Below are 72,089 nucleotides of genomic sequence, written 5' to 3' on the forward strand. Positions count from 1 at the left end.
ATACCATAATAGAAATACAATATATCAGACATTTTCACTTAGAACTGATTAAAGAGAAAACAATAGAAAAGACATTTCAAGTGCCCGAATCCTTCCCTGCAACATTTTTTAGAGGCAGTTTGCCCATCAGCCTCCTCCAATATAAGTTTACTCTTCTGTTAGTGGACACATACATCAGAACATTATTTTAAATGCAGAACATGAACAAAAGTCATTGCATGTAAACAATAGTGTAAAGTTGTTGAATGTCCTTTCACAGAATTGAGGGAACATTCTTACAAAAACACAATACATTTAATCCAACTTAAGTAGTGATCTCGGAAATGAAATTGTATTCTTACCTGATGAAACAGCAACTGCTGTCTCCTTTCATTCTCAAAGGTAATGCCATCTAAGGTAAGTATCTGATTAGACATGATGTTTCTAAGATTTTTATGTCAGCAGGTCTTCAAGAGATTTTTTCACCTGTGTCATCTTACTTCATAGATGAATAGAGCTGGGTATCATCTGCATAACAATAAAAATGTGTGCACTCTTTTCTAATAATATTAACTTAATAAAGTTTAGGAAAGCATAATAATGTGTGCATGATGTGAAAAATTATTGAATCATGGCACAGACCTGGAGGAAATCCATGAAAAACTTTTGTGTCTGAGAAAGACTCCTCATTATCATGCTAAAACTGGAATCTATCAGATAGGTATGATTCAAATCACAGCAGCAGAGTGCCTTTAATACTTACATTGTGTTCTAATTTCTGGAGTAAAATATTGTGGTCAGTGTTATGGACTGCTGCACAAAAGTCTAGCAGGACAAGCATAAAGATGAGTCCACAGTCAGAGCACATAAGAAGATCATTCATAATTTGCTGTTTCTGTATTGTGATGAATTCTGAATCCTGACTTAAACTTTTCAAATAAATCCTGATGATTAGTTTTCTGTTTTACTGCTACTCTTTCAAGATTTTCTTCTTCTTCTTCTTCTTCTTCTTCTTCTTCTTCTTCTTCTTCTTCTTCTTCTTCTTCTTCTTTTTTTTACATAAAAGGAAGGTTGGAGATTGGCCTGTAATTAGATAAGACAGTTGAATCAAGTAAGAGCTTTTTAAGTAATGGTTTAGTTACCACCACTTTAAAAGCCTGTGGTATCTACTCTTTTAATACAGACAGATTATTCCCATTTAGAATTTAAACATTATTAATCATCAATTTATTTGAGCAGTCTTGTAGGAATGGAGTCTAAATGGCATAATCATGGTTTCGAGGTAGACATGATTGAAATTAACTCAGAATGATTAATACGAGAGAAATAGTCTAAACTTCAGAAGTCATTAAAGAAAACATGAAACACTACAACTATAAAAGCTAATTAATTCACACCAGGGAGCCCTGCTGTCAAAAAACGGACATAGATTTAACACTGTCTGTGAAGCTCAAGTTAAGAGATAAGTGTTAAAAGTTTTTAGAACATATTTAGTGCCATCTTGTGTCAGTGTAGAACATTACATCACTGTGTTGGTCGGTTGCTGGTTATAGACTTACATTAGTTTATGTTAGCTAACTCATAATATAACAAATAACTATTAAATAGAAAAGGAGACTAAAACTAAAAATCTGTTTTTGTTCTTCATATTTGGATGAACACTCATTCAAGAAATTCATGAAATCCTTGCAAGTTAAAGTTAAAGACATACGTGACCTGGAACTTTGACTCTTTGTCAGCGTGACTACAGTGGTCAAGATAAACCTGTTGTTGTTTCTGTTTTCTATGACCAGTGTTTAATAGTGCTAGCTTTTAGGAAGGCATTTTTTAAATTCTTTTTTTAGACTAAAAAGGTATTTTCTCCCTTTTGGACACTGGGACCTTCACACATGTTACTACGATTTGATAATAACTGTGACTTAAACAGATACCTGGAAACTCTCAGCAATTAGTAATTTGTTCCTACATGACCTTAAAAAACTGAAATGCAAAAATCAGAAGCAGACTTGATTATGAGGCAAAGCCATGTTGAATATCAGTTTGAAGTGGAAAATGTCCTGTGATGTGATTTTATTTCATTTAATTATTTATTGTGTTTCTAAACCCCAATCATCCGTACTAACCACTTTTCTGTGCAGACAATGGGACTCATTGTGATGTCTTATTTTGCAGTAAGCTTTATTTTTTCCCATGTCATAATTACTACATCCACTAGAGTGCAGTGGTACACTGTTGTTAGACCCTCATTTCTGCTTCCTCCAGTAAATGATCCAGTCATGTTTTAATGGGAGAAAGGTCCCTGGCATGATGCAGTTTTCATGGTTGGATTGTGTTTGCCTCTGGATTCATAATTTTTGTCACTGTGATGTTTTGAGGTATGAAATTACTTTATTTACTGTAGTTCATCATTTGTTTTCATAAGAGAAAACACTCAGTGGGATTTCTTGAATAAAGACAAAGCTGTAGCATCAATAACAAGGGCAGATAAAATACTGAGACACAAAGACTTCAGGATAAAGGGAAGTGGTTTGGGTAATATTGGGGGTACATTCCCTCACAGCGTCTGCAAATTGGCGCTTTAAGAATCCATCCTACAATCCAATTTAATATATACATGTATACATTGTACTGGTGGATTATTAGCTCATGTAGGATGTTTGGTTTAAATTCATCATTGGTATGTAAGGAAACAGGGAAGGGTTCAGGTAAGCACCTGGGGGAGGGTGTTTGGTGGGGGTGTCAGACATGGAGACACTGTCAGGCATTCTGCTGGGCATGGTGCCCTGCTTCCTTGCTGCTGGGCTCCTTGCCACTTAGACTGGCAGCAGCATGTTGTTCATTAGCAACAGCTTCAAAGATTAGGGCTGGCTGCCACAGGGTCTTCAGCCAATTGGGGCAACACACTGCCAGATCATTTCAGATGTAGCCAATAGTAAGGCTTAATTTGTTTTGGGTCATCCCTCCCAAATGTGAATTCCTCCAAACCCACAAGGTACACAAATGCACATGGAAACACACTCTAAGCTTTCACTTAAAGACAGAGTTCACAGATTTACACTGACTCTGTGTATGTCTGGAAAGAGGAAGAGTTATAAAAACATTCTTTGTGGTTGGAAATGAATGCACCTCTTCAAAACACCACTGCCTTCCCACTGCATCTGTCAGCATCTTTAAATTATGATCAGCACAGGTTTTCACATAGAGGCTGCACCCACATTGCTGCTACTACACATGGAGCTTTGTCTCACTCTTGTGGAAAATCCAAGTAATACAACATGATAGTGCACAACACAATTTTCCAAAGATAAACAGTTTTATATTAGTATGTGTCATTACTTGTATTCTGTAAGGCAAGTTAGCATTTTTCTTAATTCAAGAAGAACTGAAGAAAATTAGTTATTTGTTTTCTTTATTGATTTTTAATGCATTTCTCACTTGTCTTACATACATGTCGCATCTAGCACAAAACTAAAACACAAATGCCAAAAATTGTAAAGCATAAACAATGTCATCAATAACAATGGAAAAACAAAGCATTACATGTTCAAACTAGTCAGGACAGGTGCTGTTCAAACCCCCAGAACTTAGACATTTCAGTCATAATACATGAACCGTCCTGTGAACATCATGGTTTAGTCTGAAAGAAAAAATGAGAGAGAAAATGTAATCCTTCAGTGACAACTTTGTATTGTTTTCTCTTGAAATAAAAAGTGTATTAAAGTGTAATAGAAACAACAACATTTTATTATTATTATAATATACATTTATATATTTGTCATATTTGAAAGTTCAACTAAGCACCCAATGGAATGTCATAATACAGACTTAGAAGCTGAGAAAGAAAGTAACTGGACTCCTTTAGGTTTTGTGAAGATGTTTCACCTCTCCTTCAAATGACTTCTTGAGTTCTTAAACTAGATGGTGGGGAGTTCCAGGTCCTTAAACACTAGTGAGTGTTGTCTCTTAAGGGGGTCATTGACCGATATTAGCCATGTGCCTCATCATTTGATCCAATGAATGAAAAAAGTAATTATCACCATAGCTTTTTGATAAACCACTGTGAGACCTCACCCAGTCATATGACCTTTTGAGGTCACCTGAGGGAAGATGTGAGTGGGGGTTTAGGCACTTGGTGTGATCCCAACACTGCCAAGAGTGATCTTTATCCTTTAGGTGTTGATTTAAAGCTAACTCTTGCAATGCTGGTAAAGGACAACCTGTGCCAAGGTTTAAATACCGGGGACTCTCCATCGTTTGGTTTTAGAACTGAAAAACGTCTTGGATGACAGGCGAAACCTCTTCATATAACTTAAAAAAAGTCAAGTTGCTTTCTTTCCAATCTCCTTAGACTATCATGACATGGATGACTGAAAGCCTACATAGACTGGAATGTCAGATTAGAATGGTGTGTCACAATATAAATCATCACAGCATCATACTGTAATGACAGTGCATGTACATATTTTTATGCTCCCTGTCTCCCTTGTACAGATAATAATAACAATAATTATAATAATCTTCATGGTTCAAATGAGAAGCTAGATGTGAATCTTACTTTTAAACAATCAAATGACAAGTGCTTACCTTAAATAATGTAACTATGATACCATATATGGTGGCGATGATGAAAAAACCAGTGAGGGTGAAAGCCACATTCCAGCTTTCCTCAGCTGTGTCTTCATTCACATCAGCATGCACAATGTTGTCAAATAAATTACAATATTTCATCGTATCTGTGAATAATGTATACATTTGGTTATTTATCACTTACTTGACATTATTATACTAACAAAGAAGCTGAAAAGAGATTGGAAAAATAATGGACTTTACATGTCCTTCACATTACTTAATAGGACCTTATATGTGCAAGAAAAAAAATCAATCAGTGAATGATGCAGTACCTGGTTTCGATATATTCCGGGACAGGGTGGTGTTGGCATGGATCACCCGGCAGGTGAAGACCACCCCAGGTAAGAATATTTCTTGGGACAGGTAAAGGTGGCTCTTGACACTGAACTTTCCATCTGGGCCTCTGTGGGGCTCACTAGTGTTGTAGTTCAGCGGTTCTGTGCCTCCATTTTGAAACCAAGTGATGTTAATGGATACAGGGCTGAAGCCAAAGACCAGGCACACAAGTTCATTAGAGCCCTGAAACAAGTAGACTGATGGCTGGCTGTAGATCACTGAGGCTGGAAAGATATCCACAACATTTTTAGCAATCAGTCAATCAATTTTAATCAGTCTGTTAAAATGATTATAATGGAAATAATAGGTAAATATTAAATGCTAAATGGCAGCTCACCAAACACATCAGTTATATTGTCTTTAACAGGCGCTTTAGATGACTCCTGTTTGACAACACAAGAATACGTAGACCTTGTGGCTTCAGTTTTGGATATGTTTAGTCTGCTGCTCATAGAGTAAGAGCTGCTCCCTGAGTATTTCCATGGAGGACTGTTTACGTAATGTGAGGATGCGAGAGTCCGGCCATCTTCTTCCCAGTGCACTATGATGTTAGCAGGGAAATATTCAGACACTAGGCAAACAAGCGTTAGGATGTCAGACTTAGAAAGTTCAGAGGCAGTTGGTTGTATTATCTTCACTGTTGGCTCAAGGAAGTCTTGAAAAACACAAAAGGAAGAGAACCATAAAAATACAGTCACAACCAGAGGAACATGAAGTTTAGAAAGATTTGTTACATTTCTAATATTACCTCTGCTTTTGCTTATATGGTCTTCATTCCCATGATTGGAACATGGATGTTTTCCTTCACAAGAAATGTTTGTATGTGCATCCCAATCCACTGCTAACACTTTAAGGAAGCTCTGTCGAGTCTCTGTTCCATTGTTATGACTCACTGAGAGATTAGTTAGGACACCATAACTCTCGGGAATTTTGCTGCCACCTACTCTCCAGGTGATGGAGAAATCACTAAGATTAGGGCCGACCAGAAGACAGGTAATAGTCACATGTTCTTTGCTCTCAGTCAGCTGTGGCAGTGGTCCCTGGACATAAACCCCAACTAGCTGTGATGATGATGGAGTTTCTATAAAAAATAAAATTAATTTTAAAAAATGAATACATAAATAAATAAAAATAATATGCAACAACCATGGAGCAGTTATAAAATGTCTCATATCCAAATTTCTAATTTAAAAATAGTTTTATTGTATTCTTAATGATTATCACAATAAGAGAATTTTCACTGTACCTGAACAGAGACTGATTGTTTTTGTGATACTTGTGTTCAGAGACCTGTCAGACACTTCACAGGTGAAATTATTCCCTTTTTTCCACTCAGATTGATCAATTACAAGTTGACTCGTTACTCTAACACGTCCATCTACACTCATGCTGATATTAGTGGAAGTTGGAGACCTTTCCTGAGACTCAGACAACCATTTAATGTGAGGGTTGAAGCTCCATCCAGAGCATGAAAGAGTCTGTGATTCTGAACCTTTACTGGGAACCAGAAGAAGCTCCATGGATGGGTCCACTAAAGGGGGATAAATCAATGCATCTATTAGTCTATTTAATAGAAACCATGTAACTATAAAACAACAAAGATAAATCAGCTTCTACAAAGGGAAAAAAAGGGAAATCTCCTCACCAAAAATATTGCTGATGGAGTTTGAGTGAAAGGTTTTAGAAGAGCCTTGAATCACTTTGCAGGTAAAGGTTTGGTCTTTCATCCAGTACTTCTGAGGGACAATGAATTGACTACTGATTGAAAGTTTGGCTACTGAGCCTTCAGCAAAATTATAATGTTTTTTTTCAAGAATTTCACCACGATTGACTTCTAAGGCGATGAAGAGGTTACATGAGGACAGTTGTTTGATGTCACACTCGAACACTGCACTGTCTCTCTTCGGCAGATCTGTGAGAGATCGCCTGATCTCCACCAAAGGAGTATTAACTGGACAACCTGGATGATCATGCAAAAACATTATTTTAATTGCTCTTTGGTCATAACATGTCTGATTTTCCTATTGTTGTATCATCTTACCTGCAATATTTATGGTCTTCTCAGCAGATGTGAAGCACTTATGCTCTGCTTTGCATGTTACATTCTTCATGTTCTCCCATTGAGTCGAGGAAACTGAAAGATTGCTGATTATATGAGTTGCGTTTTTCTCTCGGGTCGCTGTTTTAGTCACGGCTTTGCCATCAATCAGCCAGGTGATCATGGCATCAAAATAAGTGTGGACCAAACACGTTGCTTGCATGTCAGTATTTGAGGTAATTACAGTCTTGAAGCTGGGAATCTCCACTTGAATGAAGGGAGAGGAGCTTGGAAGAGCTGTTAATAGGAAAGTAAAAAAAACCAAACAAACATTAGAGTCTGACGTTGTTACAATAAAGGTGAATTTCTGTGGATTATAAGAAAAATTGCTTATTAATATGGCAAGCTAATGAAACAAACTTTTAACTAAAGACTGATCTTAATTAGTTTCACATATTAAGAATTTGCGCATGATAAATGTGTTATTTGAGTCAGTAACTCTACATACTTACTGTGACAAATGTTTATTGTTCTGCTATATTGATCACCATTGGGCTTAGTCTTGCAGGTAAAATTTGAGCCTTCTGCCCACGATGTCATATTTGGCCTAAACTCACTGCTCAGGCTGAAGGTTTTCTGTTCTCCCCCTGCACTTTGTAGCTTCCTTGTGCTTGTGTTATCGCTTTGATCCAGTTTTTCATCCAGGAACCACTCCAAAGTCAGTTTGTCTAGAAAGGAGCCACTCAATGTGCAGATGAGCCTTACTGTTGAGATTCCAACTTCCCCATCCCAGACTGAGTACAAGGTGATTTTTGCTGAGACAATCCGAGGCACTGAGAAACAGCAAATATTAGTTTGACTTTACATGCATAATTATAAATTCTATGTGTTAACGCAGTAAGAAAAAAAGTTAATGTCATCTCAGTTATACATACCTTCAGATTTTGGTAAATGAGGAACTGTTTCAGTTTTAAGTGTAGTGTGTTTGTCTTTAGGCTAGATGGCAGAGTTATAATTTGACATTGTTTGGTGTTACTGTGTCAGGTGAAGATAGGGCAGGAAGTCTGTTGCACAGTTGTTATGCATGATAGGGCAGAGTGGTCAGGGCAAGCAGCAAGCGGAAGCATTGAGTAACACCCAGGTCTCAAAAAAGTACCAAAATACAGAAGTGAGAGAATGCAAAGAGCAACGGAGCATCACAAACAGCAGGTGTGAGGTGTGGTTATGCCAGTAAGAGAAACAATTTGCACATTTACATTTCTCATGTCAGTTTGCATGTGCACCACATGTATTTTATTTCACATCTCATGACTTTGCCAAAGGTTTTAGTTCTCAAATCCTCTAATAATAGAGTAAAACGCAACCGACTGTAAAATCTACCACTTTGCATATTTGGTATAGCATGGGCTGCTGATTCCAGATGCTGTGGATGTGATGAACAGAACTGTATATTAGAGTTTAAAAAAGGACAAAATATTAAATACATATAAATAATCTTTAAAATGCATTAAACTTTTACAGATCAACCTTCAAATAATGTAAACAATTTCAAAATAAAGCAAGAGAAAGACAAAATTTAATCTTAATTAAAACATTTATTTTTAAAGACAGATAAAGCTTTTGCAGTTTAAAAAAGGCAGTTGTGATTACTTACATGATAGTATGAGATTATATGAAAAAAAATGTTTGAGAAATATTTTTTTCACCACACTCAAAGGTCCTTTCACAGTCCATTTGTTTTATTTGACCTGTTAAAAGAATAAAAAAATAGTGAACTTGGAGCAAAAGGATTTATTTCATACTGCTCACCACTACTTCATTATAAATAGTGTTTATGCATGAAGTTACATTGCTACACATATATCAAAAAATGTATCAATACACAGGAAACTTATAATGCTGTGCGTTTATTTTGTAGTTGGTTAAATATAGTTGCTGAATAAACTTAGAAGGAACACTACTTTAATATCAGCTGAAAATCACTTAGGAGGTCAAACTAACAGTTGACAAAGCTGCTTATAAGAGATTGTTACACAGTATTAAGACAATTTCTAAATTAATTTACTTTCAATAATACACATTCAATTGATTAAGGCATTCAGAAACTTGCCATCTGGATATAAAGCACTGGGATATACATGCTACACTGGGATATAAAGAAAAATGAATTCAAATAGTAACATTAATTATCTTTTAACTTACACATATAAATTGGTTTAAATCAGCAATATGAGCATATTTTATATGTTTTGCCATTGGCATAGATTATTCCACACAATATCACACAATTTAATGAGTTTGATAATCACTTTTGTCACCATATCTTAAATATTGTAATCAACCACACATGCCACACTGATTTTGAAAGAGCTTCATTTTGATCTGACACGATTTTGTATTTATGGTCTTCCAATATGCAGTGTAATAGAAATTACACTTGCTGCTTCTGACTTAAAACCCTTGTCTTTGTCCATAGAGCTAGATCTTTGAGTAGGGCGATATCAGTATGATATCAGTTGGCCCTTGAACATTCAACTATTAAATTATGTTTTTATACAATTTCAGCACTCTAAGTGAATTTTAGCTGATATATATTGTTTATATGATATTAGCAATAACTGTATAAAGATAATTAAATTCACAACAACAGCTGAATTGTGAAGTAGGTAATCCCTCACTGGGATAACGTGAACCTTTTTCTTCCTTTTTTAATTGTATTAACTAAATATTACATTGGTTTATTAAACTGACATAATCCTAAATGCTTCTAATGTGCATAGATACAATTTTTTCTGTAATCTGCATTTTTTTAGTTGTTTTTACAATAATTGAGTTATTCTGACTCATGGTTAAAATGCAGAATGCTAAATGAGTTTTAGTTTTTTTCTGTCATGGCTACGTGCTTGATGAATGTAATCTGTCATATTGCTCAATGCTGAGTTAAATCTGCAGACAATGCCAGCACATTAATTTCTGATTACCTTGATAACAGTTGTTCCAAAGATTAACAGCAGAGTGATGAGGAAGAGAAGGATGAAGACGATGGCTACGCTTGCTATGTTATCGTCTCCAGATAGCCCAGGGTGATGAAACTCCAGATAGTCACCGATGAGAAGATCTAGATGAACAAACGTTATTGTGTCAAATAACTGGACATTTCACAACCCACTTTGAAACACACATTGTACGATGGGAACTTATAGATTTTATTTATTTCTGTTGTGGGTTAAATACATATGTTTTGACTCTATATGCTATAGCAGATTCATAGTCAGTCAACTCAGCTGGAAGTTATAATGACAGAAAAGAAAAAAATAAGCTGACAGATGTCGAGTGAGTGTCCCATGAAGATGAATAGAATTTCATGCCCTTTCAGACCTACAATCCTGACTTCTGACTTGCTTTAGAAAGACTCCAGTATTGTTTATTTGCCTGGGAGATTTAAAGGGTTGTATTGAGCAGTCATCTGTTTTTAAGGGGTGCAAGACTCAGTAGATGACACACAGGCACACAAAGACAAGTCACAGAAGCAGTGTTACTGAACTATCTGCATATTAAATAAACATAGACTGTTCCCTAAATACCTCATTTAGTACTGTTGTATTATTCTAGTAGAAATTAGATATTACATTTTTTTTATATTATTATTTTGTATTATTTTATAATTATTGTGTAAATAACCCAAACATGCTACTGTCTACATTAGGATAGCACTGTGACTGTACAATAAACATAAAGCTCAAAATATGATTTAAATGAAGACATGAACTGCATACAATAAACATCAACAGAGTTGCAAACTGTTTTTTTTTTTTTTTATTTTGAATCTGCATTGAAACACACAAACACAATGTCATATCACAAGCAACAGACATTAAACAACAAACAGCAGAAGACAGAGACATGAGAAACATCTACTGGGCCGAGCACTTTGAGTCTTGGTTGATGTTCATGTTGAGGTCAATGCGGTTTTTGTCAAATGTTCTGTACCCAATGGACCTGACAATAGCTCTAGTTGTGTTAACCACAGATTCGTGGTACACTACACAGCTATAGACAGCATTGTTTTTCCACTCGTGAAGGCTGACAAACAACTGGCCATACGCAGAATAGAATCCATTGTTTTCAATGGGTTCTGTGGTATTAAAAGCATAACTACTTGAGTCTGCTTCCTCGTCATCCACAAGCCAAGACACAAAAACTTCCTTAGGGAAGAAGTCTTTCACAAAGCAAGTCAGGGTCACCTCTGCTTTGTTAGTTTGTTCTAAAGGAGGGAGCATAAACACTGACGGACGCTGAGGGTTTCCTCCTGTAAGCATGAAACAACATGAGACTTTGTGCCACACATACATTAACCAAAATAATACAGGAAATCAAATACACACACACACACACACACACACACACACACACACACACATAGACACACACATACAGACTGAGAAGCAACAGTTATGATGTCTTTGATATCAAGATGTCAATAAGGACTAAACACAGTTTCAGAGTATTCTTCTTACCGAATTCCCTTTCATAAGGTTCCCTTGAAGGTATGAGTAAATCTGGGTGGTGAACAACACAATCGCGCTTTACCCCCCTGGTCCATTCGTCATAGGTGATGTCAAGTTCAGACAAGTATGTCTCCCCATTTTCTTTAATCATTGGTTTACTTGTTATCTCCACTTCATCCTCATTCTCCCACATTATTAGAGGTGGATCTTTTTGTACTGTGACTCGACATGTTAGAGTTCCTTTTTTATGGAGAAGCATGTCCTCAGTTGCGGGGCCAGTGATTTCTACTTTCACATTAGATGTAACACAATCAGGACCTGAGTAATGAAGCAAAAAACAGTTAGTGAGCAAAATTATTACAAAACCACATTTAAAAATATAAATGTATATTTTTTTTAAAAGAAAACAAATCTGTTACTCACATGATGGTTTTACTTTGTAAGCCACAGTTTTATTCAAAGATCCATCTTCTCCTCCAGTAAACCGACATGTAAATGTAGTCTTATCATTCAGGTCACTGGAATTTACTGTGAGAAAACTTGTTGCATAGTACAGTGTTTTTCCAGCCGCATTTTTTGAGTCAGAAACTGTTTCGGTCAGATCTATTTTGCTGGTGATATCTGCTCCGTTTTTCAGCCATTTTATGCCATGTTTCTTTGGTGCAAACTCTTTGGCAAAGCAGGAGGCAGTATAGGTATCATCCTCATCAGAAGAGGAGGAAAACACTTTAAGAGTTGGATTCTGCTTAAACACCGCTGAAAAACAAAGATATACACAAATATGTGTATGCAGAAGCAGGGAATAATATATATATATACGTATTTATATATATGCAGAAGCTGAGATAAATAATTTGCTACACTGTTCATACTATATTGTTTTTCTATATAAACAAGTTCCTTATGCTCACTTTTTTTTTAGCACTTTCACTTTGCACAGTGTCCAAAAGAAAACTGGATTTGTGTAGTCACCAATAACTGAACTGCAGAGCTTCACTGCTCACTTCTGCATATACATTGACTGGCAAGCAAACACAGATTTAATATTAATGTTAATTATGTTAATTATCAATGCACAGTGAAAGTGGAGGGAGACAGGCAGAGATCAGAAAGGATGAGGATTATTTAGACAGATGGAAAGAAGCACAACATGCTGCAATACTGTTTTTCAGACGGGCGCAGAGCACATAAGTATATGAGTGAAGAATTAAAAAAAGACAATGTACCAAAACTTAATACTGCTTGGATATATTCTTTTTCTCATTCCACCTTACAATGTGTGTGTGTGTGTGTGTGTGTGTGTCTGTGTGTGTGTGTGTGTGTGTGTGTGTGTCTGTGTGTGTGTGTGTGTGTGTGTGTGCGTGTTTCCACAAAGTCCATTAAGAAATTATGAATTTTGAAATATTTCACGTTATTTAATGAGGTGAAATATTTGCTTCTATGTTGATTATGATTTTTTTTAAAAACGAATAACTTCGTGTTTTTGTTGTAAGTTGTGTGTTCAGATTAATTGTAAACATAAGCAGCTTGGGGCACATTTACGATAAAGTCAGCCTCTACTATATTTCTTCAGTAAACAAAAACTGGAGATTAACTCGATAACTGACTCTTATCCTTATTAGAAGTAACAATCACTAGATGTGGCCCAATAATAGTTTATAAGAAATATTGCCTCAGAAAAAGTGCACTGAAGTTTACTGTAGCAATGTATTATGTATGTGATGTATCAAGAGTTCAAATAACCTAAGAAAAGGAAATTAAATGACTTAACAAAAATCTTACAGACTATAACAATATCAGCCTGTGCATTTATGTGCAAATTCATTCAAATTGTTTAGTTTTGTATATGTTCACAGAGCTTTCATGTAAACTTGTTATAAGTCAAATAGAATAAGATAAACTTATTAAATGTGAATTAGCATAAGGCTTACGTGGTTGTCCGATAGGAGTCTGTGCAATTCCAGCAGCATGATTCACAACACATTGGAAATTCTGTTGTGTATCCCAGTCCTGTTTCCTCACTTGGATTTGACTGACTCCAGTATAAACATCGCCTTTCTGTACTGCAGGGTACTGGATGAAGTCTGTCAAGGCAGTGCTGCCTTTGTTCCACGAGAAAGTCACTGCAGGAGGGTTAAAACCGGTGGCAAGGCAGCCAAGAGTGATCATATCTCCGCTCTCAGTGCCACATGGTACCAGAGGAAACACAGTGGGTGCAGTTGAAGTGGCTAAGAAAGGGGAGACAACAGTAATTAAGATACCAGAATAGAAATACAATAATATACCACACGTTTTCACTTAGAATTGTTTAAAGAAAAAACGAGATGATTGTGATGTATAATAAAGTCCATTGTGAAAGACCTTACATTTTAAATGTTTAGCATTTCAAATGCCCCGAATCCTATTTTGTTAAATACTCTCCATTAGTGTTATATAACAATATTATATATTAATAAGTGTCACTTCTTTAGTAGTCTACACCACACCTTTTTGTAAATTATTTTAAATGCATAATATGGACAAAAATCAATCACAAGAAAACAGAAATAAAATAAAAGAATAACATAAAGTCGGTAAACTTCCTTTCACAGTGCTGATGGCAAATTATTTTAAGAACACATTAAATTTGATTCCACTTTAGCATTGATGTATGAGATGAAATGGTTTACTTACCTGATGAAACAGTGACTGTTGTCCCCTTTCCCCAATAGTCAAAAGCACCGTAGCACAGTACTGAATATACTTAGTTCTTAGTATAAAAAGGCTAAACTATTAATGATACACAAAAGGTCTACTTCAACAGTCATTAAGAAGAAGATTATAAAATCCTATCAAATCACCCAAAATATGCTATCTGTTAAAGCCAATTTTGACAATATCACATTTTTTTTAGCAAATGTATATGAACACAATTCACTGAGAAAATATTACGTTAAATTATAACTTGTATCCAATGGAGACATATCTTAACTGATGATGCTGTAACTGGAGAGCCATTTTCTAAGTCTAAAAACCATTTGATATACTTAATAGATAGTTTTCATACTTCACACAAAACATTTGATACTCTTACTTAAGGATTTTTATTAATCAAAATTGGTCTGAAATTCTTTTTTTTTACATATTCTGTAACAAACTACAAATTTTTTTTGATGTAAGTACTTATTTTATCAAATTTATCATTATAGTTGTAAACAAATGAAAATGAATACATTGTATTGTAACGGGGGATCAGGAATTTCTCTCTTTAGCAAGAAATATAACAATTCGTACCTGATGTGACGGTGACTGTCGTGCCTTTTCCCCAGTAGTCAAAAGCGTAGTCACAGTTTAACAACTTACTGACAACTGCCTACAAAAACCTCACACTCCATCTTATAACAATCTACAATCTGATATATTTTCCTTATAGTTAATATAAAGAGATTCAAAAGACTGTACAAAACCTGATTTTCACCACCATTTAAACCAAGTCTGTAAACTATAAGACATTTATCTCTCAGTCTACAAATGACGGTATTGAATTTTCTCACAACCACAACATTTCTTTAAAAAAAATCAAAATTTAAATGAAAGTCTTAAAATTAAAGTGAAAGAATTAGATCACCTTACCTGATGTTACTGTAACCATTGTACCTTTCCCCCAGTAGTCAAAAGCCCAGTTATCACAGTTAACAGAGTCTTTTTACACCTCTTACAAAAACTAACTTCTGTGATATGGCATTACTTGGTGACATAATTTAACTTTGGAAATAATTTGAATCACTCTCAACTAAATAACTGCTTATATAATTATTTTCTAATCAAATTAAAGAGAAAGAAATACAAGGTTCTTTCTTTTTGTGCCAATTCTTTTTCAGATTTTATATAATTAAGCAGGAAAAACAAGTTAGTTATAAGAATAATGTTAAAATTCATACCTGAACCGACAGTGACCATTGTGCCTTTTCCCCAGTAGTCAAAAGAATGGCCACAATCTAAATAATTATTTACCACTCAATACAAAAACCTGTTCACATTTTTCTGCGTTTTTCCATATTATTTTACGATAACCAAAAAATCTGGAATACTCTCATTTTTTGCAAATTGAGATTCTGAATTCTTAAAAATAATACCATCAAAGATTAAACTGAGAGTACAAATTATAGGCTTGTAATACTATAGAAATTAGTTTGAAAAACATTTTTTCTTTGAAAGAACAACAACACAGTCTTTAAATTTAAATCTTAACATTATGAGAAAGAAATGAATCATTTTACCTGATGTAACCGTGACCATTGTGCCTTTCCCCCAGTAGTCAAAAGCGTGGTCACAGTGTAAAATTTCATCATATCCGACATACAAAAACAACCACCTCCAAGTTCTAAATATGCCAAATTAACAGTGAAAGTTTTGTATTTTTAGTATTAAAATTAAGTCAGAAAGCTCATCTTACCTGTTGTGACAGTGACCATTGTGCCTTTTCCCCAGTAGTCAAAAGCATTGTCACAGTATAAGACATTAACACATTGAACATACAAAAACAAGCACCTTAAAGACTCTCATGGTCCCACTAATGTCGAAAAACCAACCAAACAAAAAACCCAAAAATGCCTCTAAAAGAACCACATTTATAATATGAAGACAAAAACCTTTTTTACCTGTTGTGACAGTGACTGTGGTTCCTTTTCCCCAGTAATCAAAAGCAGCGTTCACAGTGTAATAACTCAACATATCCAACATACAAAAACATGTGCCTTTAAAACCCTAAATACAACGATTTAAAAAGTGTTATTAAATTTTTCATAGAACGGAAAAAATACGTATATTTTTTACCTGTTGTGACAGTCACAGTTGTTCCTTTTCCCCAGTAGTCAAAGTAGTAATCACAGTGACAGATTTCAATTGCACTTTAGTGCAAAAAATATTTTGCCAGCTACTTGTGTCATTTCAAAGGTGATTACACTAAACCGAGAAACTATTACCTATCATTTACACAGATATTACACTATAACATTAGATGCAAAATATAACCAAGATTTTATTTAATACTCTAAATAATCAGCTAAATATAGGATTTCACTAACTCAAAATACATGACATGATCACTTACCAGAAGTTACTGTGACTTGTGTTCCTTTCCCCCAGTAGTCAAAGTAGCCATAGCTGTCACAGTGATCTGTTAGAGTCTGTTTCCAATACAAATACTTATTTAATTTAAACCAAAGGAATCAGGTTTCACAGACAAAACAATTCCCAGTGTACTCTTTATTAGCAGTTTCCGTTGAGACATCCATTTCCTGTGGTCTGGGTTATATAAAATTAGGTATCCTGCCAACAGTTTGTAAACACTTCCTCTTTATCAGACCCTTTGGCAGCTCCTGCTTTTACAGCAACCAACCAGCACAAAGTCAGAAGGAGTTAATGTTACTGATAGAGCTTTGTTGGCCTAAAGGCCTTGTATATATGTTAATACTGAACAGTCAGTGCTTGTTTTTGGTTCAACTCAAACATGATTGATGTAGGTAAACATTCTCCGCTGCAATAGTGAAGAAATTTGAATAACAGAATTTAGCTTTCAATGTTGAGTTAGGTGATTGTTTTTTTTAGTTACTGTTTCATAGCAGAAATGGCAAATAAGTTTGCCTCAAGGTGTCATCAAAATAAAGAACTATGTGTCTTGAAGAAGTTCGAAGAAACTTGTGGACACCCTGGACAGGTGTTGATGAGATGTCCATGTTGCCCACAGTAAAACCACTCACTCCTTTCCTCTGAAGTCAGCTCGGTCCTGCTGATCTGCATCGGCTACAACTCCAGTTTGCTCTCATCACTTCCTGTTTCCTCTTTTGCCCCCCTGAAGTTTCGCACCTGAAGTGGAGTGAGAGTTTAGTTTTAGCTGACAAGAGAGTCAAGTAAGTGTTTAACAGCCAAGTCTTTCTTCATATAAATAACTGAACTGTTAAAAAAAACCTTGATGCTACACCATTGGTCCCCAGCCAGTCTCCTTCACTAGGATCCAAAAATCCAAAAATCAACTGAATAGTCAGCCAAACTCCACACCCCTGTTACACATTAAACATATTTTGAGCTGCTGTGTCTCAATTGGACTCTTTGACAAAAACACAAACTAGTAAACAAACTCTGCATCATTTCCATTTATCACAGCTTGTCCCTATTTTAAGACCCTGCCCCGAGGAAGTTTAACTATGTAAGTAACCTTGACATGATCTGAAAAATATGTATGCAGAGTAGTTTGACATTGAGTTAAAAATAATCATGGACATACCATGAAAAGCTTCACGACAAGGATGTGTTCTTTCATGGAGATTGGGTTGAGTTTTGATTGTGGATCAAGAGTCGAAGTTACTGTGGAATGGGCTTTGGTTTTTAAGCATATAACTTTAATCTTAACTTCTGACATCAAGAGCTGGACACAGGGAGAAAGTGTTACAAGTTTTATCAACAGCAAATACTTAAGAGAATGGAGGCTTAGAGCGACAGGTGGTTCGCAGGCTGGTCTGGCATAGAAAAACACAGAGAGTTTACACATGTGAATCCACAGACAAGGTGAGCTGGGTTGCGTAAGAGAAATGTCCAGAGACCGAGAACTGTCTGCACGGAGGGAAACCGAACATGCAATTTGTAGGAGACCATGAAAGGTGTTCCTGCAGACAGCGGGCAGCATGTGGTTTGGAGATGACTGCATGTCCTAAGAAACATAACATGATAATTTTTTCATGTGGTTGGTTAGGGGCTGCAACACAAAAATTAACCACAGCAATAAAGAAACACATTTTTGTCCTACTGTAAAAAAGAAATGGAAAAATGCTACTGATGTCAACTCTGCACAGCAACACACCTGTGGGCACAAGGGAGGACAAGAAAGTTCAGGGAATATTGGATTTTTTTTTACACTGTTAGCTGCAGTTTGGGGATAAGTTTCTTTGGACCCAAATAGAATGTTCACTTTTGACTGGGAACACAAAAGTTGTAACTTTATCTGACAGTATTTATGAGAGTTCAGAAAAAGAAGAATGACTTTCAAACCCTTGCTTAAATATCACTCTCTATCACCGGGTGTCTCAAGACAAACACAGTGAGTGTTTTCACATTATGCAGTAGTGTAAATCATCTAATATGCTGTGTCTTTTGATATATATGCATATGTATTCATTGAACAAAAACATTCTGAGTAGTCATGAATTATCAATGAATGAGTGACTGGTTAGTACAAAATCACTATAAGATAAGATAAGATAAGATAACCTTTATTAGTCCCACACGTGGGAAATTTGTTTTGTCACAGCAGGAAGTGGACAGTGCAAAAGTTATATAGCAAAAATTAGAATATAACTAGAAAAAGTTGCATTTCCTGCAGCGTATTTGAAAGACTACACTGAAGAGTGTCATGAAAGCAGATTACATGCAAGCAGGGAAGATGTGCAGCATCTGTCCCATGTAGTACTTGAACCTTTGCCACGAGATCTCACAGCAGCTGCGCATCCCACTGCGCCAAACCAGTTCCAGTACCGAACAGAGATATGATGAGAGGAAAAAAAATGCGCACTGTGCAGAAGAAGCTAACTTGTACTGAAAAGAGGTGAATCAGCAGACTTTCTGCTGAAAAGAGGAAAATAAGCTGAAGTTTGTGCTAAAAACAGCTTAAGAAGCTGGAATTTGTGCTGAAAAGTAGTGAAAAACTGAAAGTTTTGCTAAAAAGAGGTGAAAAAGCTGAAATTTGTGTGGAAAAGAGTTTAAACAGTTGAAGTGTTAACTGAAGAAAATGTTGCCATAAGTGGGATTCGAACCCAGGCCTCCTGGTCTGAGAACGGATGCTCATCTCACTGAGCTAAAACATGGCTCAGTCCAGCAAGCAAAACTGGTGATCACACTGATAATGTGGTCCCTGTCAGCAAAATGGACCAAAAAATGGGATAAAAAGTTGAATATCTCAAAAAGTATAAAAGTTATCATCATCAAAAGATATAGCAGATATAGCAGAAATAGCAGAACAGTTTAAAGTTTGAACTGTGAAAATCGACTGAAAAATGAGGGAGTAGTTAAGCGGCAAAGAAACGGAGCAACTAGAATAATAAAGGATAAAGAATAAAGGGAAACAGGATCTCAATAGTGTGAATGCCTGTGAAGAATTCACACAATAAGAATAAATACAGTACACAACTGTACAGAATAGAATAAAATAAAATACTATATACAGTAGAATAAAATATAATAAAATATACAATAGGAGAAAAATAGAATACAAATTCTATATACAACTGAGTAAAAATACAACTTTGTCAGAAAAGAATATTGCACTTAGTCTTATTGCACATGTGTGGGTTTTTGTGCGTTTGATCAGTTGAAGTTTTTGTTGTAGAGTCTGACAGCAGTGGGGAGGAAAGACCTGCAAAATCTCTCCGTCCCACACCGTCGGTGCCGCAGCCTGCCACTGAAGGAGCTGCTCAGTGCTGTCACAGTCTCCTGCATGGGGTGGGAGATGTTGTCCAAAAGGGATGAAAGCTTAGCCGCCATTCTCCTGTCACTCACCACCTCCACTGGGTCCGGAGGGCATCCTAGAACAGAGCTGGCCCTTCGGATCAGCCTGTTCAGTCTCTTCCTGTCCCCAGCAGAGATGTTGCCACCCCAGCAGACCACACCATAAAAGATGGCTGAGGCCACCACAGAGTCATAGAAGGTCTTCAGGAGTGGGCCCTCCACTCCAAAAGACCCTAGTCTCTGCAGCAGGTACAGCCTGCTCTGACCTTTCCGGTAGAGGGCGTCTGAATTATGAGTTCAGTCCAGTTTGTTGTTCAGATGAACACTAAGGTACCTGTAGCTGTCCACAGCCTCAATGTCCATACCTTGGATGTTCAGTGGTTGCAGTGGAGGATGCTTGTGCCAGCGGAAGTCTACCACCAGCTCCTTGGTTTTACTGGTGTTAATCTGGAGGTAGTTCAGCTGGCACCAGTCCACAAAGTTTTGTGTCAGTTCTCTGTACTCCTTGTCGTCCCCATCAGTGATGAAGCCAACTATTGCAGAGTCATCAGAGAACTTCTGCAGGAAGCACTGGGTGGAGTTGTGGGAGAAGTCTGCAGTGTAGATAGTGAAGAGGAACGGAGCCAGAACCGTTCCCTGTGGGGCCCCAGTACTGCAGACGACCCTGTCCGACACACAGCCCTGAGTCCTCACATACTGTGGTCGATGGTCGATACTATGGCGATGAAAGTGGTAATAGACTGACTCACTAGTAAGTAAGTAAGTTTATTTATATAATAGCTTCAAGATAAAATCACATCCAGTGATTTTATCTTGAAGCTATTATATAAATAGCAACAAATACGAAACAGAAAATAAGACAAAAAAAAAACCCCAACAACAAAATGAATATGAAACTAATGCAAGCTTAAAGAAATTAGCTTTCAGCTTTTCAGAGGGCACAATTCCAAAGCACTTTTTCTATGAAGTAGTGCTTTCAATCCCCCAATCACACACACACATTCATAACCCAGTGGAGCAGCCAGGGATTCAACCACCGACCTTCAGTTCAGTAGATCCCCTGCTGTACCTCCTGAGCTACAGTCACCCTATGTTTTGCAAAACTTTGGAGGATCCAGTAGGGAGCCTAACAGCATTGTGTACTAGTGACTAGCTAGTTTTCAGTTGGCCAAACACAAAACTATACTGCAGATTAACTGGTGCTTCTAATACACTTAGTTAGTTAGTGCACTTCAGTACACTTTAGTTTAAGTGAAAAAAAAAATTTCAATTACCGCAATGATTTTTTTTTTCTTAAATAACATGCCTGAGACTTAGTATCTGATTACATGCCTCATAGTCAGCTATACTCTTATTGGTACTCATACTCTTTTTGAATTGGTATTAATTATAATTTTTCTTTACTCAGGCATTATTCAGTTCAGATGTGCTATTCTGTAAGGAAATGCCATAACTGAAATATTTATTTTGAGGCTGAAAACATACAAACACTGTCTCTCTCCTGCTTTGTCCAATATATTAACAAGAACTATCAGTGCTGAGCTTTTTGCTGTCAGTCCAAAGTTTCAGTTTGTTAACTGCATGTGGAAACACCTGTTGTGGTGAAGACTGCTTCCTGTGTGTTATAATAATATAAACCCGAAAGGATGTCCTTTGAAAGTTTGAAAATACCCCTGACTGTATATAGGTTTAATACTTTAACTTTTGGAAAGAAATACATTTGAAGTAAAATTAACTATAAATAAAGTGTAATATATAACATTTAAAATACGTTTGGTGCATTTTAATTTGTAAAGATCCACATATTATTCTTATTTCTATCAAAATAAGGGCTAAAAAACTATAACTTTTTAGCTGGTGTTGTTCTAACATAAGTACTGGTGTAAGAAAACATGACTACCAACATATAAACATTTTTGCTTTCCCTAAGAAACATACCAGTCTTACACTTTCCACATACAGGATTATATGAGGACTTGCTTGTGTTTGAATTATATAAATTGGGTCATTCTAGGGTATATACGAGGCTCCAACTTGTTATAACAGTTAACACTATTTTATGTGCCCTCCCAGCTCCAAGCGGATCAGAAAATTGTATAATGAGAACAACTACCACCGGTACTACTACTTGTGTCCACAGCTGACCATGTGCAGGAGGGAAAAGGGCCGTGATCTTGGCCATTGTTTTTGCCATAGGATATACCACTGTGGTTGTTATAGTGCACTGTTGTTGAACCCTGTACAAAAACTTCCCCATGTACATTGGCTATCATGACACTTCACACTGGTTCCAACTTTAATGCTTCTTATATTAGTTTAACACTATTTTACTTTGTCTGTCTGTTAGTTTATGAACTATGTTAACTATGATGAATCAGAAGCAAATAAGGAAAACTGTTAAATTGCCATATTTTTCAAGATGAAACTACTTTCATAACCTATATTTTTATGGAAATTAACTGAATTCTTTTGTTTGTTTGTTTTTAAAGATATAGTAACCTTTGGTATTTACTAGAGAGGTTTTTGTATTGCCTTCTAACACTGTGAGCCCCAACCACTACCATACACAGTGAGGAATACCCATTCAAAAACCTTTGTCTGATAGTGTGCACAAGTCAGTGTTTTTCACTTTTTTTCACAGTGTTTTTCAGTTTTGCTGCAATTAATTTCAAATGTTACTCTTGGAACTTTAAGTTTTGAGTTTTAGTTATTATCATCGCAAATAACATTTACTCTAATAATATTTTAAATTATTGATAAATAACTATTTAAACACATGCTAAAGATGATGTATTAGTTTAAAGCTCATTGTGTTCTAAAAGGATTCTTATTGTAAATATGACTTATCAAACATTCTTGGTTTTTGTATAGTGTTGTGAGGCACATACGGGAAAGAAAAGCCATCTCTTTACCCACTCACTGTTGTTTGTTTATTTGTTTGTCATTTTGTTTCAATCAGGTTTGGAATCAGGTTTTTGTCATAGAAGGTGTTACAGTGGTAGCCACTGTTATCCACTGTGGCACAACCCAATACAAAAACTTTACAGCACACTGGCTGTCATGCACTCCTTTAAGATTTTTATATTACTTTAACAAATAATTTAAATTTTATTTCAATATCATTTGTTTCACTACATTTACATTTGTTTGTGACTATGCATAATATATGGACTGAAATTAATCAAAAAAAGTTACAACAAAAAAGTTTAAAAATACAAGTGTTACAATTTTTCAAGACAAAAGTGAAAAAAAATATATTCCTTCATATATTTTGTTGAATATTACTTTTCATGAAAATTGCAAGGATTGACCCTCAAGGCATCCGTTGCATTTCCTCCAGTAAACGTTGAAATTTTAGTTGAAGAAAACGTTTATCTAAAAGATTATTCATGCTCTGCTTTCCCGTAATCTGCTCTTGACGACAAAAGTGTCAAAGTTTGCTGGTGTCGGCTGGGCTTTGATGTCATGCTGGATTAAAGCCAAATGTTTTGTCAGTTTTGACCACCCCTTTAATTATATATCAGTACAGCTCAAAGCTCAAAGATTCACAGATTATAATGAGCGAGATGTTGTACCAGTTTGAGAAGATGAGACTTTCTGGGAAAAACAACAAAAAAAAAAAACCCAATGAAGACAAAAACAGCACTAATGCGAAGGCTTTGTGGCAAACTAATTTACCAGCTTGATCAGTCATTAAAGTTCTGATTATCTCAGTTGACACTCAAGACAATTATTTTACTAGGGTTAGCCAACCTACCTACTGTGACTTTTTGGAGCCATTCTAAATTCTGAAAATATGCCTGTTAGTCTAGTTTTTGTACAACGTTAGAATACTGATTCTAGTATTTGAGTTAGTATTGAATATTCCCAGTTGTGTAAATAGAAATGGATTACATTCCATGCTACATGTAAGAAAGGACAATTTATGATCTTATTACTTATTACTAATGATCTTAACCTGATTCTTACAGAATTATCTAAAGTGTGTGTATAAAAAGTTCTGCTATCTCAAGTACTTGTTTTATGTATCAGCATCACATCTTTCTGAGTGGAAGGATTTTGTCTCAGTGTGTATCACTGTGGTCGTAATAGTGCACTGTAGTACAACCCTATACAAAAATGGTCAAGCTAAATGACTAGCTCAAACCTACTGCCTAGTTAACACAATCCCTTTTTTGGTAATTAAAAAAGCCATTCCAATATTAAGTCAGTGACAGACAAACATTAGAGTTAATGAAATTGTGGCATTTGTGAGAATTTGAAGCATTTTTTTAAATTTTCTTGTTGTATTGATCTAATCTGAGAGACCTCAATATTTTTGTGCTTAATATGTAAACATATTGTGTTTGATGGGTATATGGGGTATTATGGATAGAAGAAAAATGAATCACAATGAAATTATGGTGCTTGGAATTTATAAGTCAAAACAACTCATTTCACTACTTTCTATAATGAATATTTGTGCTTTTAGAAACATAAACAAAATTGCTTTTTACTCCTTTTTAAATGTGTCAGTGAATTTTCTCTTTTCAGAACAACATGTGCCATAGTTCAGTACAAGATGTGTTTTTGTATTATCATTTAACAGTGTGGGTTCCACCACACAGTGACACATACTCATACAAAAACATTTCCTGAAGTGGCTCCTGAAATGTTCAGTTCAATGCTCCATTTTTCTGTTACATAAACAGAAATTGAAGTTTAACTAACGACTTTTACTATTTCAGTGCATTATCACCATACACAATGCCCCTTTCTTTGTGGAATGAAGTTTTTGTCATAGGATGTGTCACTGTGGCCGCTATAGTACACTGTGGTTCAACCCCGAACAAAAACATCAGCCCACACACTCACACAAAGTTACTTTGAGTAAAGTAACTTTCTGCATAAATTCTGCCCAGGACAGGTTTTTGTATTGTCACATATCACTGTGGTCCCAGTTATACACTCTGGCACACAGCCATACAAAAACCTCTGATACATATTGTGTTTACTGTTTTTACTATTCCATGTATAAGATGACGTTATATGTATATATCTATATATATCTATATCTATATATATAGATATATATATATATATGTAGTTCTGTACTATATATATATACATACATATATATATACATATATATATATATATACATATATATATATACATATATATATATACATATATATATATATATATATATATATATATATATATATATATATATATATATATATAATACAGTATATAGTACAGTATAACTGTAGAGCACATTTCATATACATGATTCCATAATTTTACTGTCTGTGTGTAAATTCTCAATATTCAGTGGCACAGGACATGCTAAAGAGCTGCCTGTATATTAATGAAGGTCCCCTTGTAATATGCACATATATATCTTTTTTACAGCAAAAATGCCTTTTCTCTCTTAAGGAGGTTTTTGTAACTATGTGAATCACTGTGGCTGCCCCAGTTATATACACAGTGACACATAGTGATGCAAGAACCTGTGCCACAGTATAGTTGCCACTGTGGCTTATGTTCTACTTATATGTTTACCAATTAGTGTTAAAACAAATATTTTTTGTTGTTTAAAACGTTCAATGAAAAATAAAATGTATAATGATTTTCAGTTTAGCTCAGTTCAGTCATTTTATTGTCCTCACTTAGACACTTGGCTTACAGTTACAGACAGGCTGTCAAAAAATCTTCCACAGAAACAATATAAAAAGAGCAATATAAAGTGTATGACTTTGATAATGCAAATTATTCCTCTTGTTTGTATTACCTGTCAAGAGTGAAACAAAAGAAAATACATATAATTAATTAAATTGTAATTATAGTAAAACTAAAAAAAAATAGTGACTGCAATTACACCTTTTCTAAAAGCTCAAGCTCTGTCAGATTAGATGCAGCACATGTTAGTTCTTTTCAATTTATTTTAATAATAATCATTTGTGTGCTTGTACATATACTATATTTCATAGTTATATGCTGTGCTATGTGGATAAAGCTTAAATCTTATTATTTAAAAATAGCTCAGTCTTTCAATAGCTTCTCTGTTACAGTTATATATGCCCTTGCTTGTCCTTACATCAATAACATGTTATTATGTTTTTAAGGTTTTGCATGTATGATTTACAACATGACCACTCATGTCGCACACTACTAAAATTATAATGAAAGGATTTCATAAAGAAAGACTTTACGTCGCTTATGGAGGTTTTTGTAACTGTGTGAATCACTGTGGCCACCCCACACTGTGACGCACAACACTTCAAAAACCTATGCCATAGTATGGATAAGCAGGAAAACAAATATTATTTCCTTTATTTGGAATCTTTAAAGTTATCTTAAATCATTTTTAAAGACATAACATCTTTTTTATTACTTTACATTTTTCGTATGAATGTTTTGTATGTTAACATTTTTTTAATGGCTGCTTAAATAAATGCATAGGAAGTGTTATCAGTCGAAAGCTCATAGTGTCTTCAAAATCGCTGTTGCTGTAAATATAACCCCTTCTTTACAGTTTTTCCTTTTATATATTTTTGTAAAACACACAAAAAGCAAATGTTGTTAACCACTAGTGCTTATTTCTTTATCAATTTTCTGTTCTGTGTTTTGTTTTCAGTTGAATGAGGTTTTTGTCATAGACTGTGTTACAGTGGTTCCCACCATACACTGTGGCTCAAATCCATACAAAAACCTTTCATTGCACGATGACTATAATGCATTCATTATTTCTTCATATTTATAATAATTTAACAAGTAATTTTACATCGGTTTATGACTATGCAAAGAATATTTGGCTTTCCTGACAAGAATTGATCTAAACGCAGGGATTGATCTTCATGAATTTGTTGTTTGATCTGTATTTTCTTTAGTGATGGTTGAAATTGTAGTTCAAGAAAATAATTGTACACCTCTTACTGCTCTCCATCCCAACTACCATGCTTACATGCTTCTGCACATTCTAGTTGGAGCTCTTTTGTCATCATCAGCAAAGAATTTAGCTTTCAAAGTTTCTGCCAAAATGCCATTTGTTTGTTTAGCTCATAGAGTAATTAGCCAGCTGCAAACTTTGTCAGCCATAGACTTCTGACTATTTCAGCTGGTATTGAAGACAGTTGCTAGCCAGCTTATTTAATGTGACTTTTTGGAGCCGTCGTAAATTATGAAAATATGTCTTTAGCTTCAGCTACTGCCAAGTTAACTTAAAACTAGCATTGATGATACCAAAACTTTTCTTTTTTTTCTTTTCCTTTTTTTCCCAATCAGCTTAAACATGACGTTTTTGACAATTTTTTAAATGAAATTCTCATCTCTGCGAGAACTTGAATTCTCTTTAAATTTCTGCCCAATTAAAACGCAAATACCAGTGAAAAACATCTTTACAAAAAATATTTGTGTACAATTAAACTTTTGCAAAACATTGCAGCTCTGCCTGCACATACAATGCCTTTCTATCTATATGAGACTTCATGTTTATTTAAAGAAAAATAGCAAAATTGCTATTTTTCGAAAGTCATTATTTATTGAGTTTGGTATATATTTCACAATGACTTCACTTTTACACGTTATATAATATTTGTATACCGGTAATATTTATTTACTTATTTCATTTTATAGCCTCATAACACAACAGTAAAATAGCTGAATTGACAAATGCCATTTCCTTATCTGAATGAGAGAAGAGTTTAAAGCAAAGCATAACAGGGTTTTTTCTTAACCGTTTCTAATGTTTATTTATTTGTTTCTTGTGCGAATATATATTGTATTTCATTGGTATATACTAGGTCATGTATAAGATATAATTTCTAGTGTTTGGATTTTATTAGTCAAAAAGTTATTTCTTTTAATATATTTTATATAAAGAATAATTGCCCCGCATATTCTCTCCTTTCAAAAAAGAACGTTTTTGTATTGCCATTTAACAGTGTGGGTTCCACCCCACAGTGTCACATACTCTTACAAAAACTTTGCCTGCTAGGGTCCATGTTCAGCATGTTCTGCATGTTGCACTGTTTACACTAAGCAGGGATGCCTATATATATTTACTTGCCACTTTATGGACACTTTATTAGGTACACCTTGCTAGTACTGGGTTGGTTTTATTTTATGTATTTATATACAGTAGAAGAAGGACACTAAAACACTTTTTGTCTCACCTAATGACTTGTTTTGCTCTATCACCATCACATATAGTCACTTTCTTAGTGCTGTGAGGTTTTTGCCTCAGGATGCATCACTGTGGCTGTTATAGTACACTGTGGTTCAACCCCATACAAAAACAACAGCTCACAAACTACCCATTGTAATGACTAAACGCCTGCACTTCAAGTACGGATTTTTGCCTTAGTTTAACCAAATCCATAAGGCCTGCAGTGGTACTGTAATATTCCTTGTTTTTCATAATACAATACATATATAAATAAATACATACTAACCTAAACAACATTTTCTAGAATTTTCCTTGACTGGTGACAATAGCCCTTTTGTTCACACTGAACCAGTTTCATGTTTTATGAAGTACACTGACTTTCTGCATAAATTCAACTTATGTCAAGTTTTTGTATTGCCAGATAAAGTATCACTGTGGTCCCAATGATTGAGCTCATTTGAGCTTTGTGACATGGCACATCATCCTACTGGAAGCAGCCATCAGAAGATGAGTACACTGTGGTCATAAAAGGATGGACATGGTCAGCATCATACTTAGGTAGCTGGCCTTTAAGTTATGCTCAGTTCATGTCCAAAGTGTGCCAAGAAAACATTCCCTAACCCATGACACCAATGATACAGGGCAGGATAGGATCCCAACCATCCGCATTTCACAGCAAAAATCAAACGCCATCAGATAAAGGTAATAACTGTCATCTTACTTATAAATTGCAGACAGATTGCAAACAGTACAGTATTCTGATGAATATAACCTTTCTTCTGAAATGTGGCAGAGTAACACAATTTCTCATTTTTGAGGCTTAGCGACTTTCTGTATAAGTTTAGGACAGGTTTTTGTATTGCCAGATTTCACTGTGGCTCCCATCATATCCACTGTTGCAACTAGTGATACGAAAACCTCTGCTACTTTGCAACTGCACTATCAGTTTTTTTAAAGATTTTTTTAAGATTCAGTTTCATGAAAGTGTGGTCTATTATTTTTTCATCATATTAGTGGATGTGTTTAAGTTTCATAAACAGAACTTTGGCAAATATTTTTTTGCTGCCATTTAGAATATGCTCATGCTTTCTTCAGACACAATGTAATGATGTCATGTTTTTGTTTTTGTCAATGACAGGTTTTTGTCACAGTACGTGCCACTGTGGCTGCTATACTGCACTGTGATGAAGTCCTATACAAAAACTCCACCCTGCGAACTGTCTGTCTGTATATATACCTTTACTTGTTCAGTTCAACTTTGAAATATGATTAGGATACATCAAACTCAATAAAAAATATACCCCTGGTAGCGAAACAGTCACTGCAGTTGTAAACATCTAATATGCATTATTGTGGGAATAATAATTATCTTATTAGACTCTTGTTTTTTTCATTTGCATTTTATGTGAATTCTAATTTTTCAGTAGCAGGAATGATAATTTGGTTTTGATTTCACAATAATGATATTAACAAAATCTTCTTTAACAAAAAAATGTTGTTTTTTTTCTAAAAAAACCCCTTTAATTTTAGGATATGCTAAAGAGCTGACTGCATATTGATGAAGGCTCTACTTACACATCACACATTTATACCTTCTATTAATTAGGACTGAAAAAGGCAAAATTCAATTTAATGATCGTCATAAATGTTTTTTGTTTCCATTTAAAATATGCTCATGATTTCTACAGAAACAATGTTTTGATCCCCCATGTTTCACAATGACAGGAGGTTTTTGTCACAGTCTGTCTCACTGTGGCCGTAATTTTGCACTGTAATACAACCCTTTACAAAAACTCCACCCTTCAAACTTGACATCATATCTGCACATATTCATTAATCATGAACTCCATGAAAGAATATGAAAATATAGTAAATGTTTTAAGTGGTACATTTTGTATGAATTCTACAAAAAATAACCTCAGTATTACAGAAGACAGAAGAGAGAAAAATGTGCTTCACAAACTGTTAGTCTGTATTTTAAATGCAGGAAAAAAACCTAACAAGTACATAGACCGAGTACATACATGTTTTTAAGTCTATCATCCAAAGTCTTCAAGTTAACTCATTTTTAATATTTGTAACTGGTCTAATGAAAAGTGTTTCTTCAGAGGTTTTGTAGCTGTGGCCCTCTTTTAACATACAGTCTAACTGTCATACACATCTAATGAACACAATTAATTTTGGAACTAATAATTATTTCATTATTATATGTTTTTGTTTGCACAGCATGGATCAACAATCAAATCATTAAATCTTCCTTTTTGGTAATAAAAAAGCTTATTTCCATCAGAATTTTAGGATATGCAAAAGAACTAACTATATTAATGAAGTTTGTGCTTACAGTATGCATCACACAGTCTAGTTGCAGCAGAAAGACATTGCCTTTCAAGGAGGTTTTTGTAACTGTGTGAATCAGTGTGGCCGCTCCACACTGTGACACATGTTTGTTCAAAAACCTCTGCCACCGTGTAGCTGTCACCCATTATGGAATATAAGCAATAAGACAAATATTCTGCCAAAATATTGTGGCCATTCTATATATAGATATATTGTAATATATCTATATCACTAAAGCACTTCTGGATGGATGCAAACTGCATTTCGTTGCCCTGTACCTGTGCATGTGCAATGACAATAAAGTTGAATTCTATTCTATTCTATTCTATAAATATGGCCCCCTTTTCATGAATATAAATTAAAGATTTAATAATTTGAATAAAATCTTGCAATAGCTTTAGAGTTACTATTGATTAGTTATTACTATTGTGTGCTTCTTTGCAGTTATAGAAAACACATTTATTTATTTTTTTACGTAGTGTATTCTAATAATTAGTATGTTTTATTATTGCTGTACCTATTTCCCCATTTTAACTGTGTGTTACAAATGCCTAAATTAGTCATTAATGGATAATAATTAATGATGACTAAATATATTTATAAATAAAATATACCTTTTTCATTAGTTTTACCTGATCAGTACTGTGCTTCAAAATTTACAGGACAGAGGAAGAGGAGAGGGGTTTCACGACATAGTTTTTGTTATGGGGTATAACACTGTGTAGTAGCCCCCATAGTATCACAGTGACACAAGCTCTTACCAAAACCTTCCCACTCTTGCAAGAACTTAAGAGTTTTAGACTATGAAAACAACAGGATGTTCTAGTTAAGATGATCACAAAAACAGAGGCATATTTTAAAAAGGTTTAAGAGAATATTTCTGTTTTATCTGTATTATTATTTTATGAGAGTGGAAATACATTAATGTATTTTCCTTCTTTGTAGCTGTGAGTTCTTGTTGAATAATAGACTTAAATCTTTTGGAGTCACCTGGTGACTTTTAGGTCTTCAAAATACGTTAAACTTAAGCTTGCTTGACAGGAAATAATTGTTGGTTAAAACCTCACATTTTGTACACTTCTGTCCACTTTATGTTCATTCTTTCATTAATCAGGGACACACCGTTTCACACTATATGTTTTTGTCTACATAAAGACCTGTAGGTGGCAGCAGAAGCAAGGGTTGAATTTGTACATGTCACCTCTCTGAATACACAAAGGAGGCAGCCAGAGATGGAGTTCCTTTTTTGCTGCTTCAGTTTCTCAGCCACACAGCAGCATTATCTGAATGCAAATACAGATAAAAATAATAATAATAATAAACACCTTTTAATGTTTGCATGAAGTAAGTGAATTCTTTGGTTTCCAAGCACTGCTTCTATTCAAAGCATCAACATCTTCCAACTGTTTTATTAACTGCAAAACAAGCTAACCCACTAGGTGGTGGTATTTCATCATGTTTCCCACTTCAGTTATTCACTGGGTACTGTGTAAAGCTGTACATATTTGGTGTATTTTGAGTTTTTATACAGGCACAGATGAAAATGTTTTAGATGAGGTTTCAAAACAATACAGTGGTTAAAACTGAATGGATTATGAAGGATAAAATGTTAATTGCAATAAAACGGAAACAGTGACTGTTCTTAACTTAGATGCATGAGTAACTGGACAATCTATGTGTTTATGCTACTTTTGTTATTTTAATTAAGAATATTGATTTGTATTACACTTGTACTATATTTTGTCCACACAAGAATGATTTAATGTTTGAAATATTTTGTATTATCCTGTTTTTAAAAACATTTTTAAAAGAAAAAAAATCCCCACACAAAATCAATAGATCAATGTCAACATCGATTTTCTGTGTGTGCATCTGTGCGTGAGAGAGTATATGCATATGTGTGTAACTGTACAGGCTTGATTGCTTTTGCTTCTTGCTTTGTCTCCTCACTATATGAAGTTGTGAACTACCTGTTTCTGGCTGAAATCCCTGTGCACACAGGTACCGACTGCTGACTTCATGATCTTCATTGAAATCTGGAATTTTGTTGTCTTTGGTTGGGCCTGTCTCCTTTATTCCTGTGGCTGAGTTGTGGCTTTTGTCACTCACACACCTTCACATTGCTTCAGTTGTTGCGGTTTGCAGTTGGGGGCAACCTTCCAATCGACTTTTGTCGATGGAAGACTTGTCATGCATTGATGATACATTCATGAATTCAGTGCTGATTGGGCTTTTTCCTATAGAATAAAATACTATAGGAAATTAACTCATTCACTGCCATTGACGTCTATAGACGTCAATTGAAAGCATACGTTGACTCATGGCTGGCAGTGAATGAGTTAATACAGGTCACTTATTCATCTAAGCTTAAAATTATATATATATGTGTGTATATATATATATATATATATATATATATATATATATATATATATATGTTTTTTTTTTTTTATATATATATATAAAAAACACCCAGCACGCCCCTGTGGGCGGTTTATCCTTCAAGCTCGGGTCCTCTACCAGAGGCCTGGGAGCTTGAGGGTCCTGCGCAGTATCTTAGCTGTTCCCAGGACTGCGCTCTTCTGGACAGAGATCTCCGATGTTGTTCCCGGGATCTGCTGGAGCCACTCGCCTAGCTTGGGAGTCACCGCACCTAGTGCTCCGATTACCACGGGGACCACCGTTACCTTCACCCTCCACATCCTCTCGAGCTCTTCTCTGAGCCCTTGGTATTTCTCCAGCTTCTCGTGTTCCTTCTTCCTGATATTGCTGTCATTCGGAACCGCTACATCGATCACTACGGCCGTCTTCTTCTGTTTGTCTACCACCACTATGTCCGGTTGGCTAGCCACCACCATTTTGTCCGTCTGTATCTGGAAGTCCCACAGGATCTTAGCTCGGTCATTCTCCACCACCCTTGGGGGCATCTCCCATTTTGACCTCGGGACTTCCAGGTTATACTCCGCACAGATGTTCCTGTACACTATGCCGGCCACTTGGTTATGGCGTTCCATGTATGCCTTGCCTGCTAGCATCTTGCACCCTGCTGTTATGTGCTGGATTGTCTCTGGGGCATCTTTACACAGCCTGCACCTGGGGTCTTGCCTGGTGTGATAGACCCCAGCCTCTATGGATCTTGTGCTCAGAGCTTGTTCTTGTGCTGCCATGATTAGTGCCTCTGTGCTGTCTTTCAGTCCAGCTTTGTCCAGCCACTGGTAGGATTTCTGGATATCAGCCACCTCCTCTATCTGCCGGTGGTACATACCGTGCAGGGCTCTGTCCTTCCATGATGGTTCCTCGTCTCCCTCCTCTTTCTTGGGTTTCTGCTGCCTGAGGTATTCACTGAGCACTCGGTCAGTTGGGGCCATCTTCCCAATGTATTCTTGGATGTTCGTTGTCTCATCCTGGACTGTGGTGCTGACACTCACCAGTCCCCGGCCCCCTTCCTTCCGCTTAGCGTACAGCCTCAGGGTGCTATATATATATATATATATATATATATATATATATATATATATATATATATATATATATATATATATACATATATATAGTTTCTTGAATGCAGTTTGAGAGGGTGTGGTTACATTTTGAGCATATATTCTTTTGTCTGCAAACATTTATGCCTTCTGAAGGCATGTGTATCAATTTATAGCTGGATGCATTTGCAACCTAACAAGATATTTTTTGGGACTTGAAGAAATCCACTTATACAAATGTGGCCCCAAACGTGCAGAGAAGCAGCTCTCTAAAGATGGCACGTTTAGAAACTGAAAAACATCAGGCCTTAATTGACAACAGGAATTTGGAAATGTGACTCAAATGAACTATGGAGATGCAAATACAGTAAGCTGCCAGATGCCACAGTTGTAATGGTTGGTGCACAGTTTTAGTTGTGCAGGTGTGGTCCCAGGGGTGCACCAGGAAACTCAAAACCTCCAGGCTCTAACTGATAACAGAGGTTTACGGTACATTGACTTCAAATGCTGTTGTGTTATTCTTAGAAACCTTGAGAAATCATAGAGCGACATCAAAAATGATTTTGATGTTTATTACATGCTCACATTTATATTCTGTTTAATATTTAAAGTGCCAAATGTTATTTACTGAATCTTATTAACCTAACTTTAATTTAATGAAGCATTTACAGAAGTGAAATGACCATAAGATGCAGTATAATATGTAGTTTCATTTTATTTAATTATTTTTCACATTTTGCACATCTCCTAAGTGGGTATTTGTATATGACATCTATTTAATATAAAAAATGAATGATTATGTGCATAAATATAAAATGAAAAATCAATTTTAAAAGCAGATTAGAAATGAAGCGCACCCATTCCATCCCATTTGTTATCATCTCTTTATCTGCAAAAAAAAAACCCAAAACAAAAAATCATCAGAAGGTTAAAACAAATCTGTTAAGAACAGTCATTTAATTACTATTACTAGTAAACCCTAATGTACTCTAAGTTTACATCTTAATGTTACTTATTCCAGGAGATAGTTTTGGATTAAATTAAAGCCTAAACATTTCTAAATTACACTCATTTTTTTTCCTCCTTTAAAAATCAAATGATATAATTTTCATGATAAAGGTGTGATTTTAAAAAGTGCAAACAGAACATTACAATTCCTTGTTCCTAATTTTTTTTAATTGATCTATGAGTGCTCTTTTGAGTGTACTGCATGTTCTTGTGATTGAGTTTATCCTACATTACAACTCACAGACTTCATTCTTCAATAAAACTGAAATGCAGAAAATATAAATTGCATGTTTACCTTAAGAAGACTGATGATTATGCTATAGAAGAGAGAGAATATGAAGAATATGAAGGAGGAAGCTGTGGACCAGAGGCTATTAAAATCCTCTTCAGCGGTGACATCGTCCCAACTCAGATCACAAAGGTATTCTAAAAAGTAGAAGGTACAGTACACTTGGTTAGAGGAGTGCTATGTGCATCTGTTTTCTATTTATTCATTGGGGTAATACAATTTTTCTCTTCTTTAATGGTGTTAATAGAAAAGTGAAAAATGGAAGAATTTTTCTTTTTTTTTGTGACGCTTCAAGTTTTCCATCTACACATATACCAAAGAGTTTCCATGCAACGTTTACTTCAAACAGACAGCACATATATCAAGCAATTGGACACTGTGACTCACATAGGCTGAACAACAACATGATGAAAACAAAACAAACATTTTGTCTCACAGTGACTGACATCACAAGTGCACAGGTTTTCATATAGAAAACTCTCACAGACAAAGAATGACACAAGCACAAAATATCACATTTAAATCTTAGTAGTTACAGTCACATTCTATGGAATTACCATGGGCACTGGACACTGTTTTTAAAATATGTTTAGGTCCGACTCCGACACAGCAGGTGAACTCTTTGGTTGGATCTTTTTTGTCCCAGTTTGCCTTACTGGTGGTGTAAAGACTCATACTTCGCCATTTCTGGTCATTTTTGCTCTGCTGTGCAGGGTTGTCGGTGGCTGTAGCATAAGGTCTAGAATTTCGTTCATAACTTTCTGACCATTCGATTTTATACATCTTATTCACAGTACTGGTGAACAGACACACCAGAGTGATTTTATCTTCAGACTGAAACTGGTCAGTGTGCAGCTGTGGGAGCATGTGGACTGTCACTGTTGGCTCTGTCCCATCAGAATGAGATACTCAGTTAAACAGAGAGATTTATGTACAAGTTTAAAAAGAAGACATTAAGTTATGTATATATGTGGATGGATAGATTGGTGTGTGTGTGTGTGTGTGTGTGTGTGTGCGTGTGTGTAATTGTAACATACTGTTTTTTGGATCGGCAGTTGTGGAAAAATCAGTTACCTAGTGTGTAGTCTCTGTCAGTTTTATTCAAAGATCCACTTTGGCCTCCTGAAAAATTACACATAAATACAGTATCTTCATGCAAGTCATTGGAATTTACTGTGAGAAAACCTGCTGCATTCTACACTTTCTTTCCATCTGCCTGTCTTGTTTCAGAAACTGTAGTGATCGGATCTTTTTTTGCTGGTGACGTCGGCTCCAATTTTCAGCCATTTGATGTCATGTTTCTTTGGTGCAAACTCTTTGGTAAAGCAGGAGGCAGTATAGGTACCATCCTCATCAGGAGAGGAAATCACTTTAAGAGTTGGATTCTGCTCAAATACCACTGAAAAGTAAAGATATACACAAATGTATGTATTCAAGAAGGAATTAAATGTGCTTTTATTCAAGTAGAAACACTTATTCCTTGGTATTTTTAGGCTATTTTTTTAACATATAAATGCAAGGTGTACTTTCAGTGAAGTCAGCTTCTACCTTCCAAAAGCAACAACAACAACCAAAAATAGAGAACTATCAAGAACTAACTCTTATCCTTCTCAGAAGTAACAATCACAAGTTTTAGTGCGGTAATACTTTACTAGTAATTGTTACTGCCGCACAAAATCCAACATTTACTGAATAAAGCTGCTGTCTTAGCGAATGTGTCTGCTTAAAAGCCACTGAAACACAAAGATGTACACAAATATATGTATGCAAGAGCATGGTTTTTGTTTTTCAATTTACAAACTATTCATAAATGTAGAAATCCATCCATTCATTATCTTCCATGGAAGAACCAGGAGCCGATCCTAACTGCCTTAGGGTGAGAGTGAGGGTACACCCTGGATAGGTAATTCGTTTTTCGCATGGCTAACACATAGAGAAAGACCACCATTTGCAGTCACATTCACACCTTTGGGCAATTTAGAATCACCAAATAAGCTAACCGCAGAAATGAGAAATATTTAAGAACATGTCATGCTATTTAATAAGGAGAAATATTTGCTTTTATGTCATTTATTTGACATAAGCAGCATATCTGAATATGGTTTGGGGTTTTAAAGTTGAAACATTTTTTCCTTGGTATGCTCAGATTCTTTGTCAATATAAGCAGCTTGGGGTGAACTTACAATAAGTTTGCTTCCAGTACAAATCTTCCAAAAACATCAAAACCGTGAACCAAATAAATAGAGAACTAAAGAGAACTAACTTGTATTCTTATCAGAGGTAGCAATCACTAGGTGTAGCTCAGTAATAATTTAAGAGTAACTGTAATTACTGTTCATAAACAACAACAAAAAAAAGAACTTTTATTGAAGAAAGCTATTGCATTTGATAATGCATTACGCATCAGACCTTTGGAATATATATATTTTTTCATGTAAACTTGTTGTAAGTCAAACAGAATAAGATAAATTGATTAAATGTGACTAAGCATGAGGCTTACGTGGTTTTGTGATATTAGCCTGTCCATTTCCAACAGTGTGATTGACACCACATTGAAAATTCTGTTGTGTATCCCAGTCCTGTCTCCTCACTCGGATTTGACTGACTCCAGTATAAACATTGCCATTTTGAACTGCAGGGTACTGGATGAAGTCTTTCAAGGCAGTGCTGCCTTTGTTCCATGAGAAAGGAGGGTTAAAGCCAGTGGCAAGGCAGCCAAAGAGTGACAACATCTCCACTTTCAGAACCACATGGTATCAGAGGAAACACAGTGGGTGGACTTGAAGTGGCTAAGAAAGGGGAGACAACAGTAATTAAGACACCAGAATAGAAATACAATAACATACCAGACATTTCCCCTTGAAAATGCTTAAAGAGAAAACACTTGAGCGGATCATTTTGTTTAATAAAGGCCAGCGTGAAGACAATTACCTTCTCTAAATGTTCAATAGAAAAACATTTCAAGTGCCCGAGTCCTTCCCTGCAACATTGCTTTGGAGGCAGTTGGTTCATCAGGATCCCCCGATAGAATTATACGTTTACTTTTCTGTTATTCAACACATAAATTAGAACATTATTTTAAATGTAGAATATGAGCAGAACTTATTAGTAAAGCATTGCGTAAAGTTGTTAAATGTCCTTTCACAGTGTTGATGGCAAATTCTTACAAACCACAATAAATTTGATCCAACTTCAGCAGTGATCTCTGAAATGAGATGGTAATCTTACCTGATGAAACAGTGACTGTTGTCCCCTTTCCCCAATAGTCAAAAACACCGTAGCACAGTATAGAATCTAGTTCTTTCATGATATCAAAAGGCTAATCTATTCATGATATGGAGAAAGTCTAAATAGAACCTTTTCTTAATCCCACTAGATTAAAATCCTATTAAATCACCCAATTATACCCATTTTGACATTATCACGTTTGAGAATATTTTTACAATAAATGTACTTTAACACAATAACTGTATTTTGAAGTAAACCTTCACTGAATGGGAAGTTGTATTATATCTTGTAAAATGAATTTCTCTATCCGAAACATGTCCTATGCAGATTTTAGATAGGACAGGTCTTACCTGATGACATTTTTATCTTGATGCCATTTTCTTAGTAGCCTAAACCTCCCCATACGGAAAAGAAATAGTAAAAACTTATATGTGATTACTCATGAAAGTGGCCACTTTCATGAGTAAATCATATAAGGCTTACATGATTTACTCATGAAAGTGGCCACTTTTGCATTACTTTCATACATTGTTTTAGTAAGTATCCAAAACATACAAGTTTCATTATATAATTTTTCAAGGGATCTTATATCTGTTTTCACTCTTATATGCTTTTCATACAAGTTTCACACAAGACAGATACAAACTTTATAAGATTTATATATATCTTTTCCATATGGGTCATTTGTGACAGTTAACCGAGTCTTGTCTTATTTCTTACAAAAATTAATCACTATGACATTCTGATTTCGGTCTCAGAGAAAATTAAAATAAGTTTAAAACACTTACTTCTTGATATAGCTATAACTAACATCAATAAATTAAGTCCAGTTTTTTACAAGTTCTTTGCTCTTTTGGCTACAAAGTGTTCCAATAATGACTTGCTTTGCTGAGTTTATCCCAATAGATGAATCAACATTGTACTAGTCTTGGATAAAAATAAAAAATTCTGTCTTTAGTGAAAAATACATCAATTCATTCCTGACATGACGGTGACCATTGTGCCCTTTCCCCCAGTAGTCAAAAGCGTAGTCACAGTCTAACAAGTTATTCACCACTTCATACAAAAACAGACTTTCCATCTTGGCATACTTGGTTTTCTTCATGTTGTTTGTGCAAATTGAGATTCAAAAGACTGAATTAAACCTGTTTTTCACCACCAAGTGTTTAAACTGAGTCTTCAAATGACTTCACACTCGACTTGCAGTATTTTACAAATACAGTGGGAATACACTGTACACTAACACACTGTTTCTTCGGAAAATATCAAAGTTTTTAACTCAAAATCTTAAGATTAAGGACATATTTCAAGTGCCTTACCTGTTGTGACTGTAACCATTGTACCTTTCCCCCAGTAGTCAAAAGCCCAGTTATCACAGTTGAGTCTTTTGCACCTCTCACAAAAACTAACTTCTCGGATATCCTGTTAATTTGTAAAGTTTTTCTGACTTCGGAAATAATTAGAACCACTCTAAACTTAATAATTGTGTACATAGTTATGTTTCAATTAAATTAAAGGTCACAAAGTTTTTAATCACCAGAGTTAAAATTATGACTACAGATTATAGACTTGTGATACGCTAGAAATTAAAGCACTGCATGGTTTTCACAGTGTTTTTGAACTTAAATGTCAACATTAAAGAAAAAGAAATTAGATCCCTTTACCTGGTTGTGGCTTATCCCCAGTAGTCCAAAACAGTGTCTAGTATAAAATCTCAAAAATATGCAACATACAAAAAACAACCACGCTGAAGTTCTAAATGTGTCAAATTAAACTGTGAAAGTCAAACATTTTTTAATATGAACAATACAGAAAGCTTGTCTTACCTGTTGTGACGGTGACCATTGTTCCTTTTCCCCAGTAATGAAAAGCAGAATTACAGTGTAATATCTCGATAAATCCAACAAAATCTTTCATAGAAAGAAAAAAAAATGTGTGCAAAAATCTTTTGTCACCTTATATATGATTACACTAAACTGATAAATAATAAATAAACCGGTCATTTACACAGACGTTTTATTTTTCCTTGCATGTCAAATTAAGCATAAAGTATAACAAAGATTTAATTTCATATCAACCTGTCAAATGTAGACTTGTTCTCACTCAAAATAGATCGGATTGTTATTTACCAAAGGTTATTCTGACTTGTGTTCCTTTCCCCCTGTAGTCAAAGTAGCTAGCATAGCCATAGCTGTCACAGTGATCTGTTACAATCTGCTCTAATATAAACGCTTATTAACTTAAATAAAGGAAGTGTACATGTTTCTCTGAAAAAGCAGTTCCCTCTGTGCCATTTATTAGCAGTTTCCTTTGGGAGATCAGTTTCCTCTGGTTTGGCTTTTGTAAAATTATGCTTCTTGCCAGCGTCCTCTTTTTTAGAGCCTCCTGTTAATCCCAACTTTTATAGAAAATAACCAGCAGAAGTTATATAGTGCTTTTTCAAATTAAAAAATTTACAAATTCTTCCTACTCATGGTGAAATTACATTTTATTACTGGAGTATCTATTATCAACACTAATGACATCTTTTTGCCTTTGCCTTGGTATCTTAAAAAGGGTTAGGGTTACAGTTACTTAAACACCCTCTAGACCATAGGTGTCAAACTCTGGCCCGCGGGCCAAGTTTGGCCCGCAGCCTAATTACATTTGGCCCGCAAAGCCATACCAAATTACTATCAGAGCTGGCCTACTGGTATTATACAGCTAATATATATATTGTTTAGTATTAAGCTTTTCTTGTTCCAAATTCATTTTTTTAGCAAAATGTGTTTGAGTCCATAAGAAAAGATTCATTCTTATATCTGGAGGAATAAATATATTTCAATAAATATTAACGTTAGCCCGCGACTTTGTTCCAGTTTTGAATTTTGGCCCACTGTGTATTTGAGTTTGACACCCCAGCTCTAGACTATATGACCAAGAAATTTAGGTTGAAATTATTTTTAGTAACACATGTAAATACATGCTTCTTTCACCTTATGGTTCTCAGCTCTTACTCCGTGACTCCATTCACTTGGGTCCATTTGTGTTTGAGTGGCATAAATATGTCATTAGAAATTGAATACGAGTTGTCCCTTGAGTAGACCTTATGTGAAAAGTTTATTAGAAACAACTACTTTGTCTTCACTTGGTGTCTAAGGTGTCTACAGCTTTCTGATTATTCATCAATAATTACGTTTCTCGGCCTTCATCCCACGATGCAGATGTCACCCTAAAGAAGCAGAGAAGCAACTCTATAAAGACTGTTTTTAGAAACTGAAAACTATCATGCCTTAACTGATAACAGAAATTTGTAAGTGTGAATCAAATATGCTATGGATATGTAAATATACAGTAAGCTGCCAGATGAGTATGTTGTTTTTCAGGGAAATTCATTCACGGTTGTAATGGTTGGTGCACAGTTGTAATTGTGCAGGTTTGGCCCCAGGGGTGCACCAGGAAACTCAAAACCTCAAAGCTCTAACTGATAACAGAGGTTTACGGTACATTGACTTCAGATGTTGTTGTGCTATTCTTAGAAACTTTGAGAAATAATAGAGCAACATCAAAAATGCTTTCGATATTTATTACATCCTCACATTCATATTCTGTTTAATATTTCAGGTGCCAAATATTTCTTACTGAATCTTATTAATGTAACTGTAATGTAATGAAGTATTTACAGAAGTGAAATGACCATTGTAGTGTTTCTTCTTTTCGTTGTTTTTTTTTTTTTTTTAATTTCCTTGAGCAGTTCATTTGGTTGTTTACTGAGAATTAATGTAACAACAGAATCCATAGCAGAAAAATAGTAATATCAATATCAGAATGCAGTATAATATGCAGTTTCATTTTATTGATCTATTTTACACATTTTACAGATGTGTTAATTGACTATTTATATATGACAGGCATTTAATATAACAAATAAATGATTATGTGCATAAAAAGAAAATGAAAAACATTTTAAAAATAGCGTAGAAATGAAGCGCACCCATTCCATCCCATTCGTTATGGTCTCTTTATCTGCAAAAAGAAAACATCAGAAAGTTTAAAAAAGTCTCTTAATAAGAGCAATTTCAATTTTTATTTTACCCATTTACACAATTTAAATTTACATCCTAATGTTATTTATTCCAGGAGATAGTTCTGGAAGATTATATTATGGAAATTAAAGGCTATAATTTCTCAAATAAACTAATGTCTTTTTTTTATTCTTTAAGAAGCTAAATAATTGTATAATTTACATTATAAAAGGTGTACTTTTCAAGTGCAAACAGAACATTAAAATTCCTGATTAAAAAAAAAAAGATATTTAAGTGCTCTTTAGAGTTCCCATTTACTGCATTTTCTTGTGACTGGGTTTATCCTACATTACAACTCACAGACTTCAATAAAACTGAAATGCAGAAAATGTAAATTGCATGTTTACCTTAAGAAGGCTGATAATAATGCTATAGAAGAGAGAGAATATGAAAAGGAATATGAAGGAGGAAGCTGTGGACCACAGGCTGCCAAAATCGTCTTCAGCGGTGATATCATCCCAACTCAGATCACAAAAATCATCTAAGAAGTGGAAGATACATTACACTTGGTTAGAGGAGATCTATGTGCATCTGTTTTCATTTGTTTTTTTAGGGTAATGTGATTTTCCTCTTTGTTACTAGTGTTAATGGAAAAGTGAAAAAAGGAACAGTTTATGTGTATGTCTGCTTTTTGATGTTGTTTCAAGCTATTCATGTACACATATACCAAAGAGTTTCCATGCAACATTTATTTCAAACAGACAGCACACATAAAAGCAACTGGACACTGTGACTCACACAGGCTGAACAACAACATGATGAAAACAAAACAAACATTTTGTCTCACAGTGACTGACATCACAAGTGCACAGGTTTTCATATAGAAAACTCTCACAGACAAAGAATGACACAAGCACAAAATATCATATTTAAACCTTAGTAGTTACAGTCACATTCTATGGAATTACCATGGGCACTGGACACTGTTTTAAAAATATGTTTAGGTCCGACTCCGACACGGCAGGTGAACTCTTTGGTTGGATTCTTTTTGTCCCAGTTTGCCTTACTGGTGGTGTAAAGACTGATACTTCGCCATTTCTGGTCATTTTTGCTCTGCTGTGCAGGGACGTCAGTGCCTGTAGCATAAGGTTCTTGTGTCTCTCCAAACATTTCTGACCATTCGATTTTATATGTCTCATCCACAGTACTGGTGACCAGACACACCAGAGTGATTTTATCTTCAGACTGAAACTGGTCAGTGTGCAGCTGTGGGGGGATGTAGACTGCTACTGTTGGCTCTGTCCCATCAGAAAGAGATAGTCAGTTAAACAGAGATTTATGTTCAAGTTTAAAGTGAAGACACTGAGTTCAAATGTATATATGTAGACAGACAGAAAGGTGTGTGTGTGTATGTGTGTGAATTTAACATACTGTTTGTCAGATCTGTAGTTGGTGAAACATCAAAATTATTTAAATGAAACTACTACTTTCATAATATGTTATACCACTAACACTTTAATGTCAATACAAGAAAACTAAAATAAACTAATAAAATCAATCATATATGCATATATATGCATAAGGCTCACCTGCTTTTATGGGTTTACCTTGTTTTATTAAAGAATTAAAGTGTTTTGTTTTTTTCAAAAACAACAACAACAGCTATGAGTTACTCACCTCCTTTGTCGTTTTGGTCAGGATTGTTCACAGGTGGATTCGGCTTAGACACCTCTGCAATACAAAGACATGCACACATGTATGTATGCAAAAGCAGTATACAGAAGTATACAGAAGTTGAGGGAAACTGTGATACTGTGTTCCTACTGTATCGATTTAGTTAGATTAAAGTAGTAACAAAATAAAATGACTGAGCATTCTATTTATAAATTTAGAAAAATGTAAGAATAAGTCGTGCTATTTAATAAGGCAAAATATTTGCTTTTATGTTGGTTATTTGGCACAAACAGCATATTTATATATAGTATTTTTTTAAAGGTTGAAACAATAATTCCTCGGTATGTTATTTTGTCAATGTTAGCAGTTCAAAATGGCCTTATTACTGCTTCCACTACCAAAAACATCAAAACCAATAAAATAGAGAACTAAAGAGAGCTAACTTGTGTTCTTATCAGAGGTAGCAATCACTAGGTGTAGCTCAGTAATAATTTAAGAGTAATTGTAATTACTGATCTGAAAACAACTAACAAAAAAAGAACAACTTGAAAAAGGTTACTGAATTTGATAATGCATTACACATCAGTTCAATTCTAATTTTTGTAAAAGTTTAAATTCATTCAAATTGTTTAACTTTGGAATATATTATCAATGCTGTCATGTGGTAATTGTAAATAATGCTCAGAAAATAACTAACACAAATGTGACTTACCATCAGGCTTACGTGGTTTTGTGATAGGAGCCTGTGCAATTCCAGCAGTGTGGTTTACAGCACATTGAAAATTCTGTCGTCCATCCCAGTCCTGTCTCCTCACTTGGATTTGACTGACTCCAGTATAAACATTGCCTTTTTGTACTGCAGGGTACTGGATGAAGTCTGTCAAGGGATTGTTGTCGTTGCTCCATGAGAAAGTCACTGCAGGAGGGTTAAAGCCAGTGGCAAGGCAGCCAAGAGTGACCATATCTCCACTTTCAGAACCACATGGTACCAGAGGAAACACAGTGGGTGCAGTTGAAGTGTCTAAGAAAGGGGAGACAACACTAATTAAGATACCGGAATAGAAATACAATAATATACCACACATTTTCTCTTAGAAATGATTAAAGAGAAAACACATGAGAGGACCATTTTGTTTAATAAAGGCCAGCGTGAAGACATTGCCTTTTCTAAATGTTCAATACAAAAACATTTCAAGTGCCTGAATCCTTCCGTGCAACATTTTTTTAGAGGCAGTTTGTTCATCATCATCATCTGTTATTCAACACATAAATTAGAACATTATTTTAAATGTAGAACATGAACAGAAATCATTAGAAAAGCATAGTGTAAAGTTGTTAAATGTCCTTTCACAGTGTTGATGGCAAATTCTTACAAAAACACAAAAAATTTGATCCAACTTCAGCAGTGATCTCTGAAATGAGATGGTAATCTTACCTGATGAAACAGTGACTGTTGTCCCCTTTCCCCAATAGTCAAAAACACCGTAGCACAGTATAGAATCAAGTTCTTTCATGATATCAAAAGGCTAATCTATTCATAATATGGAAAAAGTCTAATTCAACATTAATTTTATTCCCACTAGATTGAAATCTTATTAAGTCACCAAATTATACCCATTTTGACATTATCACGTTTAAGAATATTTCTCACATAATGTGAAGTTATATTATAACTTGTAAAATGAATTTCTCTGTCCGAAACATATCCTATGCAGATTTTAAATAGGACAAGTCTTACCTAATGACATTTTTATCTGGATGCCATTTTCTTATGAGTCAAAAGCTCATTTGTGACAGTTACTTCTTACACAAATTAATTACTATGACATTCCAATTTTGTCTCAGAGAAAAATAAAATAAGTTTAAAACACTCACTTCTTGATATAGTTATAACTAATATAAATAAATTATGTTGTTGTTGTTGTTGTTGGTTTTTTTTTTTTTTTTTTATAAATTCTTTGCTCTTTTGGCTACAAAGTGTTCCAATAATGACTTGCTTTGCTGAATTTATCCCAATAGATGTATTGTCGTAGTTGATAAAAAAAATTCTGTCTTTAGTGAAAAATACATCAATTCATACCTGACGTGACGGTGACCTTTGTGCCTTTTCCCCAGTAGTCAAAAGCGTAGTCACAGTCTAACAAGTCATTCACCACTTCATACAAAAACAGACTTTCCATCTTGGCATACTTGGTTTTCTTCATGTTGTTTGTGCAAATTAAGACTCAAAAGACTGAATTAAACCTGTTTTTCACCACCAAGTCTTCAAATTACCTCACATTCGACTTGCAGTATTTTACAAATACAGTGGGAATACACTGTACACTAACACACTGTTTCTTCGGAAAATATCAAAGTTTTTAACTCAAAATCTTAAGATTAAGGACATATTCCAAGTGCCTTACCTGTTGTGACTGTAACCATTGTACCTTTCCCCCAGTAGTCGAAAGCCCAGTTATCACAGTTAACGGAGTCGTTTGCACCTCTCACAAAAACTAACTTCTCAGATATCCTGTTAATTTGTAACATTTTTCTGACATTTGAAATAACTAGAACCACTCTAAACTCAATAATTGTTTACATAGTTATGCTCCAATTAAATTAAAGGTCACAAAGTTTTTAATCACCAGAGTTAAAATCATGGCTACAGACTATAGCCTTGCAATAAACCAGAAATTAAAGCACTGCATGGTTTTCACAGTGTTTTTGAACTTAAATGTCAACATTAAAGAAAAAGAAATCAGATCCCTTTACCTGGTTGTGGCTTATCCCCAGTAGTCCAAAACAGTGTCTAGTATAAAATCTCAAAAATATGCAACATGCAAAAAACAACCACACTGAACTTTTAAATATGTCAAATTAAACTGTGAAAGTTTAACCTTTTTAATAAGGAGAATATGAAGCGTGTCTTACTTGTTGTGACAGTGACCATTGTTCCTTTTCCCCAGTAGTCAAAGTAGTCACAGTGACAGATTTCAATTGTACTTCAGTGCAAAAATATTTTTTCACGTGATTACACTAACCTAATAAACTGGATAAATCTGTTATTTACACAGATGTTTTACTTTACCGCCAATGTCAATTAAGCACACATTGTAACCAATTTTTCATTAACTGACAAATACAGAATTGTGCTCACTCAAAACAGATTAGATTGTTACTTACCAGAAGTTACTGTGACTTGTGTTCCTTTCCCCCAGTAGTCAAAGTAGCCATAGCCATCACAGTGATCTGTTACAGTCTGCTTGTAATACAAATACTTTTTTAATTTAAACCAAGGAAGTATGAAAAAGTAGTTCCCTCTGTGCCTTTTATAAGCAATGTCCTTTGAGACATCTATTTCCTGTGGTTTGGCTTCTATAAAATTAGGTATATGCCAACTTCCTCTTGTTAACTGCAGTATGTATAGCAAACCAGCAGCAGAAGTTAATTATTCATTTTCAAATAGATCTAATCTAATATCTAATCTATTTAATGTATTAATGTCCTAAAAATAGGTAAACACCCTTTGGACTATGGAACCAATAATTTTAAAGGCTGAAATTACTTATGGTACCAAACATTCTTAGTACTTTATAGATATATCACACAGTCACAATGTTTAGTGCATAGTTGTGAATATTCAGTCAGCTTGCTTAATTTCATAACCCCTAACATCAGTGTTAGTCTGTCTTTCTGCATCCACTCGGGTCCTTTTGTGTTTCAGTGGTCTAAATAAGTCATCAGAGAATGAATGCAAGACTATACTTAGACCCATACAGGCCTGCAAGTTTTGTTTTGTTTTGGGTTTTTTTTTGTTTTTTTACCTTGAGGACTTTTCCATGCATCAATACATTACAATACACCAAATACCAGAGTCCTTCAGGCAGACCTCATGTCAAAAGTATAACAGAAACAACTACTTGGTGTTCACTTGATTTGTATGGTGTTTGACGCTATCTGATTATTTCCTAAAAGTCTATTCTGTTCAACTGGACCTAGGGTTTTTAATGGGGAAAATGTTTCATCACTCAATGTTTCATCACTCGCCTGAAGGAGTCACTTGGAAACTGTTACGTCCAGATGAACCAACTTTCGAGGATTTCCTTAGCTTAGGTATCCTGGCCTTAATCCCACTGGCAGGATTGTTGACTTGTTTTGTATGAATGCATGTGTCAGGTATACATATTAATACTCGAGGATCTGTGTCACAGTCCTGGTACGGATTGACCCAACATTTGGAGTTTTTTATGTCTTGGTTTATTTTTGAATGATGGATTGTTCTTTATGTTTCTCTGGTTTGTTGGGTTTTATGATGAATCTGTGTTTCAGTTATTTTGGTGTGTCTTTGCATTATGGATTGTTTTCTTATTCTCTTGTAGGGCTTGTGATGGTGATGATGATGATGATGATTATTAGTTTCATGTTTCTGTTTATCCGTGTTTAAGGATTTGTTGTTGCATGTATTGTTTGAGTTGCATGTGTTATATTCTGTCTGCGTCTTTGTTTAGTGTTTTCTTATTTCCTGTTTTATTGTGAAGGTCTATGTCTCATGTGAGTGTGTTCAGTTCTACTGCTCCCCTGTCTTGTTAGTCCAATTTCTCCCAGCTGTGTCTCCCTCCTGTTGCCCATTCCCTGATTACCACCCTGTGTATATTAGCCCTGTGTTTTCCTGTGCTCAGTGTTGTGTTGTACTTTCAGATCCTGCCTGTGTGGTCCAGTTTGCGGTTTCATGGGTTGGTTTCTGTTTTTGCTTGGTGCCAGCAATAAAGCTGTGGTCTTCAGTTACATTTCCGTCTCAGAGTCCTGCATTTGGATCCACATCTCTACCTGCCCGCACACAGAGTCCCGACAATCTGATCAGAAGTTGTATAGTGAGTACAAAAAGGTGTGAGATACAATCGGTGTCATGATGCCAGCTATTTTTGTGCATCTGGTTGAGATCGTTGAAAATATCCTTCACATGGTAGCAACATAATTCTGCCAAAAGCGAGTGAGTAGTGAGTAACAGCAAAACATATCTGTTAATTTGCAGGAGGGAACATGGCATTGGTTGCAATTATCAGATGCAGGATTGCATTTCTGAAGTGTGGATTTTGAAGATCCCAGCTGCCTTTTTTCACCATAAGAAGTCCAAAATAGTTTGATCAGTTGTTTTGAAAAAATTCTTTGGCAAGAAAAATGGAAGAGGAATTTGGGTAAAATGTTCATTTTTAACTGCACTGATTATTCTGATAAACAAGAGATGTACACTTCCCAATCTTTGGAGGTCCTGTTTAATTTTAGACATTAAAGGCAAGAAATTAACAGCGAAAAGAGTATTCAATGTTCTGGTTGCATTGATCCCTAGATCCCTCTACAGTCAGAGAATGAACCAAATCTCTGAAAAGCAGATAAAATTGATGATATGAAGAGAACAGGACTTGAGACATAACTCATCAGCATAAAGTGATAACTTAACTTCATAACTTAAATTCAGCTAAAAATAAAGGAGAACCTCAGAAAAATTGACAGAGGTTCTATAGCAAGTGCGAACAATAGAGGGGATGATGGACGTCCTTGTCTGGAGCCTTAGGAAAGTCTAAAAAAGATGGATTTAATACCATTGGTAAAGATCTTCAGTCTGTCCATCCTCTCCTGCGCTCTCTCCTCTCCTAAATCCAAAAGTTTTCACAGCAGAAAACGAGATGAATTCCATCTGGACGTTACAGGTTTGGTACAGCATGAGGGTTAACAAATTCGTATTCTTATGAATATGATGTGTAAATTGATTTATTCTTGTACCTCCATCCCACAGTGGCAAATTCTTCACCCCAGTGAAGGTGGTGATCATTTTCTCCTCATTTTAATAAATTGAGCCATTCGGTCTTTGGTCCCAAAACACATCACTAAAAGGTTAATTAGCTGTATGTAAGCAGCAATACATGGAAAAACACAGGATCCACCATACAAGCTATTTTATGATTATGAAAAAAAAAAAATGTCTATGCAGATGCCCACACTACAACCACTATAAAAATTTAACTTTTGTACCACCAGATTTTCATATACTTAAATTTGAAAGTGTTTTCCTCTCCCGCTTCAACCACCATCGTTATCAGAAAAAAAAAATCTTCTGTATGGCCCACAATGAATCCTGAGATATGGTAGGACACGAAGGATACACCAGACCCATCCTTGAAATTCGGGGAAAATAAGGACTCATTTGTCACCACATCTGGAGGACTATTCGAATTTGGACAGCCTTCGTCGCATTGCTCTGACGTCATTACCTCCAAATATGGCATTTGAAGCATCCTTCCCTTGAATTTGGACACAGCCTTAGTCTGTGTGTTGTTTTTCATTCGGTATCAGGTCATCTGTTGTTTTTACCATGTTTCCAAGTTTCATGTCCAGGTTTGTTCAAGTTCATGTCAGGGTTCTTCATGTTGTTTTTTTAGTTCTCCCAGTTTAGGGGCCCGTTCTTCGTACGTCGCTTACTACATCCAAGATCAAATGACACATCCAAGATCAAATCATCGCGCTAACCGTGAGCTCGCTAATCCGGTTCCCCGAACACACCTGCTGTTGACGATTACTACAGCTGGACGCAGTAATGTGACATCACTGGGTGTCGTAAAAGGGGCTACGCATCGATAGTAGAAACATTGATCGGCAACCCTCTGATTGGTCGGCGAAAATGTCGAAGGAGCGTGCTCGGCTCGGTATTTTTCGGCAGCAGAGCAAGAACTCCTGAGTGAGGGATTTCAGGAGTTTCAGAGTTTAATCAGAACGCAAGGGAACACTGCAAAGGCTGCAAAAGCAAGGAGAGAGGGCTGGCAGAAAGTTGCTGACAAATTAAACTCGTAAGTAATTTAATAATAATAATAATAATATATTGGATTTATATAGCGCTTTTCAAGGCACCCAAAGCGCTTTACAATGCCACTATTCATTCACTCTCACATTCACACACTGGTGGAGGCAGCTACGGTTGTAGCCACAGCTGCCCTGGGGCAGACTGACAGAAGCGAGGCTGCCATATCGCGCCATCGGCCCCTCTGGCCAACACCAGTAGGCGGTAGGGTAGATTTATCATATCACACTATAATATCCAATATTATATTACATTATATTATATTGTTATATTATATCCTCTTTCACATTAGAGCCACAACAGGACCCACTAGAACATGGGAACAAGTAAAAGTGAAATATAAGAATATTCTATAGAATGGTAATATTTATCACTTTTCTGTAAACCAGACTTATTGCTTTTCGTCTCTTGGAAAGAGACCCTGAAATAATCTGTTTGTTTGTTTATAACAGCAACCAAGAAAAGGGCAGAGCAAAAAAAAGACAGGTGGTGGTCCTGCACCCCCTCGTCAACAAGTTGGTTAAGTAAATAATACCCTCACGGGAAGATATCTCTCAATGAGCACACTGTCGCGCTGAGCTAAAGGATCCTGTCTGTCCCGCAATATATGCTGAATTCTGAGGACTCTCCTTATCAATCTTGCACCTTCCGCAATGGGTTGCTCGCGTAAACGGACAGGACATGGCTGCGACAGGCTTCCCAAATCCACCTTGACTTTTATAGCCGTGGTCTCTCATCTTGATTACACGAAGTAATTTACAATTACTACTCTGAAATATGAATTACATCTGTAATAATAATAATACATGTAATAGAATGTTAATAGTACATTTCCCTTTTTTAGGAAATGACCTGTATGTATCTGTGTGACATCAATAAAAGGATCAAGTGCTGCATTATCTTCAGTTACATTGATGTTATTTATTTATCGCTGTTGCTTTCGTATAAATGAAGCGGACATACCTGCGTGGCCGCGATCTAATCCTGTTTACATAAAGTAAACCTGCTCCCGAGCAGGTTTACGCTTACGGCTCTGTTGCTATGACAGCAAGTCCCGGATGAGCTTCGGGGAACCGACTGATCCAGGATCACGCGAAATCGTCAACAATCTAATCCGGCTAACCTACTTAGCGAGGTACGAAGAACGGGCCCTAGGTTAATGTTTAGCTTTGCATCAGTTTGACTTTTCTTTTGTTTGCACCTTTTTCATCAGTCTTATTGAACGGCTCGCCTTTTGTTAATATCAAGTTTTGTTCTACGTTCATTTGTCTTCATTTGGGTCTACTATTCACAATTCATAGTCTGCTTCGGCACACTGTGACAGAGGAGATGTATCCATGAAATTAATACATTTCCCAGCCCAAATTTACTTTCTCAGCGTCTACTGAGATCACTACTACTACTTTAGAGTAGATGATGTTTAAGAGTACAGAGATGAAGAAATAGTTGCCTCACAGGAGCAAATCTAGTTTGCTTCTGTGAAACAATAGTTTGTGCAATATTTTCCAGACAACATGCCAAAGCTTTAGCAATGATCTTAGCATTCACATCATTAAGAAGAGAGGTCTCTAAGATGCAAAGATTTGTCCTAATCCTTTTTTTTTTTTTTTTTTTTTTAAGAGACTTATTGAGGCTTGTGTTAGAGTAGGGGGGGAGTGTCATTTTGTAATGATTCCTTACATACCGCAAGCAGTAATGGGGGCAGATTATCCTGACATTTTTTTAAAGACTTCAACAGGGAATCTGTTTTTAGCAGCATCTGAGTTTATCGCAGGGAAATTGAGGGTGTCTAGAAATTAACTTATTGCAGTGGAGTCAGATGGAGATTCAGATTGATATAAAGACGAATAAAATGAGTGAAAATACAGTGGAATACCTATGCAATGTTCCTGATGAATCTTTTATCTGAGGAATTATATGTGAGGATGATCATGAAAGAAGTCTCTCTGCATCCCTAGTGGGATAAGATCAAATTTAGTCTGTAAATCACCTTGTGTTTAAGTCAACTAGGAGAAGGAAAAATAGCGATTTGTTTGTTCAGTTTAATAATATTAATACTGGATTCTTGAAGTTTTGCTTCATGGGACTTGTTTACGTGGGCAGAGGAGAAAATAATTAGTCCCTGTATGTCTGCTTTCAGTGATTCCAACAGTAATAATAATGGATTGGATTTATATAGCGCTTTTCAAGGCACCCAAAGCGCTTTACAATGCCACTATTCATTCACTCTTGCATTCACACACTGGTGGAGTAGTGAGCATGAGATTGGCTCCTTCATGTTCTGATTTATAGCAGTAAATAGCATCATCAATTTTAGCTGTGATGATAGAATGGGAGCATGAAATAATGTACTGATAACAATTAGGTGTCTGCCTTTCTTATCGGATATAACGTTTGAAGCTGAAAACTGGATTGACCTACCAATTAAAATAGCTACCCGGTGGCTTTAGAGTTAAAGTTTGAGTGGAACACCTCAGAAACCCAAGGACATTTAAGTCTGACCTGATCTTTGGTGTGCATGTGGGTTTCCTGCAAAAACACTAAGTCAGCTTTAAGACGTTATAAATGAACAAATATCCTTGATCTCTTAAGTGGGCTGTCCATGCTTTTAATGTTCCAGCTCAAACCTCAGACAAGACCCAAGTTGTGGAACATTTACATCAGTGGGCATATATTAGGGTTTTTATAGAAGGAAGAAAGAGATGGACTGAATGTGGACCACAACACCCCACCAGCAAAACACACCCTTTTAAACAGAACAACACCCCAATACCCCCAGCCCCTCACCACAGCTCTTACAATGACCCCAAACAATGGAGAACCCAGTGTAAACTCCACAACGAGTCAAATCCCTAGAACAAGTGATTACATTTTTTTTTGTATGTGTTTGTTTTTCTCACAGTACCATTCATTTGTTTATCTGAAGTAAGTAATTAGTATTAGCCACAAGTGTACCATATAGTCGGAAACAGAGAAAGGAGAACTGCAGAAAATATCCCTCTTCAAGTTCATATATGAAATGCTCACTCAGTTAATTTTGCAGGTGCTCATTTTCAGTACCAGCATCACCTGTCTTTCTTAGTTGAGTTTAGGTTTTTGCCTGTCTTTTATTATTGTGGTCACAATGCAGCACCGTAATGCAACGCTAGACTATCATGCTAAACAAATATCTTTAGGTTAAAACGTGTGTGTGTGTGTGTGTGTGTGTGTGTGATCACATAATCCATGCATTGATTTCAGTATGTTGTTTTCAGTATCTCTGTTACCATATAACTATTTTCTAAGAGACATATGTTTGAATGTGCTGCATGAAAAACGTTTATAATTGTGTCTGTGTGAGGGCTAAACATTTCATGCCTAAGACTCTACATGAGTTACAGTATATATGTTCAGTGCAGATAGATATATAGGTATACATGTCATACAAAAATCCACCGCAATGGCAATGTTCAAAGTTATGAAATGTATCGCAGTTATGCATATAAGAAGTGGCTACTATGGCATGACATATGACATTTTTATGTCATTGTTCACAAAACAATGAAGAACCATTAAGCAGCTATAGGTTGAAAGCAAAAGACAAAAGTAGACTATAGCATAAATATAAAATAAATAAAGGTAAACCCAGTTTGGTAGTATAGCATAGCATCTTTATTTATAACGCACTTTACATCCAACAATGTTGACCAAAGTGCTACAAATATAAAACAGAGGAAACAGTTTAAATTACATATAAAATATCTTAAAATTAAAAAAAATTATAATTAATAAGAAACATATTAAGAGACATCAACAAGTCCTGCTGTGCTAAAAGCCAAGGTAAATAAATGTTTTAAGACGTGATTTAAAAACAGATAAGGAAGGTGCCTGTCTAACATGTAAAGGCAACTCATTCCACAATTTTGGTGCTGCCACAGCAAACGCCCGATCCCCTCTGAGCTTACAATTAGTCCTGGGCACACTCAGGAGGAGCTGGTCTGCCGACCTGAGGGACCGGGGAGGTATGTATGGATGAAGAAGCTCAGAGAGGTACAGAGGGGCAGCATTGGACAAACATTTAAAAACAAATAAAAGCAGCTCAAAATGGATCCTAAAATGCACGGGCAGCCAATGAAGTGAATATAAAACTGGGGTGATATGCTCGTATCTACGAGTGCCAGTTAAAAGGTGTGCAGCAGCATTCTGGACTAACTGCAGTCGAAAAACAGAAGATCGACTCACCCCAAAATAAAGAGAATTACAGTAATCCAGCCGAACGGTTACAAAAGCGTGGATTACTGTTTCAAATTGCTGTCTCGTAAAAGAAAGTGCTTAATTTTGGCCAGTGGTCTCAGATGAAAGAAACTAGACCTTACAACCAACCCGATCTGGCTTTCAAGTTTAAGCTCAGGATCCATTTTAAAACCCAGATTAACAATCTCTGGTTTACAGAATGATTTCAGAAATTGCAAATCAACACACGGAACAGCAGTGGAGGCAGGTCTGAACACCATTACTTCAGTTTTAGAATCATTAAAACAAAGGAAGTTTAGCACCAACCACGACTTGACGTCCTCCAGACATGTTTGTAAACGATTTACAGACTACTAGGGATGGGTATCGTTTAGGTTTTATCCGATACCGGTGCCAAACCGGTACTTTGAAACGGTGCCGGTGCTCAAACGGTGCTCAAACCGGTGCTTAAAGAATGGAGAACACAAAATTGGTCCAAAAACCTCTCATGTTCAGCTGGTTTTTTGTAAAAAGATAACAATGTTAGCCTTTTCTGCAGCTATGGGGCATATATGGTATCACTCTTGGCTGGAAGCAGTGCTTAAACAATGGAAAAAAACACAAACTTTGTCCTAAACCTCTCATGTTTAACTGTTTTCCACTTTTTCTTTGGTCATTTTAGCCTTTTTGGCTTTTTGAAGGGAGTATCTGCCATCAAACAAGAGGACAGCTGCATGTAGCTATGATGATGTTTGCTAGTTCACCTTACATGCATTAATGTAATAACATGGTTAGCCTACTCAACGTAAATTACACACGAACAACATTAAGCTACTCACGCAGAGAAGAACGGCTGCTGCTGCCATCATGATCCGTCATCATTTCTGCTACACTGGCAGGGCTAGGGGCCAGGACTCTCCTCTTCGTGTTTTTGGGGGATGTTGCTAACTCCGGGTCCGATAACAGGCAACAACCGCAGTAAATGTGCTCGGTGTGAGGTCTCGCAGCAAGCTATCACACAGCGCATTTCTGGGCTTTTAAAAAAAAACGCTATGCGTCGCCAGGTGTTTCATCGGATTTGAGGTGTTACCTCCTTTGACAGTATCACAGTATCAGCTTAAAGCACCTGTTGCAGGCTGCTGAGTTTGCATATTTTGCTGTGAAGTACAGCCAGGCTTTTGACCGCTTCGCCTTGGGCATTTTTAATCTGTAGCTCTGCTCTAAAAGAACGTACGTACCTGGCCCCGCCTACTATCCTCGGAAACGTAAAATGATTGGCTAGAAGTGTATCACAGCTCAGGAAAAAAAAAGCACCGAAATGTGCGCTGCTTTTCGGTCTGGTTACTACCGTTTATGTCAGAACCGGTGCCATCATGGCACTGGACACCGGTACCCATCCCTACAGACGACCCATCTTTCTTTTTAAGAGGAACATAAATCTGGCAGTCATCTGCATAAGAGTGAAACGAGAGTCTGTGTTTTCTAAAAATTGAGCCCAATGGAAGTAAATAAAGTGAAAACAGGATAGGGCCCAGAATGGAACCCTGTGGTACTCCATGAGACAACGGAGCACGGGAGGACTCGCAGTTTCCTAAGCGAACTGAAAAGGTTCGGTTTGTTAAGTAAGACCTGAACCATTTCAGAGCCACACCTGTTATACTGACACACTGCTCCAAACGTGAGATTAAAATTTCATGGTCTAGTGTCAAATGCAGCAGTTAAATCGAGTAAAATAAGAATGACACTTTCACCAGAATCACGTGATAAAAATATATCATTAAAAATTCTTAAAAGTGCTGATTCAGTGCTATGCATTGCTTTAAAACCAGGTTGAAAAGTCTCCTGAACATTTTGTGCATTCAAGTATGAGATCAATTGGTCATATACAATTTTTTTTCTAAGACTTTAGATAAAAAGGGCAGCTTAGATATTGGTCTAAAGTTCTCAACAGCGTTTGTATCTAGCCCAGGTTTCTTAAAAAGTGGTTGCACAATTGCATCTTTGAAATTCTTTGGAACCATACCTGAAGTAAGGCTGCTATTTAAAATGGTTAAAATGGTTGGACCTATGGTAGAAAAAACTTTCAGAAAAAGGGGAGGGATAGGATCATAAGGTGAGCCTACAGGCTTTAAATGATCCACCACCTCCTGTAGCTGAGCAAGAGTAACCGACTCAAACTGTTGAAAGACAGCTGAGCAAATTGGAAGGGTCAGAGGGGTCAGATGTGGGCAAAATAATCTGCGCCCTAGCCGAGGCTACCTTGTTTATAAAGAAGTGCAGAAACCTTTCACACATTTCAAGTGAAGGCTCAAAACTAAGAGCAGAGGGAGGGCTTAAAAGAGTCTCAATTGACTTAAACAATATATGTGGTTTCTGATAATTCACCATAATAATGTTTGCAAAGTGTTTCCGCTTTGCTTGTTTTATTGTAAGCTGATATAAGGCCCAGCACTCTCTTAAACTTTGTAAAGAGACCTGTAAGTTATCTTTTTTCCATCTCCGCTCAGCCCTACGACATTCACGCCTCGCAGCACGGGTTTCATCGTTCAACCAGGGTTCAAGCTTTGTCTTAGAATGCTTAATTTTTAGAGGAGCAACAATATCCAAGACAGTATTTACCAAATAAACACAAAAATGCAGAGTGTCACAGGAGGATAGAATGGCATGTTAAAAATGTGTTTCCAGATTCAATTAAATTATCTTAGGGATGGGTATTGCCAGTTGAAATGAACTGTTTATTAATCTATTGGTTCTGAACTTTATTGGGTATTTAGTGTGAATATCACTGAGGGGGGTTAGAGTTGCACTAATGATACGCTCTGCTGCATTCACCACCCATTGCGGATCCTTTTAGGTTTCTGCAGCTGGCGAACCACAACATGCAACAGTAAGTCTAAAGACTTTCAATTGTTGACTGTTGAAGTTGGTCAGCAGTTGACAAGGGAGGTGAGCTTGCTTTAACTTTCTTAGAAAGTAAAGCCTATTTTGGGTATTGTCTGTGAAGGTTCTTAGTCATCCAGGTCATCGTAGTCTAAGAGGCTTGGAAAGAAAAGCGTCTGGACTTCTTTAAGTTGCTTGAAGATGTTTCACCTCTCATCCGAGAAGCTTCTTCAGTTCTAGGGTAAAATGGTGGAGAGTCCCAGATTTAAACCCCGTGGGAGTATCTCCCCAAAAAGGGGCAAAAGGACCCCCTGATGATCCTCTACCTAATCACGTGAGCCAAGGTGTGAAAGCAGGTGGGTCTAGGTTTCACAATCAGCGCACCCAAAACCCTGGCTGATTGTGACCCACACCCGCAGAGCTTAACTGGTCTTCTTTGGTAGGGATCTGTAGTTGTGGCCCTTATCATGCACATGATAAAACGCAACAAAAAATTTGGTACAGTACAACTGCACCACATCTAATATCTATAATTACTGTGAGCCCTAATAGTTGTTTTATCCCCATTCTCTGTGTGTGTGTGTGTGTGTGTGTGTGTGTGTGTGTGTGTGTGTGTGTGTGTGTGTGTGTGTGTGAGTGAATTCCCAACATTTAGTGGCCAAAAAAGTCAATCATTTGATGTTGATTGTTATGTAACATCTTTCTTCTCGATTGTAAGAAATTCTGGTAAGGATAAGGATATGCTAAAGAGCTGACTATATATTAATCAAGGTCCCCTTATATATGTATTACATATACATCGTTTTCTACGGCAAACGTACCTTTACTCTCATAAGGATGTTTTTGTCACTGTGTGAATCACTGTGGCCATCCCAGTTATATACACAGTGACAGACAGTAATACAATATGCCACATGTAGTTGCCATTGTGGCATATTTTCTGCTTATATTTAAACCAATAAGCAGTAAAGTAGATATTCTTTCGTATTTAAAACTTTCAAAGAAAAATACAAAAATAATAATAATTTGTGGTTTGGTCATTTTATTGTTCCCACTTGGAAACTTGGTTTACAGTCAGGCTCTCAAGAAATCATCCATGGAAATAATATTGAAAAGAAAAACAAAAGAATAAAACGTCAGTGATTTTGGTAATACAGATATTTCCTCCCATTTGTATTATCTGTCAAATCAAACTAAACTGAATGAATAAAATGAGTTAATTAAACTGTAATTAAAGCAAACCCCATCTTTATAAAAAAAATAGTGACACTACTGCAATTACACCTGTCCTAAAAGCTCAAACTCTGTCAGATTAGTTGCAGCAGAAGTTAGTGCTTTTCAATTTATTGCAGTAATTATTATTTCTGTGCTTCTTGTTCTTATACTGTATTTGATATGTATATGCTGTTCTATGGGTAGTCTTTTAAAAATGTTATTATTCAAAATATCTTAACTCTATATCTTTTCTATAATGAATATTTGTGCCCTTGCTAGTCCTCATAACAATAACATGATGTTATTATGTTTTTGTATGCAGAATTCAAAACATGGCCACTCATTTTGCTGAATACTAAAACTGTCATGAAAAAGACTTCATGCAAGACTTTTCAGAAAGACTTTGTCAAGAGGAAGCAGATACAGGAAGCAGATGTCTTTAACTGCCAGTGTTTCTTTATTTACTGACCACTTTGTTCCCAGCAGAAGGATGTTTTTGTCATAGAATAGCTATTCAAAGGCTGTTTTCTTGTATTTGTGTCAGTGTTGATGGTATACTTGCACAAAACCACTACATTGGACACTGATGTGTCACTCCATACCCTGCCACCCACTGGTCGTTTAATGTTGCTATAGATGTATGACATGCTTCATCGTAATTACTGTTATTTAACCCTGACATGCATGAATTATGACAACTTCAAACAGGATTTTTTCTTAGGTATTTTTATTCATCTTTTCACGCTTAAAGATGAATAAAAAATACTTAGAAAAAAAAAATCATAAATACTTTTTGCCATCGTAAATTCTGAAAAGAAGTCTGTTTGTTCAGTCACGATTGGACTACTGTAATTCACTGTTTACATGTCTAAACAAAAACTCCCTGGAGCGTCTGCAGATTGTCCAAAATGCTGCAGCAAGGCTTCTGACAAAAACATCGAAATACTCTCATGTAACACCATTGCTTATACAGCTGCACTGGCTCCCCGTTGAATTCAGAGTTCATTTTAAGATTCTGGTTCTGACATTTAAAGCTCTTCAAGAACAAGCATCAGCGTACATCATTGAACTTTTACAGTCCTATGCCCCTAGTAGGTCCCTGAGGTCTTGTGATCAGGGCCTACTTGTTATTCAATATACAAGACTGAAAACCAAGGGTGATAGAGCTTTTGCCACTGTGGCCGCCAGATTGTGGAATTCTCTTCCTCAGAACTTAAGATCTGCAGACTCAGTGATTAGTTTTAAAAAAACAGCTAAAAACACATCTTTTTAAAACTGCATTTTGTTAACTTGTGACTGTTTTTGTTTTATACCTTGTAAAGCACTTTGTGATCTTTTATCTAGAAATGTGCTATATAAATAAAATTTTACTTTTTACTTACTTTGTGCAGTTCTAAAATGTTAGAATATTGATGTTAGAGTATTAGTTTCAATTTCCATCTGTATGCTACATTTGAGAAAAGACAACTTGTATAACAAAATATCCTTTCTTTATTCTTCCAGTCTTATACACCAGTTTATTATTATTTTTTTCTGCCTGTCCCGTTTGACTCTTTTGCCATCAGAATTATTGTCTAAAGGCAAAGAAAGACGCCGAACGGATTTACTTTACCAAATGGACCATCCCAGACTTGCCGTAATGGTCTCTTTGATTCACCTTTTACTGTTTATTTTATTTTATTTTCACTTGCTAAATACGGGGCAGACTTAACTGGGGGAAAGAAAGAGGGGGAAAAAAAACAGCGGAGAAGAGGGACGGGGAAAAAACAAAAACCAACAAAATAAGCAGACAAAAATATACATATATCAATGACCTGGATCACCTGTTGAGAAAGAAAAAAGAGAAATCAAGCAGAAGAAAAAAAAGAGCAACATAATAAACAACATCATGATGATCTATGGGGATATAACAGTAAATACTAAATATTAAACATTGTTGTGGAGCACGTAAGATCGACAGCGCACAGTGTGCTTTGAGGTAGGAGCCAAAAAGGGTGTAGTTTGTGTGAGCACCCGTGTGTACACCTGTGAGCATGAATGTGCTTGTTTTTAAAAGGTTCCTTCATGTAATGATCTGCTAGAGGGTGTGGGGAGCCACAGCCCCGTCCACCAGGGCATGAAGCAGGTATGGAGGAGATCAAGACTCCAGACATCCAGAGGCCCTCAGAACACGAGAGACCAAGGAAGACTAACAGAGGGGCAGCTGCGCCACTATCCCAGAAAGAGCTGAGGAGAGTCCCAGATGAGGGGTCACTCAGCAGCCGCGGAGCAGAAGCCGGGGGGGGGGTTGCAGTGACGTGCCCGCGAGCTCCGCCGGCAGCCAGCTGCGCCAGAGTGACCAAGCCCCAGGCCAAGAGGCCGAGGGTACCCCACCCCCGATGTGGCCCGAGCAAGCCCCAGGCTCCAGGCCCCGTTAAGCAGCCACCAAGGAGTGAGCTGGCGGGTACCTGGATGCCCATCCCCAGACACAAAAAAAACCACCAACGCACTGAAGTCTGCGGGCGTCTGCCACCAGCAGGGGAAGTGGTGGGGGAGATAGGCCTCCATACTGTCAGGGTTCCTGGGTCGGTGACCCAGTGTTTTCAGTTTTGTTCATGTTCAGTTTATTTTGCCACTTCCATGTGCTCACTTCCTGCTTTTCCTGTGTCAGCTCGTCTTGTGTCATTAGCCAGATTATGTTCAGCTGTGTACTCACTGGTCTCTCATTATCATCCTCATCAGTCTGTGTATTTAAGCCCTCTGTTTCTACTCGTTCACTGTCATGTCATTGATGTTATGTTGTCCTTCCCGTGTGTTCCCTCAGTTCAGTCCGCCATTCAGTTGTCCAGCCAGTCAGTGTCCGTTCACCCACTCCTTATAATAAACCTCACCTACCTGCGAGTCTTGCGTTTGGGTTCCTTCTTCCTCGCCTCCACACAACGCCTGACGCATACATTGGAGGGCCTGAAATGTCCCTAGAGAGGTGGCGTCTGATACCCAACCTGACATGTGGACACAGACATACAGGCACACACAGAAACAAACATCCATTCCAACTAGGGGTGGGCGATATAAACGATATACGATAGAAACTATATAAATTTGGCCAACGATAGAGATTTTGATTATATCGCTCTATCGCGATAGCGCATGTTGATGATGTCATCAAGCTGCACCTGTTTTGGTTGACAGCATCGCAGCGGCTACAACTATTATCATCTGCAATTATGCTGAGCGACAGTCATAGCAAAGAGATGAAGCACTGTTGAAATATGGGGAAAGCCAAAAACTGCGCTTCCTCCACTTCCCTAACATTGATTCATTAATGTTGAATTCTCTCGCAGCTGCTCTATTCCCATGTTGTTGCAGTATATTAATAACTAACCTCGTATTGTGGATGAATAATCTCAGTTGTTCTCCTGACTGAAGTTTGGCCCGTTTACAGCATCCTGCTATGCGATTGCATTTGTCCCTGGCCACCAGAATCCCTCACGTTAACTTTTATCGAGTGGAAAAAAGTTAGCGTTCATCCTCCAGCTTCACTGTGCTAATGTCATGCTAACATAGCTGTGTCGCTAGCAATCACGTAGCACAACATTATATACCAGGTAGTCCAACTTCAGTAACCCTGCAAACGCCACTGCTGTTTAGTTTTCTGTCTTCATTTATGTTGGAAGTGATAGCAGAGCTGTACATTTTAATTAGTTTCAAATTTGGCCCGCAGCCTAATTACACTTGGCCCGCAAAGCCATACCAAATTACTATTAGAGCTGGCCTACTGGTATTATACAGCTAATATATACATTGTTTGGTATTAAGCTTTGCTTGTTCCATATTCAGTTTTTCAGCAAAACGTGTTTGAGTCCATAAGAAAAGATTCATTCTTATATCTGGAGGAATAAATATATTTCAATAAATATTAACGTTAGCCCGCGACTTAGTTCCAGTTTTGAATTTTGGCCCACTGTGTATTTGAGTTTGACACCCCTGAGTTAAATGATGTTAGTTAAGCTAGAGCATCTTACTAATCATCAGTGATTGAAGAAAATAAGAACAACCCTCTGTTTATCTTCAGCATTTTAGCAAGCTGACAAAAAGTCAGAGCACTGTTGAGCCAACCATTGCTTTAATGTTTACTAGTAATGACTTCATGAATTTCTTCACAAGTAAAATTTTAACTATTAGTGAAAAAATTACTCATAATCATCTCTCAGATGTAACATTCTCTACAACTACCTTCAGTACTGTTGATATTCATTTAGATACTTTTTTCTCCAATTGATCTTTCTGATTTTATTCAGTAATTACTTCCTCCAAACAATCAACCTCTCTTTTTAGACTTCCTTCCATCAAGGCTGCTCGAAGAAGTCCTGCCATTAATTAATGCTTCAATATTAAATATGATCAACCTATCTCTAATAATCAGCTATGTACCACAGGCCTTCAAACTGGCAGTAGTTACACAGTTAAACTTTACTTAAAAAGCCATCTCTTGGCTCAGCTGTTTTAGCTTATTATAGCCAATCTCTAACCTTCATTTTTATCTGAAAGTGTAGTTGTCAAACAGCTAACAGATCATCTGCAGAGGAATGGCTTATTTGAAGAGATTCAGTCAGTATTCAGAGTTCACAGCACTGAAACAGCTTTAGTGAAGCTTACAAGTAATCGTATGGTCTCTGACAGTGGACTCATCTCTGTGCTTGTACGCCTAGATCTCAGTGCAGCGTTTGATACTGTTGACCCTAATATTCTATTAGAGCGATGCATGTTACAGATGTATTGGAATTTCTTTTATTGATGTATTTCTAGCCTGGTTAAATTAACCAGCTCAGAACACAGATTATCTTTGGGGTTCTTTTAATCTGAATGACAAAGTAAGTGCTCAGAAGAAAATAAAAAGGTTGTCAAAATAAAGAAATAAAATTGTTACAGACAGTTCTTATTCAGTAACAACTTTGTGCACTGGTAACCCACTGCTACTGCAGGTTATTTTCCCAACTTTATCAGCGTCTGGAACTCAAAGATGTCTAGCGTCAATTTGTGACTGATATAAACCCATCCAGAAACAAAACAAACTTAGCAGCGCAATAATAACTGTAGTGGTTGTTCCTGCTAAAATACAGAGCCAAAATTAAACAGTTAACAAAGGTACATTTTCCCTCTTACCCACAGAGATATTATAATACAAGTGTGAACTCAAATACTGTACAGTGCCTTAATCCAGCAGAAAAACGGAATACAGAGCCCTCTGAGATGAACGGCGAAGTCAGTTGCAGCAACTCCTGGTGCCTTAACTGTTCCACACTTTGCGTTTAAAACAAACCATGCAGCGAAAAACGGCATTACACACCCACATTACACCAATGCAAGCTAGCACTTCCATGAATGTTTCTGTAGATCCCCATCGTCCGTTGCGCTCTGAGGTACCCCAAAAGAAACGGCGCCATCCAGTGGCATGTCCCATAATACCGACCTTTCACCTGGCTACATATTGGTCACATGGCATTTTCCAAGGCCTATGGACAGTTTGGTGTAGTTCATAGGCACCTTCTTCATCGCACCTTTCTGCAACTTGGATAGTTGGCTAACTTCCCTCCATTCTACTTTGGTCTTTGCTTCTAGTTTCCTCCATGGAGGGAACTGCTCCTTGTGGCTGTTCATTTTGTAGCTAAGCATCGTACTGATCACTGCTGCCATGGTGTAGATGAGCTGATTACTTAGTAGGGCTGCACGATTTTGCATAAAATGAGAATCACGATTTTTTTGGCTTAGAATTGAGATCACGATTCTCTCACGATTCTCTTTTCCAGTATAAATATTTATTGCACTTATTAACTGCACATCAACTTGGTAACAGTTGAGAGTGAAATAAACATAAAAACAACAAATGTCTCACGTTTTGTTGTTGCCGCAAAATGTTGTACTGCTTGAAATTCCGTCTCCACCGTTGCTCGACACTGCGTGTATAGAGCAGGTAGTGCAACAATAGAAAAATAGTTGCGGGACAGCACAGTGTAGCATTTGTCTAGGGTGTTGATCATTTTCCTAAATCCCTCGTTTTGCACAGTGTTGATGGGAGCCATATCTGTGGTCAGGTGATAAGTAATAACCTCCGTAATTTCTTTGTGCCTGCGGGAGTTCGACGTGTATAGGGAAGCGCTGTATAAGGTTCCCGTTATTGATGTTTGGGTGGTTAACCGGGACGGATTTTCTCCTGTCACTTTCTCGTCATCCCTGACGTGCTCTCCGTTGTTTTTTCCCTGCTAATTTTAGCATCACACGGCACAGCTTCTGTATCACATTGTATAAGGCTCCGCCCTTGTCATTTGTTGAGCAGGAAGAGTGAGCGCTTGTTTTCATGCAGATTACGTCCCAGATCAAAATGCGGTACAATCGTGGTCGTCATCTTTTTTTTTTTTTTTAATCGTTGTCATTTGGAAATGAGATCGCACATAAGTATGAATCAAGATCGCGATTTTCTAACGATTAATTGTGCAGCCCTATTACTTAGTTACGTTTATTTAATCAAGGACAGCACAAAATACAATGTTACATGATGAAATAATGCTGTTGTTGTTCTATAGTTGGAGTTAAAAAATAAAATACAGCAAAGATTAAATGAGTCAGTTCACACACACAAACACAGAGAGAGAGAGAGAGAGAGAGAGAGAGAGAGAGCGAGAGAGAATTACTATAACTAATAACAGAAAATACATGGCCATGCATGTTAGAAATAGTGTGTTATCCAGCCACAGCAAAAGCAGGCTGGTTTACATCAATGTCCACAGATTTGTTCATTTTCAGCCATTATTTCACCTGAGATTTAAAAACCCCTAGAGTTTGTTTTTAACATTTTTTATTGCAGATGATAAACTGTTCTAAATCTGAAGACCTTTGAGTAAGAATGAGGACTGACCAAATAATGTTTGCATAATAATAATAATAATAATACTAATAAGATTGCAGTCTCCAAGAGCTGCTCCTGTTGTTACACTTTGTAAAAAGTGTAACAAGAGGAGCGGAGGTATGTTTTCCTTTGATTTCAGATCACAATTTAAAAATTGCATATTTTTTATAAACATTTTTTATTACGATGTAATGTGGTCTGCAATCTTTCTTCTGGGTCTAGAAATGTGGTGGAATAAACCAGTCTCTTATTTTATGAGGGTCCGTGCCTTTCTGCATAATTTTAGCTCAGGACAGGTTTTTGTATTGCCAGATATCACTGTGGCCCGATACACTGTTGCACACAGTCATACAAAAACCTCTGGCTGAACAAACTCTGAATAGTGTATTGTCATTTTTTTTCCTTTGTATGATTGTGCTTAAGATTCATGAAGCTGCTGTGGTCTATATATTACAATGGTCTTGAGAGGTTAAATGCACTGTTAAATGCAACTTAAGGGAACACAGTTTTTTCAACTAACATTGTTTTTTATTAATCATACGGTGTGTTTTATTCAACTCCCGTTGTTTATTTTTTCTATTTTCCATGCGCAACGCATGCTGGCATTTTCTTAAGTAGTGGTGTGTTTGACCTCTCAGTAACTCTTTTTTAAAAATAATTAAATTTAATATTATAATTTATTATAATTATTCATATTATAATTTATTTTATTTTAAATCGTGAATCCTAATTATATAATGTTTTGAATACCAGTTATTAACTAAGTAATTAAAATCATTTGGATGTTCAGGCATTTAACCATAAAACTGTGTGTATAGTTTGGAAGTAAATGTTCAAATAAAGGTTTTAAACAAAAAGGGACAAATGAGTGGTCTTTTTTGTCCAAAGTAATCATTTTTCTAAATTTTGCAGTTGCTCTTAACTACTGCTCTTACTGTATGTAGTCAGTAACACTTTCATTTATACCATAGTGATTCATGTTAGTGAAACAGTGGATGTGTGCGAGTTTGATAATCAGAAATAATGCAAATATTTTATGTTGAAATTTAGAATATCCTCATATTAAATGACTCAATAACAGGAGGTTTTGGTCACAGGATGAATCACTGTGGTTGTAATACTCCACTGTGATGAAATCCTACACAAAAACTCCACCCTACACCCTATCTTTACATAAACCTTTTGGTTGAACTTGCAGATTATATATAAAATATATACTTTCTAATTATATTTTTTCCCCATACATAGTAATATTAATATAGTTAGCTTTCTCAGAGAAGTAAATTCTGTTTAAATAAAGGCTCTCCTTACAGTATATATCACATAAACACATTCTCTTTACAGCACAAAGACCTTGCCTTTCATAAGGAGGTTTTTGCAACTGTGTGAATCAATGTGGCCACCCCAGATACACTGTGACATATCACAGTTAAAAAACCTATGCCACCTGTATAGCTGCCATCCATTATTAGAGATAACCAAGGAAACACATATCTTTTTGTTGTTTGAAATATTCTAGATGATGAAAAAAATTGTATATATCGCCATAGGAATATAGGAACATAATATAAACACATAATATAAGAACAGAGAAACAGCAGAAAACCTCAAGAATTTAACTGAAAACATTTTTGGTACTTTGATTTCAAGTGTTGTTAAGAACCTTAACAACAGAGCAACATCTTGAAAGGCTTTCTATGTTTATTACATTCAGAACTCAGGACATGCTCTCTTTAAATTTTAAGGTGCCAAATGTCTTCACTGAATTATCCAGGGAACTGTTGTTGAAAGCAAAATAGTATCTATCTATCTATCTATCTATCTATCTATCTATCTATCTATCTATCTATCTAGATAGATAGAGATAGATCCACTTGGATGAGTGACAAAATGTTTTTCTCCCACAAAACGCTACGCCCAGATGAACATAATCAACTTTTGGAGAATACAAAAATATAGTTTTACATGAATAAAGTGCTGCTCACAAATCAAATTGCTGAATCACAACCAAAATAGATATCAACTCTAATGACGTTAAACTGGTTATTAACCTAAATATTCAATTAGTTAGACACATCATAAAATTGGATGAGGTACAGTATTTCTTTATGTTTTTGTATGGTTATACATCACAGTGCCCCCCAGCCAATGTATCACAGTGACAAACAATAATACAAAAAAGCAAAGTCTGTAAAACCCTGTATTGTAAGGGAACCTATACTGGCATTAGATGGAAGAATGAAATGTATATTCTGTCATTTGAAAAATTATAAAATGACTTTAAAATTATAATCTTTACTCTATTTATTTGTTAATTCTGACTATAAACCAAATGAACACCTCACTTATATACTATTAAAGTATATTTCTAATTTTTAATTTAATTTAATTTGAGTATTTCTTAAATATATTTAGAAAATACTAAAAAATACCTATATTATATATTCCATATACAGGCTTTTAAAACAAGTAATACAATGTGGATTCTTACTATCAGTGATAACAGCGACATCTGCTGTGCTTTCTGTGCAGCTCTGTGGCTTTCTGTGTCACTGTAGAGCTAGAGTCAGCCTGTTTACGTGCAGATATATCTGGTTATTGTCTCTGTAGGCGGTGAAGTGAATCTGGATGGATGTGAAATAGTATTTATGTCTTCTGCTTTGGACAGAAATGAAGGCAACTCACTTCTGTGCTTCTTCTTCAGCTTTTTGGATCCAGCTGTACCGACAGAACCAGCCTCAATATGTCCAGGTCAGTTTGTGGGCTTGTCCAGGCCTTTTGGGAAAAGGTTCAGACTCAGACTAAGAGTCTGACTGCAATCTCCTGGAAGAAAACCAGAGTGATAAGAAAAGAGCCAAACATAAACCTAAGTAATTTATAAGTACAGAAAATGTAGAACTGTCTGTGGCGTGAATAAGGCACGGTGGGACCACAGATCCGTGTTTTGAGCCATTTATTTACACTGGCTGCAGCTCCCAAGCTGCCAGCCGCACATCACACCACCACAACAACCCACCAACTAGTGATGTGTCAGTCGCAAACGAAACGGCTCTTAGAGCCAACTCTTTGAAATGAACGATGGGAGCCATGGTTTTCTTTTCTCTCTTTCTCTCACCCTCTCTCTCGCACTTTTTTTCCGCTTCACTCCGCACTCGAGCCTTGTGCTTGCGCTGGGGAGAGGGGGGAGGGGCGGTAGTTACACTCGCAGTAGCACAGGAACAGAGCGGAGGGAAAGAAAGAGAAAGAGAGCCAGGGACAACAATGTCACATTAGAAAGGTATAGTAATCATCCACAACTATTTTCAGTTGCGGATGATAAAGGATTCAGAAAGTTTATTCATGCAGGCCTATATGACAGAGAATGTGCATCTTCTTTTTGTTTTCATATTTTAATTTATATTTAATTGTGTTGTGGTTTGCAGTGTTTTGTGTTGTTTCACTTTAAATTTGTTTAAAAGGAAAAAGCTGAAAATGTAAATAGTTAAAAGTTGAAATGTAAATAGTTGGTTTTTGTATTATATGATTTATTTATTACATTTTATGTGGAGTGAATAAATAAGAGTATATTTACGGTGGCTCCTAGAGACAAAGCACGTACAAACTACGAAGCATGTACAAACCCTGAAACACGTACAAACTCCAAAACACAACAGAAGTGCTCCAGGATGCTAGGGGCAGCGTTTTTTTAAATTATTTGAATATATATAAGTGATTGTGTATAAATACACAAACAATACACATATGCTTTCAATTGTGTAATTTAAGTGATCTAGGTAGCTCTGTTTTTGAAGTTCAGTTAACGCTAGAAATGTGTTTTGGAGTTTGTACGTGCTTTGGAGTTTGTACGTGCTTTGTCTCTAGTGGCCACCATATATATTTATATATAAACATATAAATAAAACCAATTTTTTTTTTTACTGTTCCTTTTGTGTATAATTTTATATTGTTGTTAATAATTAATTAATTAAAGCAACAAAATAACCTGAAGAGCCTGCTGGGAGCCGAAAGAGTCAGCTCTTTTTAGTGAGTCGAGCCAAAAGAGCCGCACGGCATCACAGACATCACACTGTCATAGTCTCCAGGAATCATTAATGACAGGAGAAGTAATGGTAAATGGCCTGTATTTGTATAGCGCTTTACTAGTCCCTAAGGACCCCAAAGCGCTTTTACACAACCAGTCATCCACCCATTCACACACACATTCACACACTGTTACATATGAGTTAAATTAATATTAAAAAGTTGTGGTCTGTCTAGTTTGGTTGTCTTCACTTTGCCATGAAGGACAGATAAATATTTGCATTCACTATTCTGAAACGTGTTCAAATAAAACATTAATTTAAATGTTCTCTCCTAATTAGTAGTTTACATACAGAAAATATTGCATTTACGATATAAAATATAGGGCTACATAATTATTCTACATAATTGCAAAAGCTGAAATTTAAATATCAGTTTTATTATCAACATTTGATAGAAAATGTTAATGAGCTATGCTAAAGATTGTATTTTCCTTAGATTTTTGCACGAATGCATATCTTAGTGACAAACCATATTACAAAAAAATAATTAAATGATATAAAACAAAACGAAACAAACACTGTCTCCTGTACTTGAATCTAGAGAATCTTTGTTTCTTGGACACAACTGGCACCTCTTTCTCTTCTGCTGGCCCTGTGTTTCTTTCCTGTGGCTGGATCGCAGCAGTTTTTGTCACTCCACACCTTCCCATTGCTTCAATGATGTAGGTAGGTAGGTTGGTAGGTAGGGTTGGGGTACCTTCCAGTCGACTTTTCATGTGAGGTGTCACAAGCTCCTTTGAGATCTCTGTGAGGAAATGTTGTCATCCATCAGTGATGCCCGTGTAAAATTCAGGGTGCTGAGCCCTGAAAAAATCTTCTGGGTTTGCACGCACCCCATATGTGTGTGTGTGTGTCTCTGCCTGTTAGCCAACGATATAGTGGGCTACTGTTAGCTAATAACACTGTTGACCACTGTTAGCTAACAATACTGTGTTACCTACCTAAATACAAAACAGTTAGCTAACAAGAAAGTAGGCTAATCTTTTTTTTTTTTTTTTTTTATTGAGCATCAACAATGTAGTACAAAGAAATACATATAGCAAGTCCACAATGCTCCTTTATATATATTCACCCCACCCCAAGAACATGTTGGACACCGATCCAGAGGGGAAAAAGATTAAAATTAAGAAAGTAGGCTAATCTGAACACATTTCACACATTTGATCACTAATTTGATCACACGCTGTAATCTGTCAATGAAAAATAAGTTCATACGTGGAGATAATACTTACATGTATGTTGCTGTGTAATAATGACCTCCTGGCTGGTGAGACTGCAGACATCAGATGTGTAAGTGGGACAGTCAGGATTGCTAAGAATGAAAGGTTCATAGAAGATTTCATAGGAAGTGCTTGGGGTCATTATGCATTGGATAAATTAATTTGCAATTCTAATTTGGCCATAAGTGTGAATAGTTTTTTGTGTGTTAGTCCTGTAATTGATTGGCAACCTGTTTGTGAGTATACCCTGCAGTTTCCTTTTGCCCTATGACAGCTGGATTAAACTACAGCCCCCACACAACCCTGAATTAGTTAAACATTGGATGTACAGAGCCAGGTATTACTAACACTGAGTGTCTGTGTGTATGTTATGGAGTTGCTCTACCATCTTTAGTCCCCCAGGGGTTTTAGAATCAGTCAGTTAAGTCATTTAAGATGAATAAAAATAACACCCAAAGCTAAAACAAAGAAAGAAAAAAAATCACACCTCTTAATTTCCCATTAAAAGGAGAGTGAGAGATTTGACTAAAAACCCCAAAACAAAAAAAAAAAACGTACTATATGTGCTTATGTAATTTTTCTGTTATTCATAACGCTAGATATATTGATAAAATCAGATT

At 36.2% G+C, this 72,089-nt stretch overlaps 2 protein-coding genes and 2 gene segments (V, D, J or C); all 4 read right to left on the bottom strand.

The window, feature by feature from the left end:
• Positions 1-3,371: 3,371 nt before the first annotated feature.
• On the bottom strand, positions 3,372-8,402 carry LOC113021545 (Ig mu chain C region). 2 transcript variants are annotated; one of them, XM_026166302.2, is made up of 10 exons: positions 7,918-8,402; positions 7,495-7,815; positions 6,986-7,279; positions 6,590-6,904; positions 6,191-6,475; positions 5,693-6,025; positions 5,282-5,599; positions 4,881-5,168; positions 4,564-4,712; positions 3,372-3,616 (listed from the first exon to the last, which is right to left on the bottom strand). In XM_026166302.2, the coding sequence occupies exons 2-10, from the start codon at positions 7,580-7,582 to the stop codon at positions 3,605-3,607; spliced, it is 2,082 nt and encodes a 693-aa protein (XP_026022087.2). In that variant the 5' UTR covers positions 7,583-7,815; positions 7,918-8,402; the 3' UTR covers positions 3,372-3,604. The 2 variants fall into 2 exon arrangements, with proteins under 2 accessions (XP_026022087.2, XP_080156492.1); XM_080300366.1 differs by having other exon boundaries at positions 7,495-8,402.
• Positions 8,403-10,775: 2,373 nt separating this feature from the next.
• On the bottom strand, positions 10,776-15,880 carry LOC113020942 (Ig mu chain C region membrane-bound form-like). The segment is given in 5 exon segments: positions 10,776-11,291; positions 11,500-11,808; positions 11,914-12,246; positions 13,422-13,718; positions 15,750-15,880. Coding segments are annotated over 5 exon segments (1,353 nt in total).
• Positions 15,881-34,638: 18,758 nt separating this feature from the next.
• On the bottom strand, positions 34,639-40,582 carry LOC113020948 (immunoglobulin heavy constant mu-like). The segment is given in 7 exon segments: positions 34,639-34,825; positions 35,240-35,370; positions 35,890-36,120; positions 36,308-36,355; positions 37,734-38,022; positions 38,165-38,279; positions 40,288-40,582. Coding segments are annotated over 5 exon segments (654 nt in total).
• A 1,694-nt stretch (positions 40,583-42,276) lies between these two features.
• On the bottom strand, positions 42,277-46,458 carry LOC145428281 (immunoglobulin mu heavy chain-like). Of its 2 annotated transcripts, none has more exons than XM_080300369.1 (6): positions 46,220-46,458; positions 44,864-45,160; positions 44,143-44,196; positions 43,434-43,763; positions 42,873-43,006; positions 42,277-42,466 (listed from the first exon to the last, which is right to left on the bottom strand). In XM_080300369.1, exons 1-6 carry the CDS (start codon positions 46,341-46,343, stop codon positions 42,452-42,454), a joined length of 954 nt encoding a protein of 317 aa, XP_080156495.1. In that variant the 5' UTR covers positions 46,344-46,458; the 3' UTR covers positions 42,277-42,451. The 2 variants fall into 2 exon arrangements, with proteins under 2 accessions (XP_080156495.1, XP_080156496.1); XM_080300370.1 differs by lacking the exon at positions 46,220-46,458 and adding an exon at positions 45,575-46,038.
• Positions 46,459-72,089: the final 25,631 nt, after the last annotated feature.

Source organism: Astatotilapia calliptera, chromosome 4 (assembly GCF_964374335.1).
Source record: "Astatotilapia calliptera chromosome 4, fAstCal68.1, whole genome shotgun sequence".
Classification (NCBI taxonomy): domain Eukaryota; kingdom Metazoa; phylum Chordata; class Actinopteri; order Cichliformes; family Cichlidae; genus Astatotilapia; species Astatotilapia calliptera.

Bases quoted from the DNA above. Each gene is read 5' to 3' on its own strand.
- LOC113021545 (XM_026166302.2), bottom strand. From the start codon at position 7,582: ATGACATCGTGGGCAGAAGGCTCAAATTTTACCTGCAAGACTAAGCCC. The intron at 7,280-7,494 runs GTAAGTATGTAG...TCCTATTAACAG, and splicing joins AACAATAAACATTTGTCACA to CTCTTCCAAGCTCCTCTCCC. The intron at 6,476-6,589 runs GTGAGGAGATTT...ATCCCCCTTTAG, and splicing joins CTCCATCAGCAATATTTTTG to TGGACCCATCCATGGAGCTT.
- LOC145428281 (XM_080300369.1), bottom strand. From the start codon at position 46,343: ATGAAGAAAACCAAGTATGCCAAGATGGAAAGTCTGTTTTTGTATGAA. The intron at 45,161-46,219 runs GTATGAATTGAT...CCCCTTTCTTAG, and splicing joins AAAGGTCACCGTCACGTCAG to ACACTTCAACTGCACCCACT. The intron at 43,007-43,433 runs GTAATTCCATAG...TCCACTTCTTAG, and splicing joins AACAGTGTCCAGTGCCCATG to ATGATTTTTGTGATCTGAGT.